Source organism: Sinohyriopsis cumingii, chromosome 14, assembly GCF_028554795.1.
Source record: "Sinohyriopsis cumingii isolate HCF-2022 chromosome 14, ASM2855479v2, whole genome shotgun sequence".
Classification (NCBI taxonomy): domain Eukaryota; kingdom Metazoa; phylum Mollusca; class Bivalvia; order Unionida; family Unionidae; genus Sinohyriopsis; species Sinohyriopsis cumingii.
The window spans coordinates 12,731,828-12,803,916 of NC_142974.1; the positions used below are offsets into that span (position 1 = coordinate 12,731,828).

Consider the following 72,089-nt stretch of genomic DNA (forward strand, 5'->3'; position numbering starts at 1 on the left):
CCTTCCATTCATTTGGAGAAAAAGGCCAGGTCCTTAAATGATATTACAGATTGTTTAGACACATCTACAGTGCTCACATGTCATCCTTTAGTGGGTTGCTCTCAGGGACAAAAGGATGAATCTGGCCAACTGTTGTTTCCAACCCTTGGGAGAGTATTGCTATCAATACTTTCAATACCAAACAGCAACAGCAAATGCTGAGAGAGCCTTTTCAATGGTCAGAAAAAAACAGAACCAGTTAAAGAGCCAGCCTGTAAGCATCAACCCTGGAAGCTATTCTTGTTAGCAAATTTGTCACCCAAAGACAAATTTGCAGAAATGCAAATCTGCAACATACAGTGGACTGAAATGACACAAGTAAACATCTTTATCATGATATGTACACCTTACTCTTGTACCCCCTCATTTTGTACCCTGTTTCCTGATTTTTAATGGTGATTTGGGGGTGAATTCCTGATTTGATTTTTTCAGTGTTGGCAGGTCTGACAAAGGACAATAATTTTTATTAGGGTTTGATTTAAAATACAAGATGTGAGGCATTGTTTTCAATTTAGAAATGATGCTAAAAGTACTTAAATACAAAATCTAGCTTGAGATATATATAATTATTATTATTTTTTTTAAATGGATGATACATTTTATTTCAGCACCTGCTTTTGTTGATAGTCCTATCATGGTGGACAAATTCAAGGAGGTTGCTTTGGGTCGGCTGTACATGCCCAGTCAATAAAATGGTTATCATAAATATTTTTACCATGCACAGTTACTTTAAAGATGTAAGAAAATCATGAAAATGATGTTTTAAATGTTGGTTGTAATTTAGTTTTCTTCATAATAATTTTAGAAACTTGACTGCTCTGCACTAGGCATGACTGCCATTTAATCCCATCATAAAGATATAACTATTTTTGTAATCGGTAGGTTGAGAGATTCATATTTTTTTAATATTGGATTGGTGTAGATGTTTTTTGCTGGTTATTGTCAAAGCCGAGTACAAAGATTGATGCTGAACAAGTTTAACAGTGCTTAAACGTTCCTTTTTTTATGTCATGTTAAGAGTATTTCATACAGTAAGAATTGTCTGGTACAGCACTTATCAAACTTTTTTAATATATGTTCATAGATGTTGTAAGAGAAACTGAGGAGCCTCTTGCATTGCCATATGCAGATTCATCGATGTACAGTTGGGACATGCTTGTGTTCTTAATACCAGCAATGTACAGTTGGGACATGCTTGTGTTCTTAATACCAGCAATGTACAGTTGGGACATGCTTGTGTTCTTAATACCAGCAATGTACAGTTGGGACATGCTTGTGTTCTTAATACCAGCAATGTACAGTTGGGACATGCTTGTGTTCTTAATACCAGCAATGTACAGTTGGGACATGCTTGTGTTCTTAATACCAGCAATACTCAAGAGGAATGGAAGTTATGGTGAATATAAGAATATGCAAATCAGGGAATAAATTTGTATGGTGATCAAAGAATAGAGGGAAAACCCAGAGGTGCACAGAATAGATGTGTTTTAAATGTGTGATTTGTCCTCTTTGGCCATAAGAAAGCATTTTTTCTGTCAGCCAGACGTTATTAATGACACATATGCATATCATTAGCTGGTGACATATTGACATTTTTGGAGGGGAAAAGGTGAAAAAAATTGATTATAATCAACCCTGCAGTGCTCAAAAAAATATTTTTTGGGACACAGACCCAAGGCTGGTGACTTTAAAAAAAATCACAAGCCCTGACCGAAGTTCCACAAGCCTGAACTCCATACCCAATATTTCCCCTTTTTTAATATTATTTGTTACACAAAATTGCAATTGCTGCAATTCAAATATAAATTAGATAGGGGGTTTGAAGGTAATGCAGGTGTAGTTAGTGTTCCCCACTACACTCACTAGAGACTGGATTATCCTGGTGTTCAAACTCTCTGTTCGTTTCTCTTAGACAATCATGGTCAGAACCAATTTGACATATGTCAATATGTTGTTTAAAGTATGTGCAAAGAATTCATTGTTACTCTCCTGCCTTATTTGTTTTTTTGCTAGTGTAGCAGGAGCATATGTTTTATAATTTTATATTCATGTTTTAATTAGGCAGAAGTAGGTATTTTATTATTTTATGTAGTTAATGTTTATGGGGCCCAGAGTGGCCGAGTGGTCTAAAGCGCTCTCTGTTAAGGATCACTGCCATCTCACCTCTGTCTGTGTGGGTTCGAGTCTCAAATTCAGCCAATGTGGGTATGTGAGAAAGCCTGCCAGTAGCTTCTCATGAGTCGGTGGTTCTTTCTGGGTTTTTTCCGGGTTCTTCCTCCACCATTAATACTGGCTGCCTTGTATAGCCTATCGTGTGCTGAAAAATGGCGTTAAACCCTACAACAGCAAGAAGTTAATGTTTATTATTGAGTGAAATACAGTTATCAGATGCAATTGTGTTATTCTCATTTTACACATATTTAACCATTAAGGTAACCTTGAACCAGGATTACCTGTTAGAGTTTTGTTCACTGAGCAATGCAACTACCCTGATTACTGGTCATGCTGGGTTGTTCTAAAGTGGTAAACAACTTTCTGATTGGTTAGTTTGCTACTTGTCTGTATAAACAACATAGTATGAACAGCATATCAGTGGTGGTCTGTCCATTGGAGTTTCTGAAGGGTGCTGGTCATGGCATTGCATTAAAGTGCCTGATGATTCTTTTGCTTGCAAGAAAATGTAAATTGGCCTTTGTCCCATATGATAAGGTAAATAGATTTATAATATGGTTAATGTAACAGTTTATTTTATATGCACTCTGCATATTTCTCTGGACTGCATGCTGATGTATTTTAGTACATTTTAATAGGTTATCAACCTGCATTTTATTATTAGCATATTGTTCTATCCATACCTTTGTCTGTCTGTCTGTCTGTTCCCTACTTTTGTTCTAACACTGACTGTTGTTTAGGTTTAGTTGATCCACTATCTCTGTGGGGGTGTAGTGGTTGTCTAGGGGTGGGGTTCTTCTTATAGACTTTAACGAATTATGAGAAGTTCCCCTGGTCCTTATTCAGAAAGTTAATTCTGGACACTATATTATTTATTGACTAAATATATTTATGGCTACGAGCCCCCAGTCAGCAATGCCGACAGTTAAATTAAAAGAAATACAAAGATGAAATCTAAACAATAATTTAATAAATGAAATTTAAAAGAATTTAAAGTAATCAATGTCTCTCTTTCCCCCAATGATCCCTTTGATCATCATTTGAGTTCACAGTGTGAGGAGATTTTTCCCTTCTTGAGTGCTACTCATCTAAATCTCTTCGTTCCCTTGCCTTTCTCTCCTTTCGTGATCTCCACTTCCGCTTCCTCTTCTATAATCCTTGTTCCTTGCCGTTATCTTGACTTCCGGTTCCTCTTCTAATATCCGGAACCCTTGACGGTATCCCTTGAGGTCACCCGAAATTCACTCGGTATCTCTCACCGTCACCTGAAATTCTCTGAACTTCTCTCGTCCCCGAAATTCTCTGAAATTCTTTCGTCCCCCGAAAGCTTCCTGTTGAAAGGTATAATGCATTAGCATAGGGTTATAAAAATCTTCCCTCACACTACGTCACTGAACTGAACCATCAGTTTAAGGCGGGACATTTGGGTCGCGCATGCGCACACATCGAAATTCCCATACACTTCCGCCGCTTACAAAAATGGCGCCATAACACAATCACACAAAGGATTCAAATATCTACATACTGAGCCCTATCAGTATATACATACAAAATATTTCAAATATGATTGTACTAAAATATTACTACGATTAGTAATATGACTATCTGTATATTTATATATTTATATATATTTCCTACACAAGCGTACCAAATCCACAATATTCACATTCAAATGGTGATAAACGGCAATCCGTTACTCAATGGCAAAATCTATCATTACGTAAACAAATTTCCTGTCTACCAAAATATAACTACGCAAAGAATTACAATATTAATTCTTATAGCGGCTAGCGAGCAATACAATTCTTCACAATTACAAATCGTCCTTTCAAAAGGGCGTAAACGTAATAATCCACGAAATAATATGCACACATATTACTAGTGAAAGAGAGAACATTTTCGCCTCACAAAATAAGGTGTACATAGTAACATTATGAATAATGATGCAACGAATCAACATCGTAATCAATCGTAAACAAAAGTACTAGCTAAAGTCATGAAAAAAAAATGCAAAATATTAAGGTCATAATTAACTATTCATACTTCAATACAAGTAAAATGTATACATACGACAAATTCTCTTCAATTAACAGCAGTCGTATCAAGCAGAATCAACGTAACATCAAACTTACCTGATCGAAGCTATTTCATGAATTTCCTAAATTCCGCCAATTTTTACGAATGGCTAACGGAGTGTGTGTCACTGCGACTCTGAAACACCAACTGACGAATTTCAGGCTTGTACAAGTCTTATGCCAGTTTCTCGAATCAAGTCCCACCTACAACGCATCCCGATTGGATGGCGACGGACTCTGGTCATTTGATCGAACTGTCAATCATAAAAATGTCAGTCTGTGTGTCCCCATGTACTGTCCAGCCTACCATTGTCGGCTTCTGGCTCTTTGAAGTTGTCTACGTCACGTGTTCCCATGTACAAAGATTCCCGCCAGATTTCCACTCAAGAGCTCAAGCAAAGACTGGGTTACGTAAGAGGATTAGCCAACTTAGGTACTTGGAAAAACAAAGCTTACCTGGCTCCACTTACAGACTTATAAATACATGTATAATACAAGGGGTTGGGGTAAAACATCACAATCTCTCTAGATGGATAATTAATAAATATATGGAATTTTAAGTTATTCGTATTGAATGTACTGTAAAGAGAATCAATGTAAACATGCAGAACAATATTATTTCTTATTGTAGTAAATGTATTTTTATTGTATTTGTAGGGTGTATGTAACAAAGCAGGAGAAATGTCTCAATCTCCACCTATCAACCTCAGTGCACAATAAACCCAATAAAGAACAAAATACTGGACTTGTATCGTCTATGCAATAAGTAGAAGGCAAGCATGTTTCACAAACTGAAACTTCTAATGCGAATTCTTAAATTTATTTTTATTGGGCTTTGCTGATACTATTGATAACTAATTTCTTTTTAAATCAACTTCAGATATGAATCACACTCGAATACTATCCTGACAGTTGAAATGATCATGGTTAGCATTTTATATGTGCAGTAAAATCTGACTTCAAAGAAATGTTGCCACTATTCACAAACATATCAAGAACCTATAATACATATGGCTTAAACATTTTCATTTAAAGTGGTGATACACATTACCTTTTGTTCTACTTCATACATCTAGCATCTAATTGATTTACCTATTGGGTTGTTCCATGTCCTGAGCAATGAGCATTCCCATGCAATTCGCACAATGGTCTCACCCACTGCAGTGTTCAAATACATCTCATTGTCAGAAAGTTAAGTAATATATGAAATGGTGGCTTATAACCTGACCACTTAGCCTTTTAATTTCCGCAGTTTAAACTGCCCAAAGGATAGTTTTACATCAGCTCCAGTTATGACTGTTTACTGTTTTTATATGCTACTTGTAATGGGCATGTACTGAGAGTTGTAGTTTTTTTTCCTTATTTTATTTCCAAAGATTACTGTAAATTGTTTTCTCAAAACAAAACAGTGTTGGGGGTTTGGGAGTACAAATCATGTTTTATGTATGACATGCCATGTAACAATTTGATTGAACTCAGATCTATACTTCACATAGGACAGCAGCGATCTGATTTTAATCTTTGTGGCAGGTCTGTCAACATCTTGAAAAAACATTTCTGCATTTCATCAGTGCAATCAAATTTTTCTTTGACAAATTTGATTAATTTTTTTTACAACCCCAATGTTCACCTTTTATAAATCTGAACAGGTCTGATCTGACATTAGACGGGCCCCAGGCATTGGGCTATGAGATTTTTTTTAGCAATGCCTTTAGAAAGTCTTCATGGTGATTTTTATGTACTTGAAGGGTTATGTTAATTGAGTATCCACAAACAAAATACATGTATCATAATTTGTAAAAAAATTCTGTTTTATGGTAATGTTTTTTGTCTTAAAAGTTTACAGGAATAGCAGCATATAGGCCAGAAAATCAACCTTCATGGTGGCCAAGAGATGTTCGCTTTTCCTTTCCAAACAGCGATACCCAAGGTAATCCTGATTTTCCAATTGCATTGCCATCACTGCTTTGTTCAAGAATTCCTTCATTTATTTGCCTTTCTCAATTGTACCCATCAGTCAAGCACATGTTAAAGATAGATTTCAATGTTTTAAATTTCATAGTGGATGTATCATCCTTTTACTTCAGAGATTTCCTGTTGTTCTATAGGTGAGAGCAATTTGTTTTGCATCACCATATCATTAAAGCCTAATTTTTTTGTTTTAAGAGAAAAAGATACAATAAACTTTTTTTTATATTGAAATGTGTACATTGAAATATTGCAAACATGGATGTCAAACCTTGACTATCTTCCTTGAATTTCCAGACTTTTTCCAGAATTTGTTGAAAAATGCATTTTATTTTGCCTACATGCAAGAAAATAATTTGTTCCATTATCAATGGCAATAGCTAGCAGGATGTAATGGTATTGACTGTGATTTATCTATTACAGTTATCGTGCTTCATGTTTACAGTATGCATATGGAATAGCGTCCAACTTGGTATGGAAACAAGATGGCTGCTATCGCTTAACCAGCTTGATGCAGCTGTTCCGTTTTTTAGTACCTCTTCTCTTGGCATCCGTCTGTCTACGAGAGACGATGGCATAGCTCCAAAGTACGCTTTTGCTTATCCTTCTTTTTAGCTCTCTTTTCAGCTTGCTTTATTCTTCTCTTTTCCTCTGCGTTTTGAACTCCCTGCCTGACAGCTAGACGCCAACTGGAACGGTTGTTTGCACAGCTCTCCCAGTCGTTGACATTGATGTTTGCTGTCTTCATATCCTTCTTGCAAACATCTTTGTAGCGCAGATGTGGTCGTCCAGTTGGTCGTGCACCTTCTGCTAACTCCCCATATAACAGGTCCTTGGGAATGCGACCTGGGTCCATTCTCTTGACATGGCCGAGCCAGCGAAGGCGCCTCTCGCTGAGTATGGAGAACATGCTGTTCATGTTGGCGCGTTCTAGAACCTCTGTGTTGGGTACTTTGTCCTGCCACTGGATGTGCAGAATGCGCCGCAGACATCTCAGGTGGAAGCTGTTGAGTTTCCTCTCGTGTCTTGCATAGGTGGTCCATGTTTCGCTGCTGTAGAGAAGTGAGCTGAGCACGCACGCTTGGTAGACACGCAGTTTGGTCTTCTCTGTGAGGTTGGGGTTGTTCCAGACCCTCTGGTTATGTCTGGCCATCACTGCTGCTGCCTTGGCAATCCTGCCGCCCACCTCAGAATCAATGGAGAGTGAGCTGGAGATGTTAGACCCGAGGTATGTGAAGTTCTCGACAACTTCCAAATTGTACCCGTCGATGGAGACAGAGGGAGGGGAGTCTGTGTCCTGTGCCATGACATTTGTTTTCTTCAAACTGATGGTCAGTTCAAATTCCTTACATGCATGGGAGAGGCAGCATACCAGCTGCTGAAGTCCATCTTCCGTGTGTGATGTCAAGGCTGCATCGTCGGCAAAGAGCAATTCACGGATGAGTACCTCTGTGACTTTAGTCTTAGCACGGAGACGGGCGATGTTGAACAGCTTGCCCTCAGCCCTGGTATGGATGTACACTCCCTCGCTGCAGTCCTTGAATGCGTACTGGAGAAGCATGGAGAAGAAGATGGCAAAGAGCGTCGGTGCAAGGACACAGCCTTGTTTGACACCGTTAACGACTGGGAATGCTTCAGATGTTGCGCCATTGAAGCACACTGTGCTGTGCATGTTCTCATGGAACGACATAATGACAGCAAGCAGACGTGGGGGGCAGCCGATCTTCTGCAGAAGTCTGAAGAGTACACTCCGACTAACCATGTCAAACGCCTTCGTCAGGTCTATGAAAGCAATGTAGAGGGGCATCCGCTGCTCGCGACACTTCTCCTGCAGCTGACGTAGTGAGAAGATCATGTCTACAGTTGACCTGCCGGCTCGAAATCCACACTGGGATTCTGGGTAGACGCGGGAGACTAGGATCTGCAAGCGTGCCAAGGCAACACGGGCGAAGGCCTTTCTGACGATGCTGAGGAGGGAGATGCCCCGATAGTTGTTGCAGTCGCTACGGTCTCCTTTGTTTTTGTACAAAGTGACGATGTTGGCATCATGCATGTCCTGTGGGATGTATCCCTGTTCCCAGCAAAGGCAGAGGAGTGTGTGTAGGGGCTGGAGCAGTGCTGGTTTTCCGCTCTTGAGGACTTCAGGCGGAATGCCGTCGCTTCCGGGAGCCTTCCCACAGGCAAGGCAATCGATGGCTTTTCCGAGCTCTTCCAGGGTGGGCTGTGTGCCTACCTCCTCCATGACAGGCAGGTCTGGAATGGCATCCAGGGCAGTTCCAGTGACATTGTTTTGGGTTGCATATAGCTCGAGATAGTGCTCAACCCATCGCTGCAGTTGTTTCCCCTGGTCTGTGATGACTTCGCCCGTCTGGACTTGAGGGGGGCGGTCTTGTAGCTGGGGGGGCCTGTCGCTTGTTTGATACCCTCATACATTCCTCTTGTATCCCCGGTGTCAGCAGCTGTCTGTATACTGTTGCAAAGGTTCAGCCAGTAGGTGTTGGCACAGCGGCGGGCGGTCTTCTGGGCGTTATTCCTTGCAATCCTGAGGGCTTGTAGTGTTCTGGGGCTAGGTGCAGCCTTGTATGCCAGGAGGGCTTTCCTCTTTGCCTCAGTCACGGGCTCCATCTCCTCCCAGTTTGCCTCATACCAGTCGACATTCTTTCGCTCCCTCTTCCCGTAAGCTGTTATGGCTGAATTGTACACAGAGTCACGGATATGGGACCACTTGGAATCAATGGTGTCATCAGGTGTCACTTTGGTGAGGGCTTCCTTCATTTTGCTGATGAACTGCTGTGTTTTCTCTGGGTTGCTTGCACAGCAGGTGTTGATACGTGGGTGACCCTTCTTCTTGGCGTGGTGCAGCTTCTTGGGTAATATTCGCACCTTGCTGGCCACGAGGGAATGGTCCGTGTCACAATCGGCACTGTGGTAGCTGCGGGTAAGGAGGACACTGGCCAGTTCTGCACGCCTGGTGATGACGAGGTCTAGCTGGTGCCAGTGGCGTGAACGTGGGTGTCTCCACGACACCTGGTGGATCTCCTTGCATTTGAAGAAAGTGTTTGTCACACATAGGCTGTGGGAGCAGCACATCTCCAGCAGTCGCTGACCATTCTCGTTGATCTTGCCCCTTCCGTAAAAGCCGAGACAGGTGGACCAGGCCTCATGGTCAGCTCCCACTCTAGCATTGAAGTCTCCTAGTAAGTAAAGGCTTTCATTGTTGGGGATACTGGATATTGCCTGATCCAGAGCCTCATAAAACTTGTCTTTCTCCTCGTAGGTGGAGTAGAGGGTTGGAGCGTACACACTGAAGATGTTGACCGGGCCTAAGGATGTTGACAGCCGGAGGGCAAGGATTCTCTCAGTACCTGATGATGGAGGTTCAATGAAGGCGATTAGCGTGTTCTTGACGGCAAAGCCTACACCATGCTGCCTAGGTTCATCCAAGGGCTTCCCCTGCCAAAAGAATGTGTAATTGGCTTCCCTGATGGTGCCGCTGTCAGCCAGTCGGGTCTCCTGGAGGCAGGCAATGTCGATGTTCAGTCGGGAGAGTTCTCTGTCAATGACGGCAGTCTTCCGTGCATCGTCGATCTGCTGTAGGTCAGTGGTCAATCCAGGACACATGGTCCTGATGTTCCAGGTTGCAAAACGAAGAGTTGGAGTCTTTTTATTTCTTCTTTTAGTCTTTCCTGGTGCAGAGTTTTGTGGCCCACTTGTCGAGATGGTTCTCTAAGCTCCACGCACCCAGTGAAGCAGGCAGGCCATGACGGGCAGCACCTTACTGACTGGGGGCTGCCCAGCTTGAGGCGGGCGGTAGCTGTCCAGTGAGACCTGATGATCTCTCCCACCATCAGAAGTAACCCCTGGCGCCAAGCTCTACGCCAATCGAGCTTTGACTTAGAACCGGTAAACTGCTACTTCTCGTGTTGTGCCGACGCCGTACGACGACGCTGGAGTGTCCTCTCCAGTGGAGCTATGAAGCCTGGGCAGGGTGGTATGGAGAATCAGCTGTTGCCCATGCAGCAGATCCCCCCTCTCCACGCAGCTGGTGTGCCCAAGGGAACGACGAATGCCGATACAGCTTGGCACCAACGGCGTCGCAGGAGTTGCCGGAATGACGTTGAAGTCAATGTCATACCGCCTTAGGGACTCCATCTCCGGATTTTCTGTCGGGGTTTACTCCCTTAGCCTTTCCCATGAGTGGGTATAGCCACAAGGCAGCAGAGGTTTGGAATCGGAGTTTTCCTTCTCCTAGATGAGCTACCATCCAAGGTTTACGAGTCCCATCTACCCGAAGCAACTGGTTTTAAGGCGCCAGTGGGCCGCCTTCACCCCTTCTCCTGTTAGTAGAAAACATGGTCTGCCGGGCTTCAAATCTAAGCCACTCGCGAAGGCCAGGAGCTGGATTTTAGTTGACAGAGGCAGTAAGAGACGCAGGCCATATGGGGCATTTTGGAGGATTGGGGCGCTTGTTGCCTGTCTATATCTATGTTATTGTGTTCATTATGTATTGGCTGTTCAATTCATATGTGTTTCTTCATCTCCTTGTTTTGGAAATGAGAACAATTAGACTTTTTCTCAGCTGTCTTGCTCCACTATTTTTGAACAAACTGCCATCACAGGATACTCGCCAGTCAACCCGTTTGTGTTATGATGGACCCTCATTAATTGCTTAAAATGATCACACCTTGGCTCTCCACACTACATTGTGCTCTAGACTAAATGAACTGGGACTACATTCATCATTACCAAAATGTAAACAGAAGCGAAAAAAGAAATGATGTTTCAAAGCTGGCCGTCATAGAACAGGAAGAATTCCAGTTATCTCCCTTATTTCGGCTCAACAGTTTAAAAACAATTTGACTGTTAATTCAAATCCCTATTAATTTGTCAACCTTTGTGTCAACTATCCAATAGATACCTCTGCATATTGCATTATTCAATGCCCAGTCAGTAGGACCACCGGAAAAGCGCACAGAAATAGTTAATTTTATCAATGACCAGAACATTGATGTCTTTTTCCTGACAGAAACATGGCTAAAAACATCAGGTGATTAGCCCAAGTGTGCGGATCTAACACCCACTTGTTACTCCATCAAGTCGTTCCCTGTAACTTTCGTGGAGTTACTCCATCAAGTCGTTCCCTGTAACTCTCGTGGAGGTGGAATTGCTGTCATCACAATGAACTTCATGATCAAATGTCTAACCACACTAAAACATTCAATTTCGACCACACATCATTTGAACTAGTCCAAACCACACTCACACTGGAGCAAAGGTCAGTCCATTTTTTTCTGCCTATACCACCCTCCTCCTAGTAGAAAAAACAAGCTGGCTGAATGTCTCTTTTCGGATCAGTTTCCGAATCTCCTGGAGAATGGAAATTCGATAGTCGGCAACCTGACTATTCTTTTAAATTTCAACTTTCACTTTGACTGTCCTGGAAACCCAAACACATCAAAACTCATAGATTCCGTTAATGTTTTTAACCTCAAACAGTCAGTTAACTGACCCACCCATAAACATTGTCACATTTTAGACTGGATTCTTCATAGACCTGATGATAACAATCTACAGTCCTTCCTGGTATCTCATGACCTTGCATCAGATCACCTCTGCATTATATGCCATCTTGACGTATCAGTCCCTAACCCTCCACCTTTATCTGCTACTAAGAGAAACATCCATATGATAAATAGAACCAAACTAATGCATGACATTCAAGCAAACCTAACAACTTGCTTACCTCCTACAGCAGAACAACTTGATAACTGCCTGCGTTCATTGCTCGACAAACATGCCCCAGCTACCAAGTGCAGAGTATCAATTCAAAGTGTTCTCCATGGTATAGCAGTGTTATGGACCAACTTCGCATTGCTAAAAGAGACCACCGTAAAGCTGAGAGGCTTTGGCTTTCCACCAGACTCACTGTTCATAAGCAGATCTATGAATCCGCTAAGAAGAATGTCACAAATATAGTCCATGCAGCGAAATCAGCCCACTACGCTACTAAGATCATGGAAAGTTGCAGCTGCAAAGAGCTCCTCGAGATTACTAACAAGCTAATGTCAAGGAACAAATTTACACCACTTCCAACTACCTTCTCTCCAGTCGACCTTCCGGACATATTTGCAAATTTTTTGTGACAAAGTACAAACCATTAGAGATAAGCTTGACACCACAATTTAAATTGACTCGTCACCGTACAAATGGGATACAGAATTTGAGCGGCAACCATTAGCAGCCTTTGAACCTGTATGGATTTTGTACGTACAGTCATGATGAAGAGTGCACCAAAGTCATGTGACCTTGATCCAATTCCAAGGTCACTGTTGCTTGAGTGCTTAGATCCAGTATTGCCTTCACTAACTCATGTTATTAATACCTCTCTCTCATCAGGGGAATTCCCATCATTTTTCAAAACTGTCATTGTAAAGCCTCTGCTGAAGAAACTAACACTAGACCATAATGATTTAAAGAACTACCGCCCAGTTTCTAATCTCCCATTCATATAAAAATTTGAATTTGAGCGGCAACCATTAGCAGCCTTTGAACCTGTATGGATTTTGTACGTACAGTCATGATGAAGAGTGCACCAAAGTCATGTGACCTTGATCCTATTCCAAGGTCACTGTTGCTTGAGTGCTTAGATCCAGTATTGCCTTCACTAACTCATGTTATTAATACCTCTCTCTCATCAGGGGAATTCCCATCATTTTTCAAAACTGTCATTGTAAAGCCTCTGCTGAAGAAACTAACACTAGACCATAATGATTTAAAGAACTACCGCCCAGTTTCTAATCTCCCATTCATATAAAAATTCTTAGAAAAGGTTGTTCTATCCCAGCTTGTATCTCATCTAAATTCAAACAGTCTTTTGAGCAATGTACAATCTGCATATCGCCCTTGCCACAGTACTGAAATTACTCTTCTAAAAGTAGTTAATGACATTCTCTCTGCTTTGGATAGTGCAAAGATTAGTCCTCACCCTCCTTGATTTGTCTGCAGCATTTGACACAATAGACCATGATATATTACTTCACCGTCTCCAGCATGTAGTTGGCATTCATGATATAGCCTTACTGTGGTTCAAGTCCTACTTGGTCAACAGGACACAAATTGTATCTGCAAATGGAATACACTCCAGCTCAGTTGATCTATGTTGTGGTGTTCCATAGGGGTCTGTTCTTGGGCCTGTTCTCTTCAGTCTATATACTCAGTCACTCTCAGGTGTCATAGATCATCATCCAGTGTCTCACCAATTGTACGCTGATGACACCCAAATATTCATATCTAGCCACCCAACTGAAGTTGATCTAACAAGCTGCAGATGAATGATGATAAAAGTGAGGCCATTCTGATTATAACACAAAGGCTTTCTCATTCACATCCTTTGCCTCAAACATGCATATCAGCAACACCAACATTAAATTCACACAATCAGTACAAAAACTTGTGTGTTCATTAGTACTTTCAACACTGGACTATTGTAACTCAATTCTGTCTGGTTCATCTCAATATCTGCTCCAAAAACTTCAGAAAGTTCAAAACACAGCTGCTCAGATCATACTTAGAGTACCATGATCAGAGCACACCTTCCCGTTGCTCTGTACCCTACACTGGCTATCCATTTGATCCAGGATCAAACACAAAATTTGTTCTCTGTGCTACGTTTCACTGTCTGGCTCAAGACTAACATACCTATCTGACCTCACCCATGTGTACACACCAGCAAGATACTTATGTTCCTCTTCTGACAATCGTATACTCATTATTCCCAGTATGAAAACAAAGTCATATGGACAGCATTCTTTTGCATGCCAGGGCCCAGCAATGTGGAATGAATTGCCCACTGAACTTAGACACAAAAACACAGTAATCACATTCAGGAGTGCTCTCAAAACTCACTTATTTCGACTGCAAGAACAAACTTAAAGACCTAATGTTTCCTACCTAAATATTCTCAGCATGTTTTTTTGTTTTCTAATTTCATAGTGTTTGTTTTTGTAATCGTATGTTTTTTATCTTATAGGTTTTGTTTAATGTTGTAAAGCACTTAGAGCTTCTAAAGATTAGGCGCTATGCAAAGTCATCATTATTATTATTATTGTTATTATATTCATTATGTTAATATGTTGTTATAGTGTATTTACAATCAACATGTTGCTGTTTCTAGAGAATAATCAACTTAGTGTTGGAGAGATGCAAATGGTTCTAAAGTCATTTTTTACAACAATGCAGAAATGAATACACTGTGTTTGTATACTTTTTTCTTTTATTTCTTGTTCCTTAGTATTAGTTGATTTTGAATGCCAACACAAGCATGGTTAACAAGCCATAGTCAGAATTAGACTCATTCTTCTGTAATGGAATTTTTTTGTCTGTTGTATTAATTATTACATTTATTGATTTTTTTTCTTGTTTACTGATAAATTTATGATATAGTGATAAATTTTAAATTTTTACAAGAGAAAGGCAATATTTTAGTTTTTATTCAAAATTCACTTGACCATTCATATCCAAGCAGTATTTATCTATTCAGAAGTATATATAATGTCTTAATTTACTAAAGCCAATGATTGACAGCTATTATCCAATTTAATTTTATCTTCACATTGAATAGACCCATTAAATATAGAAATGTACTTTTTTATGGTCAGTATGCATTGCAAAAGTTGTCATAATCTTGTGTTGTTTTTTTAAAAATGGTTGCCACCTCATGAACTGGTTATAAACCACTATCTTTATAATTCATAGATCAAAGCTACAGATATTTAAATTTTCTTCCCAAGCAGCTTTGAGATTTTAAATCCGAGTGGTTCCAGTCAGTTAATTTAAGATGATGAGTTTCTATAATAATTGTATAAAGTTTATATTCTATCATGTTATTGAAAGAATTGTATTCAAGTCTTACATAAATAGTGGGGGCCCCGAGTGGCCGAGTGGTCTAAAGCGCTCTCCGTCACGGATCACTGCCATCTCACCTCTGTCTGCGTGTGTTCGAGTCTAGGGCTCGGCCAATGTGGATATGTGAGAAAGCTTGCCGGTAGCTTCTCGTGGGTCGGTGGTTCTTTCCTGGTTTTCCCAGGTTCTTCCTCCACCATTAATACTGGCCGCCATGTATAGCCTATCTTGTGCTGAAAAATGGCGTTAAACCCTATAACAACAAAATAACAACATAAATAGTGCTGGTCTCCTGTTTAAAGTTCAGAAGGGACATTTCACAATTAAGTGAGTAAATTGTGATCAAATTACTTCTCTCGAGATAGTACTTACCAAGTAGTTCTGATAAGAAAGTTTAATTTAACATTGTATGTATGTATAAATTATTCATAATAACAAATAATAATCAGTAAATACTGGCTGTCATGTATAGCTTATCATGTGCGGAAAAATGGCACTAAACCCACAACAATAGTAATTCGACTTCACTGTACAGACTCTTCATTGAATTTTTATATTGTATTGAGAAAGCAATGTCAAAATTGTATCTATATAATCTATTATAGAGATGTTCGGGTCTCCTTAGCTCGCACAATATCAGGTTTAAAATTGAAATCATGAATGAATGCATGTTAATTACAATGACATCAGACTGCATGTGCATGATAAAAAATTTCATCTGATTGGTATATATGTGTCTACCTAGTTGTCTTGATTAGTGGACATATCCCGAGGTCTCGATCCTCAGTGGGTTAATGTAACTTTAAATTTAGAAAAGTAAGAAAACCTATTGAGACTTATTCCTCCATTTTGCTAATGGATTAATAAGTATGTAGGAAAAAACATAGCTACATGATATTTGCTGTTCTCAAGCCAGAAATCTTTACAAGATTCAAAGAAATTCCATTTATTTAAGTGGAAATGTATCTTCAAAGCATTATCAGTTGGCTGTGACATATGGCTAATTGCAATATCAAGGTTAGGGCAGTATTTAATTGTTAACCTTTATATGATATTTTTAAAAATATTAATTTTAAGAGTTGCCTGGTATTCAGAATAGCAATGTCTTCAATTGTATTATTTGCATTTACTGTTAGTACTTACAGGAACAAGTTTATTTCAAAGTACTGTTTGAATGTTGGCATGCTAATACTTCAGTTCTTAGATTCACTAATGTGTTGCAGCATGCTGAAATAGTTCGTATGATGAACAATAAAAATAATTACAGCTTAAAATATAATATACACCAGAGCACAAAGTGCAAGAAAGAAAGTCAATTAAAGCCAGCATCAGACTTTCTAATTAAGTGTTTGGTGTGATATGCATGTATTAATATTATAGGAACAGCTGAATATATATGACATAATTTCCAATATATTTTGTGTCTGTATCATAACAATTATTATATATACTAGTGGTACAGACCTGTTTACCCATCCGTATTTTACCGTATTTGTACGGAATAAGGCCCATCCGTACGGTCCTACGGTCATTGATCTGAAAATACGATTTGAGGTTGCATTTATTTTTTTTATTTTTTTAAATTATTTTTTACGTTTTTTTAAATTCCGGTTCGTTTCGTTGTCTCGTCTCTTTGGTCCGTGTCCGTGTCCGCAATTTGCGCCACATCACTGATTTTAACATTCTCAACATCCGGTTATTTAAACAAAGAAAATGCCGCCGACAAGAAAGTTTCAGCAGGATTCTGATGATGAAAATGCAAAGTCGAAACATAGAAAACAGCATTTTCTTCCAGTTTATCATACTCTGTGGCCATGCCTGAAACCATCGTCCAAAGGAGAACATTTTGTGCTTTGCACTGTTTGCAACGTTGATTTTTCCTGCGCACATGGTGGAAGGAATGACTGTTCACGGCATGTGGAATCCGAAAATCATGCGAAATTGGCATCATTAGTGAAGGGAAATAGAAATATTCTGTCGATGATGAAGGGAAAGGAAGTCAGTGATCAACACATATTTCAAAAGCAAATAACCCGTGCTGAGGCGATTTTATGTGAGATTATCGTAAATATGAATTTGTCATTGAGCACAGCCGACAAGTTAACGGAAGCAATGAAAAATATGTTCCCAGATTCCAGAATTGCACAAGGTACTTAGAAACAATCTCTCTCTCTCTCTCTCTCTCTCTCTCTCTCTCTCTCTCTCTCTCTCTCTCTCACACACACACACAAACACAGATGCACACTCTTAATCTTATAACTTCAGATTGACACATTGTCCTTAGACCGATGTGGGTTCTTTTTCCTTTCATATCAGATCCAAACTTGTTTTTTTTAAAAATAGTTTTTTAAAATAAAAATTAAAACGGAAACTAAACAATCACAGTTTAAGGTCAAAGAATCGCCGCCCCCCCCCCCATACTGCTGTGTTTGCTAGATGCATGAAAGTTGCTAAACTTGTTTAAACATTAAATATTTCCATAAATAGTATTGACTATAAAAAATTATCAAAATAGGATAGAATTTCATAGATGTAGATACTAAATGCAATGATCTCGGTGTAAATGTTAAATATATTAAAAAATTCAGGTTATGCACGTTATTACAGTTGTATGTATCTTAGCTATACTCTGTCCTTAGTTAATTAGTTTGCAGATATTAGAATAATATCTGAAATGCTTTGGTTTTTTTGGTAAATAATAGGCTTCATAATATAAACTTTCTGCCAGTGGTTTCCATTTTGTAATGTTATTGCTGGCGTTCTTTAGGAATGAGGTGCTGTCGCAACAAAGCAACTGCTGTTATAAAGGAAATGTCAACAATTCAGATGAGTGACCTAACTGCACGCATGATAAAGTTCCCATTCAGCATTGCCACTGATGGAAGCAATGAAGGTGACAAGACACAGTTTCCTCTTGTGGTTCGAACCAAGCAGTCAGAATTAGGACAGGTCAGCTCAGAGCTATTGGCACTACCTGTATGTGAAGGTTCTGCTACTGGTGAGAAATTTTTTAGTTACATGTTTTTAAAACTACTTTTCAGGGAGGAGATGGTGATGCCTTTCAAAGGACACCTGCTCAGATCAGGATTATTGATAATGATAGGTTGTCTTGCTAGTTTCTTTAAATCATTATCTATAAAACTAAAGATTGGACTGAACATTTTGTTACAAGGTATAGGCTTTATGTGCTTCATTTTACAACATTAGTATCTTGTTCCCTTGATATGGTATTTCGTTATTTCTGTTCAAAACAATTTCATCGTTCTTCTCTGTATTGATTTTGAGAATATTAAGTGTCAAAATTTCTTTAAAGTTATTTTTCTTTATTATCTTTTCCACCATTTGCATTCTGATTGTTTATGTATATGTCTTTTTCAGGTGAAAAGATCTTTGATCTTGTGCACAAAGAGCTTTTCATCCGTGGGATTCCATGGAAGAATTACATCTCATTTGGATCTGACAATGCCAATGTAATGACTGGGAAGAAGAAAGGAGTTTTATCCTTTGTGGAGAAGGAACAGCCTGAAGTCTTCTTGTCTGCCTGCACCCTTCACCTAGTTCATCTTGCAGCAAAAAGAGGTGCAGAGTGCCTGCCACCAGTTGATGAAGTCCTGGTAGACATCTTTTACTTCTTTAAAAAAAGTACTGTCCGGCAGTCAAATCTGAAAGAACTTCAGGGACTATATGACGTCGAACAAAAAAAGATGCTCAAGCATGGAAGAACCAGATGGCTGAGCATTGGAAGGTATGACACTGATGGATTACTATTCGCAATAATATTTGTTAGCAAACTGTCGTTGAGGTTTTGAATGTAATGAAAGGTTCCGATTTGTTGACTTCCTGATCAGAATCTTTGTAGTTTCATTAGTTATATGCCATCAATTCATTTACACTGTAATAATCATTTCCATGTTTCAGCTACATGTACATTGTTTAAATAGTTAATCTACTATATAGTCAATGCCCTTAATGTCAATTTCTGGTCAGAATAAATTTATAAATATATTAATTTATGCAGTTTCTCAAATTTTTTGCCTTCTTGTTTTTCAGATGCCTTGCAAGACTGCTTGAAAATTGGGATCCATTGAAGCATTTCTTCCATGAAGAACAGAAGAAGAAAAAACCAGGAAAATCTGAAGAGAGGGGCTACTCTGCACAGAAGGTTGATGTTATTTTCCAGTTCGTTCGTTCTCCGACAAACAGGCTGTATTGTTTATTTCTCAGCTATACCATCAAGGCATTTGAAAAAGTCCTTTTGAAATTACAAGCAGAGGACCCCATGATCCATGAGGTGCGGCCATTGCTGTGTAATCTCTTAACTGATCTATACAGCCGTTTTATTAAGCCAGATGCTATTTTGAATCATACTGTGGAGGAGGTCCGTTTCAAAGATCGACAGAAACAAAAGGATGATGAAGACCTTTTAATTGGAGGAGAAGCAAGAGATTTCCTGGGCAAAGCAGAAGAAAATCATCTGCGAAAGAGCAGAATAACAGACTTTTATTCCTCGGTGAGGGCTTACTTTGAAGCAATCTGTGCCTATCTTTTGGTGAAGCTGCCACTACAAGACCCCCTGCTTCAACACATTTGTGTTGTGGATCCTAGGAATCAAGTAACAGCAAAATCAATAAATTTACATTACTTTCTGAAAAGATTTCCATGCTTGTTACCACCAAGTGTAACTGCTGATACCATCATAGAGCAGTTTTGCCGGTACCAATCAACGGACATCTCAATGTGTTTGAAAAACAGAATTGATGAATTTTGGATTGCTGTTTCTGCCAAGGAACCTGATCTCCAGTCTTTGTGTGATGTCATGCTGAGCTTACTCACTGTGCCTCATAGCAGTGCTGCTTGTGAACGCATTTTCAGCTGTGTTAGGAAAAATGTTACTGATCAGAGATCCTCACTAGCTAATCAGACCATTGAGGCTTTATTGGTCCTGAAATCAAAAGCAAAGAATTTTACCAAAGAGTTGACAGATGACCAGCTGGATAGGATAAAGAGTGCCTATTATATAGCCATTAAAAACCCATAGACTAACTAAAGCCTTCATTAAAGTCAGTGGTGTTTAATTTCTGACGATTTTGCCTTGATACACAGAATTGCCTGAATACCAGCGTCTTTACAAACTAAGACTTATTTATAGAATATTATATAGTCTGCATGTTGTGCAATAGTAAATAATGGTAATTATAGTGTATTGATAGTGTCTACTATTTGTGAGCAGTTTCACAGGTGACGTGTGCTGTGTTGTGATGTTAGAGACACTGAATGAAAATACTGACTGCCATCTTAAAATACTGACTGACATTGCTTAAAATACTGACAAGAAAATATATGGGTAAACAGGTCTGGTGGTAGGTAAAGCGTTTTCCCATGTAACTTATTGGACCCTGTCTGTATGTCTGTTACGAATTTATTCAAGCTTAAAGTTCCTTCACATTTATATTACTGATGCCACCATTAGGAAAAATATAAAGACCATTACATAACTTTATAGGAAAATAATTGTTTGCTTAAAAATTTAAATCAAAAGCATTTAAAAATGTATATATTGAAAGCATTCCATGAATTCCAATTTGTTGCTTGTTACTATGGTAATGTCAGACTGGTTAGTGATGACCAGTCTGCTTTAGACATTTTCTTTAAAGTTTACATGTCTAAATGCCATGTAGAGTATCAGACCTTACAGCCCTTATGATTTTGCCATTAGTCTTATGAAAATTACCCTTAAAATACGGACTTACGGCATACAGCAAACAGAAAATGATCAATGCCGAAAAATCCGGAACATGTGTTCATCTGTTTCATTAGGATTGGGATTTCATATTAGAATTAGAGAAATTATTCAGCAAACCCAACAAAATTTACAGATGCTTTAAACTGCGTCACCATGATCAAACTGTTGATTTTAGAATTTTTTTAAAAATGACATCCATCAAGAGATGTATGTTTAAGACAAAAGGGGAAATAAGCCTCTTGAATAGTGTTAATAATCAACACAGAACAATAAAAAGGATTATTCGGTTTATTGTGAATAAAAAGCTGGAATGGACACAATTACATTGATTGGACATCATGTGCTAATTTGAGTATCACTTGTGGCAAGAGATATGATTGTCATCATCATGTGAAATGGAAAAAGATAAGAATTATGTCAAGTTGAGAGATAACATGCCATTGAGCTGCATAAGGTTTGGAACTTGAATATGTGCAACTGTACTGGTAGCAACTAAACTCTGTTTACTTTACAAACTTTTCAGTTGAACATAATGTTTACTTTGGCTGCATGTTTCGAATACTTCACCTTTAATTACGTTTTTGAGCTTTACAATAACAGCTTTTGGTATTTTTTACACTGTACTGAAAACTGGTCAAAAGTAAGGAAAAATCAGTTGCTTTACTGAGACAGACTTGGCATGTATGGGGTATAGACTTTCTTTTATATTAAAGTAATCCATAATTACTTCCAGTTATGGCTCATAAGTTGTCAAAGTCTAAGAATGTATTATTTTGTTTAAATAGTATATTGACAATCAGCTATTGTATTTATTGTGTTCATGAATAATAATGAGGCTGCCAGGGTAACATGGTGGAACAGGATGGAGAGATGGAGCATCCAGCTCTCCCATCATATCCACCTGGAGAAAGATCAAGTTGAGCAGTTACCTGTCAGGGCCATCAGGAGGAAGAAGCTGATGTTGTGAATCCTCAGGTGGAATATGTCATTCAGCTACCATCATATGCTCTGTCCTAGTATCTGATAATGGAATTGTCAAATTTTAGTAACTGTGTGCGTACAGAATTCAGGATGTTTAATGAGAATATGTCAGTTCCATAAACTAATATTGATATTAATTTTCATTTTTACTCTATCTTTTCAGATAGTGTCTAATGCACATTTGCTATTTCCTTTATAACACTGATATTTTTCAAACAGTACAAGACTTTAAGATGTTTTCAATATTTGTGGACTGAATGTTATGGATCTTGATGTGTACTGATTGGTTGTGATCAGTATGGAGACTTCTGGATTCATTACCAGTGCATGAGAACCAATGATTCTAATAAAGCTGTTTCTGCAAGCAGATATGTTTGTGTATTTTGTCAGATTTAATTTAACAGACTTAAAAGTTTAAATTTTTTGTTGAATGTATTGTGGAATAAGCTGTCAGTGGCAACATCACATTGCAAACAATGCCCATATGTCATAAAGTAAGCTGTGTAATTTGGCAGCTGAAAAATCAAAACAGTGCTTCATGCTTTTAAGCTAGTTTCATAATCAGTTTATTACAAGCAGTAAAGCACTATTGTTGACTGCCAACTAAGATTTAATTTCATTGTGTCCAAATTATTCATAATAGTTGATGAACCAAATACATGTTATGCTTTACTTTGAAAACTGATAAATGCTTTTGCTATAAGAAGTAAAGCTTGGTTGCTTACTTCATTATTCTCATAATGGACTGACCACACTAGTGGCCTAGTCATTAGAGCGTCTGCCTCAGAAGTGGGAGGTTGTGTGTTCAAACCCCAGCCGAGTCATACCAAAGACTTACACAAATGGTACTAACAGCTGCCTTGCTAGGCGCTTAGCCTGGTGTCAGGATAATGTCACCGGGTGGGACATATTGCTACATGTCTGCAGCATGATGTCCCAGTGCTAGACATCACTATAAACTGCCACACTGTAGACATCATAGTGATATTTGATGAGTTATATTTATTATTTTGCTTAGTACCTAATCTTATTTCATATTTCAAATGGAACTAAGACAATCTTAAGACGTTTAATATTTCGAATGGAGGTAGTACACGCTAAGATTTTAACCCTTGGGAGGAAGCTTTGACATACTAACGACATTTGATATGTCGATTGGAGTTAAGATATTTCATCCTTGGAATGGATTTTGCTGGTGCTAAAATGTTTCATCCTTCGAATATAATTAATACAAGTTAAGATGTTTCCTCTAGGGTTCCGGATGGTCCTAGAATCCTGGAAAAGTTTTGAATTTAAAAAAGATATTTCAAAGGCATTGAAAAGCCCAGGAATTTCTCAGAACCTTGTAAAGTTTTGGAAAGTCATAGAATTTCTAACAATGGTGTTCTGAAAATTGATAACTGCTAATTTCATATAGCGCCAAGCACCGATTAAGAAACTTTTTTTGAACACGACATGGAAACAATTGAAAAAGCATTGACAATGCAAGATAGTGTGGCCCTTGAGTTTTGTGAAACGGCCCTGGAAATGTCATGAAATTTCTGTTTGTTAAGCCTGCAGGAACCTTGTTCATCCTTGGAATGGAGTTAATACACGCTAACGTTTTACTGTTTAAAATTGAGTTAAGATACGATAAGACATTTAATATTTCGGATGTAGGTAATACACGCTAAGACGTTTCATCCTTGGATGGAGTTAATACGCGTGATGACGTTCAGTGTTTAGAATGGAGTTAATTATACACGCTAAGACATGGAGTTAATACCCACTAAGACGTTTATTCCTTGGAATGGAGTAAATGCACGCTAAACATTTAACATTGAATGGCGTTAACAAGCCTCGTGGGGAGACAAATAATATAAACACTTGCCTGGGATTTTCTCGTCTTAGTCCAAACCCCGACATAGATTCTATATAACCAGGACAAAAACCTTAAAAAATATGTTTACTTCTATTGATAATGATCGTGATATTGAACCCACACGCTTATAAAAATATGGGCTATGATTTTTTTGTTTACCAAACTAAAAAACAACTTCTGATGTATTTAGTCATGAACACAGTGAACATTATGTTGGATAAAGTCAAGTCCAAAGTACAGTTATATATAACACAATGCAAACAATATAAATCAAATATAGATATAATATTTCTAGGTAATTAGTTTGTGTCATTTTAAGGTGAAAGAAGTTGAGAAAAGAGAAAAACTGGAGAATAGTAAAAGAAGTATTGTCGACATGCATTTTAAAGATAACATATCATTGTTTATGGAAAATATTAGCATTTCTGCTAAACAAAGATGAGATTATGAATATACCAGCATACTCATGCACAGAACATACATGCATACATACATGCACACACACACACACACACACACATACATACATACATACATACATACATACATACATGCACACATACATACAGTCCCCGCAAAGAACCATTGATACGGTGTGTGAATGTTGTTTGAACTTCTTGAAGGAAAGATAGCAGTTCCATCAGTTGTCTTCTATACAATCCTTTCCCAAGATATTCCAATAACAACCGAAGCCTTGTGTCCAACGCGGCACCCTAAAACTTCAGCAACTGTCTTTTTTAGGAATCTCCTTTGAGATCGAGTGACTCGGAAAGCAAAACCCTCGAATTATAAATAGCCAATTTTATTAAATATTACCTAGTGACAGTTCCATGATGCATTTCTCAATAACGCCTTATGTTTTTTCTAAGGACAATTACCCAAACGTTTATTTATTGGTATCATTAGCAACGTAGCCTTCAACGGAGATCACTCAAAATCCATTCGAGTTTCATCACTTTGAGATGGCGAACCTTGTGTACCAGACCTTCTAATCTAACTTTGACAACAATTACTTGAGATCTTACTTACTTACTAACGTGCATATAAGTACCAACACCATCCGCGGCATTCGATTTCACACCTGACAGAGGCAGCGATGGGGGACATGTTCATCTTATACAAAATCTTGTAAACTTTGTGTTGAACTTCAGTTTGCTACAGGTCTGACCCACACGATAAACATTACCTCATATGCAGACTTTGTCAATACTTTGGAATCAGCAGCTTGAGAGAAGTGATTCTATACTATTAGAAGCTATGAAAGAATACTAACAATCATTCGAAATGGGTGGTGAGGATATCCTTTAGCCAAATATAAATATAACAAAAGAGAAAGAGACAAACATCATGTAGAGACGACTGGAACAGGAAAACTTAGTCTCATGCTTTGTTAAGCCCCTGGCTGGAACTAATTACAACTCTGTCCCACGAACATTGCTATGTATGTCAGAAAGATGATCCCAGATAGAGTCTACACGACAAATGCATAATGATGAGACAAGCAGAAACATTGGAAGAGTATCATGATTGACGTTTGGTGTCACATCTCCGAAGAGAAAGTGTTGCATCAGTAGTATAAACACTTGCCTGACTATTCCTCCCCTCTCGAGATCCAACGCATCGAGACATTCTTCCCACAGAGTAAGGCGACGAAGAATACTATCATTTACTTTTCAGACATTTCCGAACAATAAGTCAGGATTGAATTGATGACTTTTATTACTTTGTGAAAGAAAACATGGATACCTGGAAGCATGTTGTATGTGCTGAAGATGAATTTCCTCATTGCAAACCTGGAGAGATTTGAGCCTATATCATCACCACGATGACAGTAAGCACCTAAAAAAAAAAAGAAACCATTGGGTAAACTTCTACTTTTCAAACTGTCACAGTGTTGACTATTTCGATTCTTATGGATTGTTACCTTTGCATGATGACATCGTTGACCTTATGAGAATAAATGCAACAATCGACTCAATTCAGTAATGTGAGATATAATAAACAGATTCCGTGATGTGAGGACTATGTTGTGTGCAGTTTCTTCATCAAGGCGGTCTTGAATATAACTTAGAATATTGTGATAGGTTTTGATAGGGAATATGCTCGAAACAATCATAAAGTGGAAAGCTATTTTTGTGAGCATTATGGTTGTCTTCTGTATTTAGTCAGGAAACGTAGTGTCATTTTAATATCAGTGGAAGTCGAATTTGACTCCACACGGTTTTCATCCTTGTAAATATGTTCCTGTTTGAAAAATGTTGACTTCTTGGTCTGTGTTTGAGAAGTTTCTTATTGTGAGCAAAACTGTTGAATGTTTGAAAACTCTTGTATATTTGCTTCTTATTGACACTGTATGCTCTTCCTCCTCTCTCTATCTCTCTGGGTCAAGGTATTAATTACATTCCCAAATCGTGAGGATGGATGTTTCCCATCGTTTCAGCCCTTGAAGCATATAATCTGGTTTAATCGCCAGTCTGTCCATCCATCGTTGACGCGTCATCCGGTAGCATGCCTTCGAAGATACTAAAGTGTAACGAAGCCCACATTAATTTGCACCGTGAAAGGTAAAACATTATTGGAAAGACAGGAATTGGCTTCTCCTTCTGCGGCAGTAGGTCTTATACCATTGGAAAGCCTGTAGTGAGACATGGCAATGATCTCAGACGCTAAGAAATCGACAAAAAAGGCAAAATAGCTGTTTTCAGGGCTAGCCAGACCTCTAGAAAAGAGACTAATCAACTGCCGAAATAGTTTTGATTGTATGTTTGTATCTTGGTGTTCTTATGCGTGTGTGTCTTTGTCTTTTTCCCCATACAAAACACCCGTCTCCCTGCTCTAGTGTGTGTTTTGTATGAGGGTATAATGGTGTGTCGATAAGCACTTACTACCTTTGCTTATGTGATAGTGTGTGTTTGATAAATTTGCTGTATTCATATATGAATGTTTTTGGTGTTGTTCAGTGTGTTTATATATACAAAGTGAAGAGAGGGTTTGTTTTAGGTCAGTGCGACACATATATTCTATTGCAGGGTTTTGCATGTGACGTTTAATTTGTATGAGGGTGTTTCTTTCACATCCGTGCTACATAAATATAAAGCGCAGCGTTGCGTTAACCCATCTATCTAACGATCGTTGACGCGTTATCACTAGGAAATGAGTCCTATATGGAAACATTTTGAGCTCTAGATGTACTTGGAATATGCCATGGACGAGCTAGCCATGTAATTTTTTCAGAAAGCATGGAATACAGAAGAAGAACACAAAAGAAGAGGAGGAGGAGAAGAAAAATGGGGTCATGCCTAATCTAATGTGTGGCTGACCTGCGATACCAGGTCTGTGACGAGGACACGACAATCTCAGCAGAGAACAGTAGCAATTCCTTAGACAAAGAACAGGACCTTGAAGTTGCCATAAGTTGCCATTACAACTTTTTCCACATCTACGACTGCATCCGGCAAAGTCCTGAATTTAGAGGGAAAGAATAACCTTTTAGCATCCCTCAAACGCATGATTGAGGTTTTTAGTTAGATTCTAAAAAGTGTTAGGTTTGATGAAGGCCGATCTTGGCGCCTAGTTGGACTCAGATGAGACACATGCAGGTAAAATAAATCTTATTTAGGACCACTTTCAATAAAAACAAAGCCACCATTAAGAACAGTGTTTTCTTGTCCGTTTTGTCATCCTTTCCGTTGATGATAAATATTATCTCTACTAAGCTCGTTTTAAACTGCTGGTCAAAAATGAAATATCTAAAATTATGCACTTGCACCCAAAATGCGTAATAGTCAGTTATATTAGCTATAATTCTGGCTATTGTTTTGCAACATTGTTTGCGTTAAGTACGGTTGAATAGCCTTACACCTATTGTCGTCTTCATTAAAACCTTTAAATCATATTTATATTTAGAAATGACACGCGTTCCAAAACTGTGCCCGGATTTCAGTAATATGACATGTGATATATTTCTTCATGATAAATAATCACACAATAGTTGTGCAGACTTTTTGTACATTAATTATAGACGGATGTTGCTATATCGTATAATTATGAATGAAAACGGTGTTTTCATAACGTGCTGCTTTGTGTTTGTAAGAGGAAGGGGGTAATATTTGTTACGTATATCTATATTATGTCTACTATTTGTATAATAAAGATATTATTAGGGTCGTTTAGTTAATGATTTTTTTTTTATTGCCAATGTCTTCTGAGTGGGTTGTACTATAACGATGAGTACATTTATAATGCCTACGTTGATTTCAATCGCAAAGTCGATGCGCCAAATTTAAGTAAACAACATCACGTGACTTAAGGAGAACATTTGTATGCATAAAAATCCGAACGTCCTGATTTGCGATTGATTAAAACTGGAACTGCTGGTTTACTGAAAAAGTATTTCATAATTTTTGATGAATCGTTGAAAGAAGTCACGTTGTTAGCTACTGAATTGTTAGATTGAATTGTTTTAGTAAACCGATATAACGCGGAAAGAACTTTCTTTAAAGATATACATTAGTAGTTATGTAAGTCGAGAAAAGCCTAATAATGGCAATATAGCCTCAAACAAAAGGTTGGCACGGGTGTACAGCATTAATGGGAAATTACCATGGGTGACGTCACAGTACTAGACACGGGTCAAATGGTAATAGTGTTACAAGCGGCTGACTTAAATCATATGGGAGCTTAGTAACATTGTTTCCTTCAATTAACAGCATCAAAAATGTTCACTGATATTATCTGAAAGAATAAATTGCCATTATCAGTTGTATATGTTGAACACACGAATTACTGTAAGCATGCTAACAATCAGGTACATTTATTGAAAACTTGCAGTAAATTAATCATTGCACGAATCAGTTATATTTATTGAAAAAAGTGTTTAACGCTTAATGTTTACAGTGGAATTTGAGTTAGAATAAATGTCCAAAATCCAGTAACGGTCGTTAAAAAAATAACAAAGCTTTCGCATATATCTCAAGCTTTAGTATCAAATAACCAAAAGAGAAAGGACATTTAGATCGAATGAACAATTTACAACTTTCATTTTCTATAGCGTATGAACACTATCACTTTTGTACAGGGACTTCTTCGATATTATTGAAGATTTATCAAAACACTAAGTATTACCTTGGATTATTGTGTATATTATTTGGATCTGTAGTAAATACGTTAAGGTCCTTTTATTTTAATCGATTTCGTTTTTGACCATAACCTTTCTTAATCATATAAAAGACTATCTGAAAATTTCGACAAATGATTTCGCAATAAAGTGAAGCAGCTAATATATAAACCAACAATTTATATTTTATAGTGCTTTATTGGAAAGCTAAAATTATAAGACTGATATGTTGCATGGATTCCCCGAGTCTCATTGTGGTGTCCTCAGCTTTATCGCAATGTGTTCACGAAGAAATATACAAGTGATAACATTGGGAGAGTCACTAACACGCTGCAAAGAAAAGTGGAATTGCAAACTCCAGTCTGGGCGCACTAGTCAGAAATCGACAACGCAGTAAACAGTTCTCCAGTCAGGCTCTTCCTATATCAAAGCACCTTTGCGACACTTGCTGCAGGTCTTTTCGTTGCAGGACATGAGTTTTAGCCACCAGAGGAAATGCAGCATATAGTAACAACTCATTTCCATCCCGCTATTGCCCTGCACCTTCACACAAATGCCTATTCTTCCGACCCTGTGTCTTCGCACAACTGTCTATTTCCACGTGCTCTCCATGTCATCTCCTCTCTCTCTAATCTCCTGGTGGCACCCTATTGAGGCGTCAATATCATTAAATGCAGTATGATGCATTCAGCTTTGCGTTTTAAAGAATAAGGCAACAGTAAAGAAACATGTGTACCCCTGAACATGTAGAAATACTCACGACTACGTTACATTTGTTTATCATATGAAAGGCAAGATTAAAATGTATAACATGAAAATGGATTTCTGTTTAGTTCCCAGGTTTCCGTGGATTTTTCATGTACAATTAGTTTTTTTTATGATATCACATGTCAGACCCTCATAAATGAACAATTACATGACTTATCGTGTTCGAGAATGTACAGAAAGACCTGTCATAAAAACCATATGAATTGATATATTCTGTCATTTATGACAAGATTTGTTATTCACGGAATATGTTAGTTGTATATAGTTAGATCGTGTCATGATCATCACCGACCACTCCCTGGTGTGCTGAAAAATGAAGCTTCAGCCGAAGAAGATCCACTGGTCTAGGCAAGAGGGTAAATCACGCCGTGATGTGAGCAAAACGTCATATCCAGACAATGCTGAAGAAATCACCTATGCCCTCTCCAATACGGTTGATTCAGAACCTCTCAACGGCAGTGCCAAAGAGAGATCGGATCAGATCAGAGAGACTGAGTACAGCAGAGACACAAGGATCTTTGGTAAGAAGCAGTCAGAGAACAATGATGGTTTGAGGCTAACTCCGTCACACTCATGCCAGCAATAGAAGAGCGTCGCAGTGCTCAACTGGAATACAAACGATTCTCCTGCCTAAAGACACTACAGGCATACAGGTCTACCAGTAGCAAAGTGCAGAGGTTAGCACGGCAGTGCGCCAGTGAATATTGACTTTATCTCTGTCAGAGCATTCAGTCAGCAGCATATATTGGAAACATCAGAAGCATGTACGATGGCATAAAGAAAGCAATGGGTCCCAAAAAGAAAGTGACAGCACCACTGACGTCTGCCATAGGCGATATCATCCACGATAAGGGCAAGCAGATGCAGAGTTGGGTGGAGTACTACTCGGAACTGTACTCCGGCAAGAACCACGGAACCAACGATACCCTCAACGCCAATTAAAACCTCCCTATCATGGCCGAACTGGACAAGAAACCTACTGTAGCTGAACTAAAGAGGGCCTTAGAGAAACAGTCCTTAGATAAATTCCGAGGGAAGGATGGCATGCGAGCAGAAGTCATCGAGTGCGGCTTCAGCATGCTGCCCAGACACCTGCACGACCTCCTCTACCAGTGCTGCGATGAAGGTGCAGTGCTTCAGGACACGAGAGTCGCCAACATCGTTACCCTGGACAAGAACAAGGGCGACAAAAGCGACTGCAACAACTAAGGGGCTGTCAGTCTCTATTTGGATACGCTCTATCAGAGTGTATCCAAATCGGAGTGAGGGTTCCGGGCAGAGAGGTCCAAAATCGACATGATTTTCTTCGTCACGCAACTGCAGGAGAAATGCAGAGAAAAACACATACCCCTCTTCCTGGCCTTTATTAACTTCACCAAGGCGTTTCATCATGTCATCAGAGACGGACTCTGTACAATCCTGGTGAAGACTGGATGCCCACCAAAGCTGCTAAGCATGATATAGTCCTTCCTCGGTGACATGAAAGGAACATTGCAGTACGATGGCTCAACGTCCGACCCCTTCTACAAATACAGCAGAGTGAAACAGGGCTGCGTCCTTGCCCCCCATGCTCTTCAGCATCTTCGTCGATATCCTGATCAAGCACGCCTTTGAGACGTCCACAGAAGGAATCTACCTGCAAACGCGATCCGACGGCAGACTGATCAACTTGGCACGACTAAAGGCTCTTCGCTGACGATGCAGCTCTAGCGACTCACACAGAATCTGAGCTACAGCGCCTGAAGGACCGCTTTGCTCAAGGATGCGATGAGTTTTGGTTGACCATCAGCCGAAAGAAAACAAACGTAATGGCTCAGGACGTGGACCCAAGCATCATCATCAACAACTACGAACTTGATGTAGTCAGTCAGTTCAACTACCTTGGCTCTACCATCATCAACAACCTCTCGATCGATGCTTAGCCCAACAAGCGGATTTGAAAGGCATCAACATTCTCTCCAGGTTATCGCAGAGAGTGTGGATCAACAGAATGCTGACCCTGAACACTAAGATCTCCGTGTACCGTGCATGCGTGCTAAGGTCTCTCCAGTACGCCATTGAAACCAAGACTCGAAACTTGCCTCTGGCAAAAGGTCGATCGGATGGCCACATCTCCGCTTCAGTGATGTTTGCAAGCGCGACATGAAAGTCCTTGACATAGATGTCAACACCTGGGAATAGCTCGCTTTAGACAGGTCCAGCTGGCGACATGCTCTGTTTACTGGTCTGAAAGCTGGCGAGGACAAGCTACGCTTGCTAGCTGACGAAAAGCGATCGCAGAGGAAAACGAAGCAGCTTCAACCCACACCAGACTCTACCTTTAAGAGGAGCAAGTGCAGCAAGGACTGCCACTCCCGTGTTGGGCTACATATCCACAGCAGACTCTGCACAATCACCAACCAGGACATCTTTCATAGGCGCACTTCCATCGTCTCTCGAGACTAACGGATGCCAGCCAATCATTATGGGGAGACCATATGGTTTGAGAGGAAGGTTTTATCGTTTTTGCTCTCTCTCTCTCTCTCTCTCTCTCTCTCTCTCTCTCTCTCTCTCTCTCTCTCTATATATATATATATATATATATATATATATATATATATATATAGAGAGAGAGAGAGAGAGAGAGAGAGAGAGAGAGAGATTTAAATGTATGCTTTTAATTGTACCAGATTTATGCTAGTGAAGTATTTAAGACCGTTAAGACCATAAAATTGCATAGAATAGTATGTGGTTTATTGTGCTCGGTTCATTGAAATATGTTTCTGGTGCACAATGGTTATATTATAGGGCGGTGGACTTCATTTCAGTCATACAATATATTCTTCTTATAGTTCCCCTGAATAGATTGCACATTGCTGAGCGAATTTGGGTTTCTATAGTATTCATTTTTATCTAGCACTATAAATTAAACATATCACTGACATAACATTTATTCCTAGCCTCTCATTGCTTTCTTAAGCGACGTAAAGGTCAATGGAATTAATCCATAGGTTTTTTCGGTCTCTATATGGCTTTGTTTATAAGCAGAATTAATGAAGCCTGAAACCTATTTGGGCAAACCATTACAAGTGCCGACTGAAGAAGTTATTTGTTGGTGGTTTATCACAAATAAATTAGTCAGCAGGCAATTATATCTGTGATATATAATTTTGCTGAATATATTTATAACCAACTTAAAATATTAAAACTTAGACTAGTATTTCTAATACGATTTAAAAGAATATCAAAAACTCAAACTAGTATTTCAAGTCCAGTATAAAATACTCAAACTAGTCTTTCCAATCCGATATCAAATACTCCTCTTTATTCCAGTCCTATATCTGACACTTTATAAACACATTTGAGTAGCTAATGACAAATGACTTTCATCACCCTGGGTCAGATATTTTACTTTCAGTGAAGAGTATTTTCCTCTTTCTCTCTGAATGACTTAATGGAAACAATTCGGTATCAATTAATCAGTCAGTCAGTCAATCAAGCAAGGAATATATATATATATATATATATATATATATATATATATATATATATATATATATATATATATATACACACATATATATATATATATATATATATATATATATATATATATATATATATATATATATATATATATATATATATATATATATATATATCTGTCCACGCTTAATTCCGTCTGTTATCTAAACTTACTTTATATTTTGTCAAGTGCATTTTCTGGGCCATATAGTACTATATCCTCTTTATTGTCTTTGAATTCCATTATCCAATCACAGTTTTTAATGTTGAAATGTCACATATAATATTTCTAAACTCCCTCCACCCACCAATATCATTGTTTAATGTTAGTTACAGTACCCAAACAGGATTTTATTTTGTTAGCTAGGATCTTGCTAAATAGGTTCCTATCAGTATTTAGGAGAGAGATTGGTATCCAGTTCCTGAAATGTTTATAGTTCCCTTTTTGCTCTATATGTCAATGTAATTAAACACACTCCATTTTCCGTCATTTCGTTTTGTAGAAAGATATTTTTATAAACAAACTCTAGTATGGGGATTAAAAGAGTTAGAATAATAACATAGAAGCCTGACAATAAGACGTCAGAACCAGGTGATTGACCTTTATGAAATTGATTGATTGTCGTTTCTGTTTTATCTGATGATATAAACGTTTCTCACTGAAACATAGAGTCTTGTGAAATTTGCAAAAACTTTATTGTTCTACATTATTTGATATCTCATCCTGCGTATTATACAAATCATTATAATAACTGTACATTTCTTTCAATACATTTCCATGATTATTTCAAATAACGCTTTTTCCAATTTACTCGGTATATATTCTTTATTTCCTCCTCTTTTTTCTTCTTTACGATGCATCCCCCTTGCTTTACTTATAGAAATACATTTTCCAGCCTTTATCTTTGTTCCTAATTATTTCTAATTTGTATTGGCTCATATTTTCTTCAAGCTTCTATTTTTTTCTTAATCGGTTTGTACGATACTGTTTATCTTATGACATCTTCTTTCACATCCCCTTCTTTAGTTCTGTTTGACTGTTCAATACTTTTTAGTTGTTTTAATTTCCCCTTTAAGTTCCCCTCACTGTTTTAATATATTAATGTTCCTTATTTAAATACGATTTATAATATTTCCTTTATTATTATTCAATTCTCGGATTAATTAGGTATCTTCCAAAACCGGTGACTGCATTTTCTTCTGTTCTCTGTGTTTAGTACTACATTTGTAACATTGGGGTCTGAAATGTCCACTTTTCAATGGCTCTTTTTATCATTAATTTATTTCCTAGTTCTGATGGATAAAATTTATCAAGGCCACATTTACAATTACATATTTGTAAGTATATTCTTTCTTGGTCAGATAAAATGTTTTATATGAATTTGTAATTTTTTTTATACCAATAAATTTATCTATTTGATTCGCAGTGTTGGTATCAGCAGCAAGACATTAATAGCAATAACGAACCAGAATAATAGAAGGAATAGTGCTTCTATGACGTTCGAAGAGGTGTCAAAATTGGCAACGTTAGTAGAGGTGGTATAAAGATAATATGTAGATAATTTACTTGTAAACGTTAGAAAGGTAGCAATAATGGTAATACTTGAGGTACCGAGAGAAGATTTCATTTAGTGGTTGCAGAATTGGCCGTGGTAGTAATAGGTGGTACTTGTAGGAAGAGGAGCAGATAGAACAATGAATTGGTTGATGATAACGGCACTTTTAACTTATTATTGGCTATAGCAAGCCATGGAATTGAAGAAAAGTGACCTTAACAGCTAAACAGCGGAAATGGACTGTCCTGGACTGGTATTCAACAAGTGACCCTTGGATTACGTGTCCAACTTTCTACTAACTGATCTACCGATCGATCGATCGATCGATAGATAGATTGATAGATAGATTGAACAGCAATCCAAATACTCTGGTTATTGAATTTGAATAAATAAACTGAGATACATGTATGTAACCATCATAATCTTCACTCCGACTTTTATCCTTATTAATGCTTCCGTGTTAGTTTATTTATCTACCTTAGTTAACATAAGCAAAGAAAGCTGTAAACATATCGCAGTAGATGTCCTTGAACTAATATTGTTTTCAGTAACAAACTTAAGCCAGGTATGGTTGACTATTGATAACCTTGTTCATTGCCGAATGTTCTGCAGATTCACTGCAGTGTTTGGTGGGTATGTTTCTATTAACAGGCTGTTAGTCGGAGAAAGGTAGACGAGAACACACCTTATAATTCAGCTCAATCCCTTTCAAATTCACTGCAGTGATTGGTGGGTTTGTTTATAATAGCACGATGTTGGCCGGGGAAAGGTAGACAAGAACACACTTGCTACTTCAGGAATCTTTCGCACTGAGGGATTTAAAGACGTTTTGTAAGTATAAGCCTTTTTACATTATTATTAAACAACAGAAGTTTATCTGTTTCAACAGCTGGGCAAATGCTATCTTGTCAATATGTATATAAATATAAATCTAGCTTCACAATTACTGTACATCCTATTTAGTCAATTCATTTGTGTCAGGCTGACGACACAAGTGCGCATTCATACTATGTGTGTTTACAATTACGGGAGATCATATTTAATCCATGCATGGAGTGCCATTGAAGTGACATTACGTTCCAATGTATGTACTATCATGAATACCATTACATAACACGGTTTAGTTGAAACTTCATTCTGGTTTATAAACTGTTAATTGGTGTGTGGGACTATAATCAATATGGTACGTGATGCCATTCAGAAGCACACTCGGAGATACACTTGTTGGAATGTCATTAATTTGTTTTAAGGCACAATACTTACGAGAAAATATAAACGGAGTAATAGACTGAGAAGGGGGGCGTTTTTTCGTTCGTTTCTGCTAGATGAAGTCGCAATACCCAGATACGATCGAATGAAACTGCAGATCGAATATATTTTGTAAGTCGTATTGCCTCATATTGGTTACAGTGAAAATTACGGTACATAAACAAATAAACAAATAAATTTAGAAGAAAGAAACCTTTCTTCTATCAGACTTATTACATATGTGTTTGGGTTAAACGTTTCGATGAATTATAAGGAAAATCGCTTGGAACTACACGAATAAGATTTTAATTCTGATAAACGTCACATTACGTGAATGCTAATTTCTAGTGACTAACATGTACGACTGCCAGCAAATGGGAGGTCCGAATGTGTGCGATGGATTTCTTGCATAATTCCTATAAAACGGTGCCTGATTAGACTTCAGACCTAATTTTCTCAGTCGTTTAATTATTCTTCAGCCCTCACCTTGTGATATTTGCTTGCCATTGATCGATCCATTTTACATTACATTTCTCAGCATGATAATTCTAATTTTTTTACGGCATAGCATTCATATTGTCTGCGTGTCATATCGGAGCGTTTTGGACGAAACCGTCTGTCATGTCCGCTAACATCGGACATTTGATTATTTTTGTAAAATCAACAAATAATGTATGTATCTAAGTTAATTTTAGAGACACTGTATTGTGAATGAAATCCCAAGTAATAAAATGTCCTATCACAAGCCCAAGTTTATAGAAAGTTTATAATGATCTCCAGTAGTCTTGAATGTCCTAATGTACCACATTGATGCAGTGCATAATGTCTTCCAATGAGTTCACAATATTTCCTAAATAATGCATTAATCAAACGTAAAAGAGCATTTAGTAATTCCACGTCTTATGTATATTTAATTTGCATTGTTTGTTTGCTGCATTTGTATTGATTTTATTTCATTATATGCTGTTGATAACTGAATGTTTAACTTGCCCTTATCCAAAATCAAGTTTATTTTCTACCTGACCTGAATAATTCATATTGTTTAGTTCTGTAAAGAACTAATATATAGCTAAAAAATTCTCTATGAGTTTTGGTTAACTATTAGGATTATTATCTTTGCCTGGGGGCATTGTGTTTGCTATGTTCTTTATGATACATTTAGTAATAGACTTTCTAATAATACCAAAGATTTTATCTCGTAAACATATTGAACCTTCTAGAATAAACTTTTCCAGTAGCTTCTCGTGCGTAGACAATTCTTCCCGGAGTTTTCCAGAGTTCTTCCTCCACTAATTATACTGGCCGCCATGTACAGCCAATCTTGTGCTAAAAAAATATCGTTAAACCCTACAAGAACAACAACAACTAATACTAATTTTGAAGACCACAAAGTCGTCATACAATTAATAATTTAAATAAACAATTCCTCTCGAATGGTATCCAAATACAACTGATATGGATTTACAAAGGCTGATCTTAAAGTAGGAATGAATTATTTATCAAATTCCTATTTATACAAAGTTCTCGAGACCTAAGACGTAATAGAATATGAAAATATCCAAAACCATGTCTGTTTTATAGAATGTTTTAGCTAAAAGGTTATGTTAAGTTGTTATGTACAACTTATAATCAAGGACTAAAGTTAGTTATGTAGTCATCATTTTGATAAACGATCATTATCGTAAAGTACAATCTACAATCATGGACAAAAGTTAATCACCTACTCCAATAAAGGAAAACAAGGATTTATACAAGAAAGCTTTATTTTACATAATGTTTAAAACGTTGTGTGACAATATGATCTCTTATAAATGTCACTCAGTTTAATGACACCAAATATAACACCCCCTCCAACAACAACAACAACAACATTGTACTTATATACTCGTAAGAGTGCATCAGTAAATTAAATTATCGTTTCCTCTAATGTTTCTAATATCAACGCTGTATTCTAACAGCATCAGATTCCATCTAGAAAATCTCTGAGTTTTGTTTATAGTTTTGTTAATGATAATAAAGGGGAGGTTGATCACTAAATACAATAATTGGAGAAACATGGGAACTAATATAAGTGGTCAATAGTTTTATTGTATTAATAAGTTATCTTGCTTTTATATCTGGAGCGCATCAAATTGTTTGAATTGTATTTAATTTATTATGAACACATAGGCCAGACGACTGTAATGCATTTGTTCTGGTCTAATCAATTTATTGCATATTTGCAAATACAGTTGCATGCATTTTCAGCAGAAGTTAAAACCAGGAAACCCTCCTCACGATATATAAAACCCTAATTGGATCAAAACTGGATTACGGTTGCCAAGCATATAACTCGGCTAAGCAACCTGTACTACAAAAACTTGACACTATCCAGAGAAAAGCCTATTATGCACAGGGACACTCCCCTCAACATCATTAGAAGAACTACAAACACTAACAGGAGAACTACCCTTAACATTACGTAGACAAGAACTGCTCCTCCGATACTCCATTCGATTAGATACCCACCCAGACAACCATCCCACCAAAATAGCTATAAATAAGTGTAAAGTTGTCTTCAAACCCAAAATCATACCTATCACACCAAGTGGCAAAGTAATCCTTGAACTAAGAGAAAAGATACCTCTACTAAAAAAACAGGTAACAAACAATACAGACCAGAACAAATCACCATGGTTACAAAAACCACCAAGGATTAACATTGAAGCTACCAAATTAGGCAATAAAGAAGGACAAGAAAACTTACTAAAACCTGTACTGGTAAACGAAATCAACCAAAAATACCCGGACTATGTTAAAATATATACCGATGGATCAAAAATAAACAACCCACCAAGAACAGCGGCAGAAATAGTCATCCCTGAATTCAATATACAAACGGATCCAGATTACCTGACTATTGCTCCATTTACACCACTGCATTCTGGGCTATACTTGAATCACTACAATGGATCAAAGACAACCACATACCTAAAGCAGTCATTATTAGCGATTCCCTAAGCATTATCAAATTGATCCAAAATCGCAATAATCACTCTAGGGAACAATTTCTTGAGAGAGCATGCCAATTAATCGACGATATCACCACAGCACATCAATTAGTCGAGCTCATGTGGATACCGTCGCATATTCGAATCTCTGGCAACGAAACAGCAGACAAAGTTGCACAAACCAAACTAGGAGATCAAAACTCTATCAAGCTTAACTATAGCTCTACAGAAGCAATAAGCTTCGCACAAACATATATAGACCAAACAAGGCAAGATTTTTGGAACTCCTCCACAAAAGGTAAAAAGTACCATGAAACCCAAAAATACTGTAGATAGGAACATACAGCTACCTAAGGGTACCTATTTAGAACAGAAAACCATAAACAGGATAATAACTGGAAAAACTAAACTAGCAAGCAGTTTTGGAAGGTTTATAGAACCCAAACCAGCAACCATTAACTGCTTTAACTGCCACACCACCGAAGATCTACACCACGTATTCCATATATGCCCAAAATATCAACCCGCTCGTAAAATATTTATCAGAAACAAAAAAGAGATTGGATCACCACACACATACTCAGTTACTTATGGACTCTAATAAAAATAAACAATCAGCATAAAAAAATATAAATAAATTCATAGACTCAGCAGGACTTAGGAACAAAATATAATTACTATCCCCACAAAACCAAAAGACCCAGTAACTAGCTAAATAAATTTAGAAGCCACCACATAAAAACCCATAACATATCATTCAATTTTATAAAAGTATTAATAAATAATTCACGTACGAAGCACCTATAAAAAACTAAGGAAACCGCAAAATCGGATGTCCTAGATGTCCTTAACCAACCGAGTAATCATCTAGGACTCCGGTCCTAGATGTCCTTAAGGAACCGTGTAATCGGCTAGGACTCCGGTCTCTTGCTAAATAAAGTATAAATAACATTCAATCTCTAAAAACATTAACAAATAAATAACTTAAAGAGACAATATCTAAAAACTTATAAATAACATAACGTAGGAAGCACACCCTAAACACCTCGACTAGTAATACCATAATAACCTTGAAAAGCTCTCTTCATACATGATTTCTACTAAGAACGCAAGAAACACCAGGCAAATGCAACAAGAAACTAGCGATGTAAAGGCAGCAAGAACGTTCCCGAGCTATTCTTCCCACTAATGACAGCCATCAATTCAACTGTAAGGGACCTTTATGGACCCACAGATTGAGGGCAAACTATCAGGGTTCCTTGAATCCATAAAAGCCTGGGGGAGGTGGCACCATTCCCTTCCCCAGGAACAACTAGCAGGCTGCTGTGCACTCAGAAAAAATGCGGCACATGCACAGTTGTGTGTACGCCAGTATAATTAAACTCAACAACAACAACAACAACATAGGACATTTAACCCGTTGAGCAAAGCTGGGCAAAGGTCGTAGAGTAGAGGTTTTTCATGCGCTATTCCACTATACCACATATTTGGATTTTGTAGAAATGTCAGAAAAGTTATCTTAGAAGCTAAGCATACAGTTGTTCTTATAAGAAAATCCACTGATGACGACGCTATCTGGCGACCTATTGCCGATGCTAGTAAAGTTAAACTAACAAAACTTTCGTTGTGGATGCCGGTAATGACTCCAACAATTGCTGAAGAACAGTGATTGTTGTCATTTGTGGATCAAAGCGGTAAATCATTGCTGAGTTGGTTAACATTAACCACGGATATTATTCAAAGTATTATTGATGGTTTATTTACATGTCATATAGCATAACAGCAAGGCGTTTCTTCACCACGACATATATTTGTTGCGTTTCAAAATTATGATCGATTAAACTCGCAAACGTGTAGTCATATGTTATTTGACAAATTTGGAGTTAGTGAAGTTACTTTACGGATAAACGGACAACAAGAACCAACTAAAAATATATTACTGAATTTTGATCAAAATCATATAGTGCGTGTGTATCATCGGTTAATTACATTTATTGGACGCGATCAAAACGTAGGACAGTATTGCAAATATCACAACTTGATTTTAAAAATTTGTATCCGATCTATTACTTTTCGCTGGAGCATCTTGAGTTATCCAGAAAATCTGTTGTTGATATTCATCTTTGCACCAGCGTAAATACAGGTGGTGGCGTTAATTACTGAGCAATCGCTGTTATACTCAGCGACAAATCAATGTTACTCAAAGGTGTTGGTTGAAGACAGTGTTATTGACGCTCCAGTGAAAAATATGTAATTGTAATAAAATCACCGTTGATATTATAAATGTCTTGTCATCATGTTAATGTCAGTCTGATTCCTGGTCGGATTAAAAATCTACAATCCGCATCGGTAAAAAGATCCTTAACCATAATAAGGTTTAAACAACCAGAGCACAGGTGGTCAAAATAAGTTGTCACTGACAAAACGTTAACTCAATAAAAATCAACGATGCTAATAAAGCCATGACTGGAATACGAATTACTCTTTCTGCAGGTGCTATTTCAGACATAACTAAATCAGGTGATATATTTCAACTTCTTGCGGCGAGACCAGCGTTGATAGCTGCCGAAGCTCCAGCTGTTGCAACGACAGCCGCATTAGGTGCTGTTGGACCCGCCCCTGGAATGGCATTACAAAAAGCAACTGGACAAGGAATTTTGCTTGCAGAAAGCCTAAAATAAGAAGTTCACGCCAACAAAAACCAGCGATACACACAAAAAAACGCAAGTATGCCTCAGCCGGGTCGACTCAAATTGCCGGCCTCATGGTACGGAAAAGGATTCAGACTTCCCGGGAAAATACCTCGTTACAAACAAAAAATATTCTTCCAATGTCTAATTTTGATTTAATTAATGCTGCTGAAAAATTAAAACACCACAAAGAAGTTGAAATCGGTATCATTAATCTTGACAATACTTCTGGTCCAGGTACTCATTGTGCTGCATACGCAATTGATCCATGTGGATCTGTTATTTTGTTCGTACGGATTTAACCCGCCGAACTAATTTATGTTATATACAAAAGCCATTCCGATGTAGTATTAAAATTACCAACATAGACAATAACTGACCCTCCAATATGCGGCCTTGAAACAATTGTGTAACTCGATGCTGTATCAAAATCAACATTACCGCCTCACAAAGTCGTGCAGAATTATACAAGTGGAGTTTATAACGAATAATGGTAGATACTTACGGAAGATCCTCTTCGTTCAAAGGTAAGAAAAAGTTCTGCGATGTGGATTTATCAAATTATGCGACCAAAGATGAACTCGCTGATATTATGAACCTCTCTGGAGTTGACCGATATGAAGTTTTTCAGGATAAATACGGTGTTTTAAAAATCAGAGATTCAAATATATCAATTGCAGCTATTAGAAGTAAAATTGCAAAAAAAGTGTTGCTAATCGTTTGCGGACCACCGGGGTTACAATGACAGGTGAACTCAGCATGAACGGAAATAAAATAGTTGTTTTAAGAGATCCAAAATCTGATGAAGATGCCGCAGCAAAAAATATGTAGACAATAACTATAATAACGTAGATACGAAATTAATCACGTTACGAGCTGAATATGTCGTTCACGTAAATATGTTTTAAAATACTCGTAGAAATTTTCAAAAGCTTAATAAAATCGCAGATAATTACTTTGGCACCCCGTTGACTGTTGACGTGAAACTCTCTGATGTTAGTACAAAACTCGGTGATATTAAGACAGCGTTGTCAAATATTGAAGCGATTATAATAAAGCTAGAAGATGTCGTAAGTGGAATTCCTGATATCGTTAAAAAATTAATCTGATTAAATTTCCTCACAAGCAAATTGCCAACAACGCATACACGATATCATCAGGATTCTCAACATGGCCACAGCAAGAAAACCCATTTTCAAACATACCACAGAAGTCACTGGTGTGTATAGACTGTGCTCAGCGTGGAAAAATTTAGTATATACACTACGTATCCCTGGCGTCACTCAACTGATCAATTTTCTGGTACCGCGTCGATTGTTTTAAATAGCGGGGACGAAGAATAAGCTGATAAGAAATTAACCGCAACGTTTTACTGGAGGTGTTTGGAATCTGTTGCTGAAACACCTCAATTGGTTAATGTATAAAGTATAATGAGCAGATAGGATCAGTTGCTCTTTTTTTACCACCTTCAAGTTCACAGAGTTCATATAAATATCATACAGAAACATTACCTAGCACTGGCTGTTTTGAAAAATAGCGTCGTTGTATTGGCATGTTTTTTGTGATCGCGCTAATAGGTTTCATGCCAGTTGCACAAGTAATTTCATTATTTAGTGCATCTATCACACTTGGTAATCTTGCAACCCATTCATGAGATCTTTTGTCTTTCTGAATTATCTCCTTCGCGTATTGATATCCCAATAACCGCTCAGTAAGCGTTCGATTAAATCGCCCAACAATTGCCTGATCACGATGAATTGCAGTATGTCCTCGTCTGATTGTGACCTTGTGTTGCTTCATCAACGACGATACTGCACCCTAAACGTCTTTACCAGGATCAACCTGTAGCAGCTGTGCCATTGTAGCTCACCTTGTGGTCAAGATCCTCGTTGACGAATTCGTTCAAACGCAGAAGCAAGATCAGTTGCTGTTTTAGTTAATAACGGCTCGGCTTCTTTATATCTACTTGCAACGTTAACGACAGTTAACGCATATTTGTGTGTTGATTGACGTCTACCAATTTTAGTAGTATCGTGCGGTAAAAGAAATATATCCGCCTGATGGACTTCATTTGGAACGCCGACATTAAAATGTGCATACTCGATTTGTTTAGGTGGTGGTATATAAATTTTCCATATTGCCTCTCGTATTAACCACGCTGCGGCGGCAACACGTGTAACATGTGTTGCCTCAGCGAGTTTACTAATCGCTTCTCTACCCCTCCAATATCCCCTTGGACTATAATAAATCGATTCCATTATAATAATAATCGGTTGATTAATTACCGGCTCGGGAAACTCACTGTCCTAATACTAGTTTACCTTTCATCGCAGGAATGTACCACATTGTTTACACTTGGAAATAAATATATTTTTTTGTACCACATCGTTTACATTGACCTGTAACCGCACGCTTGTTATTTTTTTTTTTTTTTTTTTTTTGTTATCGCAGTTGTCAAGATACTCGTAGAAGAATGTGTTCTGCATCGAACACAGTATAGATTCATGTTATAAGTATTTGGTTGCAATTGATTTCTCAGCGACAAGAAAGCAAGAACCAGTCAAACATTATCCAGCGTTACCAAATTATACCAACCAAATAGCTAATGAATCTCTGAAAAATTATTTTTTTATAGAATTTAATGGATGAATTAATTTCACATCTGCATAATGTCTTTGTTGTAAATCCTTTACTCGATAAGCTACATCATGGACGTGACATGATTTATCAGTTTCATTTAATGCATAATCTCCGGTTTAGGCTGATCTTGTTTATCGAGTCGCATATCAAGTCTGGTTCCAGGACCACAATAATTATACCCTGGAAGATGTTTTTCTCCTGGGTATTTAACCCATGATGTTTATGGCAATATTCCTAGCGAAGTAGCGATATCACCACCTGTGTTTTTGGAAATAAATATATATATATTTTGTACCACATCGTTTACACTTGCCTGTAACTGCACGCTTGTTATTTTTTGTTATCGCAGTTGTCAAGATATTCGTAGGAGAATGTGTTCTGTATCGAACACAGTATAGATTCATATTATAAGTATTTGGATGCAATTGATTTCTCAGCGACAAGAAAGCAAGAACCAGTTAAACATTATCCAGCGTTACCAAATTATATCTATTATAGGTCCATCTGTGTCTGGTAAAACACAATTGCTACTTACTTTGATAATGCGATGGTGCAAATGGGATAAGTTGTATTTAGTAGCTCCATCCGTAGATGATCAGCGATGTTACGAAGTGCTTAAAGATTTTAGTGAAAACGCAAGATTGTAAAATAAAAACGGCGATGATATTGTTGAATTTCTTACTGATATTGATGAAGCCTCATCTGTAGATGACCTCGATGGATTTATTAATAATTTCGTAGTATACGACGACATAATGCTTGACAATCAAATCCAGCTAGAATATTTTCCAGACGATGACATAAAAACACAGACGTGATTTATGTTACTCAACGATATACACAAATGCCAAAAAGTGATCAGGGACAATTGCAATATTTTAGTTGTATTTCACGGAGTTGATACACATACTCTGTGCGAAATATTCATCAGACCTGGTGTAGTGGGGACATGGATATAATTAAATTAAAATTTTATTTTCGCGAGCACAGTCAACCCCACACGGATTTATAACGATAAATTTACTAAAATTTGGTGAGTTCGCCCTCTCTGCTACTCTAATATATAAAAAAAATCATAAAAAGTACAATACACAAGTGAGGTCAAAATGTTCATATTTTTGGATACCTATATTAACACGAAGCATAAGAATATTATCTACTTGACCAGGAAAATCAATAGCAGTTCATAGCAGAAGAAGTTTTTGCACCCTTCCCCAAACTTCTACCTACAATTTTATTCGTCCAAAGATCATATTTGACACCATTTGATGCTCACAGTGCAAACACAGGCCGTTTTGCAAGATGATAATTCTGCAAAACTGATTGTGCTAAACAAACTGATGCAATTGAAAATAGTTCTCATCCAAAGCCGTTTTTGAAATATTCTACTTGTCCCGAACCGACGTGTTTAATGCTATGGCAGGCTAGCTCTTCTTCCTAGCAGACTATTGGTATTTTACTATTAAGATGCCGCAGAGTAACTATGGAAGGTGTATAGGCCTGACATCAATTTCAAGAACAACATAAGCCCCAAACACCAAGTTCGCAAATATATCCATATCTGTAATTAGTAAACAATAATAGCTGAAAATGTCACACCATTACCTTAAGTTAAGAACTTTGCCAGGGGTCAATTTACGAAACTAGCAGCTGCCACCATATTGGTAGGACTAATTCATTCTAACAGTAAACTAAAAGTGGCCATTTTAGACGGGTGAAAATGTCAGGAAGATGGGAAGGGAAAGGTACGTTTAGAAATATATTGAGAAAGTCTGCTTTTACAGCGATATAGTGTCAATATATTTTTGAACACCTTTGTGATTGTTGTAGTACTGAAGACATAAGGATGACCCACAGGAGCTATTGAGATGTTAATGAAACGTTTCGCTTAGATTTTTGTACTCGAACTGTTATAACTGTATTTTTGGACTGTGTAGGTCTAAGTCGTGTACGTTCCTCGTTTGAAATGAGCATTAGCATTCAGTTGTACCTAAGATGAGTAAAGGTTCTGTACTTGTTCCATTTTATCTTTACTGTTTCCTTGCTCATCAATAAAATAAAGACAAACACCAGTTGAGTCCAAAGAGTTACAGGCGAACTAATTTCGAAAGTGTCTTCTTATGTCACTTGTTTAGGCTAGAAAAAGCAGCAACACAAGAAGAGTGAAAACAGCAAGCTTTGAAAAAATACAATCATTTATTTCCCTGGAAATATTCTGTAACAATGAAAAGATATGAACTCACAATTTTATAGAATAAAATCCAAAAATAATCCAAGAATAATCCAAGAATAAAATTTTAGTAGTCCTCGTAACAAAATGTTCTACTGATTTCACGTTCGAATCCTGACGAAGAATCCAAGATTAAAGACGATGACGTATGCTGCAATCTGAGTGTTGAAGTCTACAGTTCCTTGTAGAAACAAGAATTATCACTCCGGTTTATGATAGCTGAATTAAATTTTATAACAAACTGTCTTTGTTGCACAGTATTACATGAGCACACGTATTTTCCAGAAAATTAATAGAATTAATCCTTTTGAATCCAAGTAATTTGACATAACTCCAAACCAAGTAATTTGAAATAACTCCAAACAGCACAACTTACATGTAACAGTTTAACTGCCCAGCTTCCACTGAGATTAATTCTCCAAAAATGGGTTATATGGTCTTTCTAAAACGTAAACACGGGATCACTTGATCATCTTCTTGAAGGTTATATAAGCAAGTACTTGTTACAGATCGCGTTTACGCAGTGTGACCCTGACGAAAACCAATTATTTTAAAATAAAATAGAACTTATTTGCGATGGTTACTACAAATTGTGAAACAAGGTCAGGATTTAGATCAACACCTGGTGTTTATAAACTAACAATCTGTCACAGAATTAGGCAAATAAATAACTTGGTTTTGCCTTAGAACTATTCGACTATTTCCCGTTGTACATGCGTACAACGTCATCTAGGGTGAATACGTGTTTTTCCAGGTAAGCGACTGTATTAACATCTACCTCGCCAGAAATTACTTGTGACAAAGTAACATTACTAACATGATATGCACGGGTATTTTACCCTGACTTCTGCTCACTCTCCTATGGATTTAAGTAAGATCAATTTCTAAAACAGACACTGGTCGTTTTGGATCACGTCAAGGAGTGTACGCTCTCCATTGTTCTCCAGCCACAGGGGTAAGTGTTAAATTTACATTTTCATTTGACATGCGAAGCTTATTCGGTTTGTAATGTCTTATCACGTAATAATGCATTTATTACAAGGCATATTTGAACTTTGAATTACAAGTCACTATTAGAGGTTAAAGTATTATCATATATCTAGAGATTATACAGAAACTATTATTATGACCAATTTGGTTTTATTGTAGCTGATTGTGACTGTCGCTGTGATTGTGTCTGTCGCTGTGATTGTGTCTGCCACTGTGATTGTGACTGTGAATATGACTAGAGCTGTCTGAAGCTGTCTGAAGCTGTCTAAAGTTGTTTAGAGCTATCTGGAGTTTCCAGAGTATTTAAGGCTGCGTGCTGTCGATACGTATGTATGTATGTACGTATGTCTGTGACACGGACGTAGACGTAGCAAATTCAGAAGGGTGCTGTATGCTGTCTGTACGTGTGTATACGTATGACTGTACATGTGGTGGATCCATAAAGGGTGCGAGCGGCCGATAAGAGTGTGGGCCAACCTAAGGAATCGTGCGACTGTACAAGGGGTCTAGAAGCATACGTTTGGATCATTTGTTGTTCCAATTGCATTTTTATATTCATAAGATTATTTTGAATTTTCGTTGTGTTCATAAGACTTTTTTGAATCTTAGTTGTGTTCATAAGATTATTTTGAATCTTAGTTGTGTTCATAAGATTATTTTGAATCTTAGTTGTGTTCATATTAGAGATTATGTGAATCTCTCTTATAGTGCAAAATACTGTTTGAAGCGTATCTGCAGTCCATGAGGTTTCCTGGATCTGTACTTCATATTGATTTAATATTTTGGTTTATTTTCAATATGTGAATGTTGTGTAGAGTGATTTGAGTCAATCGTATGTTGAGAGCGGAGAGAATAATTGTATTTTTACATCATATATTTTTCTTTATTAATTCATTTCATAAATTTCCATCTTTCTCACATCGTGTTTGTCTTATTCAGTTAGTCCAAAAACCCACTCGGTTTCTATTCTGCGACACAGTCACGGCCAAACTATTTCCTGAAAATGTATCATCTCTAGTGAAATATTTACATTATAATATCATGTAATGAAAGATATATTAAACAATTAAAACTGACAAACAATTAAATTAAAATAAATATATATTAAATCAGATATAATTAAATTAAATATACACAACATTCTTCATATTTCCTAATAGTTATGTTAATATCTATACATGCTCATATTCAATAGACCCATATTATTACCATGAAATATTGTTTTTTATATTGGACAAATTAGGCAAAATGAATCGTTTGTATCCGGATATGCCATGCATGTTCAAGCCGAGTAGTAATGGGCATTTCTCCTCATACACGAGTGTCAAGTTTACTAATCCGAGTATATTTTTGACGTCATACACTATTTGGCAGCATATTTCACAAAGACTACCAGGATTAAGCATGCTAGAAAAAGTTTTTAACTTTCGATTATATTATCAAGCATACCGAATCATAAACTTTGCATGCCATTGCCAGAGAGAGAGAGAGAGAGAGAGAGAGAGAGAGAGAGAGAGAGAGAGAGAGAGATTTGTTTCCGTCGTATCAATTTTGGATGGATGAAAATTTATTTCAATTCTTGATCTTTATGGTGGACACTGAATTAGTGTAATTCTCAGTCTTTAAGGTGGACATCGAATAAATTTAATTCTCGATCTTTATGGTGCACGTTAAATTAAATTAATTCTCGACCTTTATACCGGACTATGACTTAGATTCATTCTCCTTCCTTACTATGGACTTTAAACTAGTTTAATGCTCAATCATTACTATGGACTTTAAATAAGTTTAATTCTCGATTTTATCGGTAGACTTTGAATTAGTTTAATTATAAATCTTTCTGTGGATTTTTAATTGGTTTAGTTCTCGTTCTAGTAGTTTAATTCTCGAGCATAATGGTGGAGTATGATTTAGTTTAATTCTTGATCACTACTGTGGACTTTGAATAAGTTTGATGCTCGATCTTTCCTGTGGACTTTACATTAGTCTCAATCTCGATCTTTCATGTGGACTTTACATTAGTCTCAATCTCGATCTTTCCTGTGGACTTTACATTAGTCTCAATCTCGATCTTTCCTGTGGACTTTACATTAGTCTCAATCTCGATCTTTCCTGTGGACTTTACATTAGTCTCAATCTCTATCTTTTTTGTGGACTTTAAATTAGTCTCAATCTCGATCTTTCCTGTGGACTTTAAATTAGTCTCAATCTCGATCTTTCCTGTGGACTTTAAATTAGTCTCAATCTCGATCTTTACTGTGGACTTTAAATTAGTCTCAATCTCGATCTTTACTTTGGACTTTAAATTAGTCTCAATCTCGATCTTTCCTGTGGACTTTAAATTAGTCTCAATCTCGATCTTTCCTGTGGACTTTAAATTAGTCTCAATCTCGATCTTTCCTGTGGACTTTAAATTAGTCTCAATCTCGATCTTTACTTTGGACTTTAAATTAGTCTCAATCTCGATCTTTCCTGTGGACTTTAAATTAGTCTCAATCTCGATCTTTCCTGTGGACGTTGAATTAGTGCTATATTCCTTCTTACTATGACCTTTGAATTAGTTTGATTCCCGATCATAATGGTGGACTTTAAATTAATTTAAATCTCGACCTTTTCTGTGGACATTGAATTACTTTAATTCACGATCTTTATGGTGGAATTTGAATCAGTTTAATTCTAGATCTTTACTGTATACTTTGAATTAGTCTAGTTCTCGATCCTTAATGTGGAGTTTACATTAATTTAAATCTCGACCTATATACTATATACATTGAATTAGTTTAATGCTAGATCTTTATGGTAGACTTTTAACTAGTTCAATTTTGGAACTTTACGTTGGACATTGAATTAGCATAATTTTACATCTTCATGGTGGATTTAAATTAGTTTAATTCTCGATCTTTTGTAAAGTTTGACTCAGTTTACTTCCCGATCTTTACTGTGGACTTTGCATTAGCTTGATGCTCGATCTTACTGTGGACTTTCAATTTCATTAATTCTCGATCTTTATGGTGGATTTTAAATTAGTTTAATTTTCGATCTCAACTTTGGATTTTAAATTAGTCTAATTCTCGATCTTACTGTGGACTTTAAAATAGTTTAATTCCCGATCTTGATGGTGGACTTTAAATTAGTTTCACTCGCGATCTTTACTGTGGACTTTGAATTACTTTAATTCACGATCTAAATGGTTGACTTTGACTTAGTTTAATGCTCGATCTTTTCTGTGGACTTTGAATTAGTTTAATTCTCCGTCTTTGCTTAATAATTGGTATTTGTTTGATGCTCGATCTTTTCTGTAGACTTTGAATAAGTCTAATTTTCGATCTTTACTGTGGACTTTGAATAAGTGTTATTCTCGATCTTATTGTGGACGTTGACTTAGATTCATTCTCGGTCTTAATCGTGGACTCTAAATTTATTTAATTCTCGATCTTTACTGTGGACTTTGAATTAGTTCAATTCTCGATTTTTATGTTGGACTTTGAATTTGTTTATTTCTCGATCTTTACTGTTGACCTTGAATTAGATTAATTCTCAATATTTACTGTTTGCTCTAAATTAATCAAATTCGCCATCTTTATGGCGGACTTTAAATTAGTTTCATTCTCAATTTTTACGGTGGACATTGAACAAGCTGAATTGTCAGTCTTTACTGTGGACTTTGAATTCGTCTAATTCTCTGTCTTTATGATGGACTTTAAATTAATTTAATTCTGGATGTTTACTGTGGACTTTGAATTAGTTTCATTTTCGATCTTTACTCTGGACATTGATTTAGTTTAATTCTCAATCTTTATGGGTGACGTTGAATTAGTTTTACTCTCAACCTTTCTTGTGGACTTTAATTAATCTAATTCTCGATCTTTATGGTGGACTGTGAATAAGTTTAAATCTCGAACTTTACGGCGGACATTGAACTAGCTTAATTCTGGATCATAATGGTTGACGTTGAATTAGTTTAATTCTCGATCTTAATGGTTGACTTTAAATTAGTTTTATTATCGATCTTTACTGGGGACGTTGAATTGCTTTGTCTCGATCTTTACTGTGAACGTTGAATTGCTTTAAGTCTCGATCTTTACTGTGGACGTTAAATTAGTTTAATTCTCGATCTAAATGGTGGACTTTAAATTAGTTTAATTATCGATCTTTACTGGGCACTTTGAATTGGTTTGTCTCGATCTTTACTGTGGACGTTGAATTAGTCTCATTCTCGACCTTTACTGTGGACATTAAATTTGTTTAATTTTCGATCCTTCCTGTGGAAATTGAATTAGTTTCAATCTCGATCTTTATTATGAACTTAAATATGTTTAACTCTCGATCTTAATGGTTTACTTTGAATTAGTTTAATTATCGATCCTTACTGTGGACTTTGAATTAGATTAATTCTCGATCTTTACTGTCGACTTGAATTTGGTCTAATTCTCGATCTTTTCTGTGGACTTTGAATTAGTCTAATTCTTGAACTTTAGTGAGGACTGAATTATTTTAATACTCGATCTTTACTGTGGACTCTAAATTAGTTTAATTCTCGATCTGTGGACACTGAATTCGTTTAATGCTCGATCTTTATGATGGACGTTGAATTAGTTTAAATTCTCGATCTTTATGATGGACTTGGAATTAGCATAATTCTCTATCTTCACTGTGGACATTGAATTTCTTTAATTCTCGATCTTACTGTCGACTTTGAATTAGTTTTATTATAGATCTTTTCTGTGGACTTTCAATTAATCTAATTCTCGAACTTTAAGTGGACTGAATTACTTTAATTCTCGATCTTTACAATGGACTCTAAATTAGTTTAATTCTCGATCTTTACTTTGGCCTTTGAATTTGTTTATTTCTCGATATTTACTGCAGACTTTAAACTAGTTAAATTCTCGATCATTACTGTGGATTTTAAATAAGTTTAATTCTCAATCTTTACGGCGGACATTGAATTAGCTTAATTCTGGATCTTTATGATGGACGTTGAATTAGTTTTATTCTGGATCTTTGCTGTGGACTTTGAGTTAGTTTAATGCTTGATCGTTACGGCTGACTTTAAATTAATTGAATTATCGGTCCTTACTGTGGACTTTGAATTAGTTTCATTCTCGATCTTACTGTGGACGTTTCATTCTTGATGTTAATCGTGGACTTTACTCAATGTCCAGAGTAAAGAAATTCAAACTAAGTCCACAGTAAGATCGAAAAGGAAGCTAATTTTAAGTTCACCATAAAGACTGAGAATTATACTTATTCAAAGTCCACCATAAAGATCGAGAATTGAACTAATTCAAGGTCCATCATAAACATTCCGAATTAGACTAATTTAAATCAAAGAGTAAAGACCGAGAATTAATCTAATTCAAAGTCATCAGTAAAGATCGAGAACAAGACTATTTCTAAGTCCACATGAATGATCGAGATTTAAAGTAATTCAAGTCCAGAGTAAATATCGAGAATTAGACTAATTTAAAGTCCACAGTAAAGATCGAGAATTAAAATAACAGTAAAGATCGCGAAATAAACTAATTCAATGTCCATATAATATCGAGAATTCAATTAGTTGAAAGTCCACAGTAAGATCGAGAATCAAACTAATTTAAAGCCCAGCATAAAGATGGAGTATTATACTACAGTACACAGTAAAGATCGAGAAATAAACTGATTCAAAGTCCACCACAAAGATCGAGAAATAAACTAATTCAAAGTCCACCACAAAGATCGAGAAATAAACAAATTCAAAGTCCACCACAAAGATCGAGAAATAAACTAATTCAAAGTCCACCACAAAGATCGAGAAATAAACTAATTCAAAGTCCACCACAAAGATCGAGAAATAAACTAATTCAGAGTCCACCACAAAGATCGAGAAATAAACTAATTCAAAGTCCACCACAAAGATCGAGAATTAAGATTATTCAATGCCCACCGCAAAGATTGAGAATTAAATTAATTTAATGACCACAATAAAGATAGAGCATTAAACTAATTCAAAGTCCACAGTAATGACCGATAATTAAATTCATTCAAAGTCCGCAGTAAAGATCGGACATTAAACAAATTCGAAGTCCACAGCAAGGATCGAGAATGAAACTAAAACTATGTTCACCATAAAGGTCGAGAATTAGGATGATTCAATGTCCAGCGTAACGATTGAGAATTAAACTAAAGTCCACCGTAAAAATCGAGAATTTAACTAATATACGGTCCAAAATAAAGATCGATAATTCAACTGCTATAAAGTCATAGAAAAAGATCGAGAATCGAAGTAATTTAAAGTCCACAGAAAAGAACGAGAATTAAATTAATTCAATGTCCACGGTAAAAGATCGAGAATTTGACTAGTGAAAAGACAACCATACATATCGAGAATTAAACTAATTCAGTATCCACAATATAGATCGAAAATTTAACTAAATCAAAGTCCACCACAAAGATCGAGAGTTAAACTAATTCAAAGTCAACCACAAAGATCGAGAATTAAAGTCATTCAAAGTCCACAGTTAGATCGAGAATTAAGCTAAGTCAAAGTCCACAGTAAAGATTGAGAATTCAATTAATTGAAAGCCCACAGAGAATCGAGAATTAAACTAATTTTAAGTCAACCATAAAGATCCAGAATTTAACTAATTCAAAGTCCACCATAAAGATCGAGAATGAGACTATTTCAAAGTCCACATTAACGACCGAGAATTAAACTAACTTGAAGTCCAAAGCAAAGATCGTGAATGAGACTAATTTTAAAGTCCACAGTAAAGATCAAGCATCGAACTAATTAAAAGTTAAGGTCGAGAATCAAACTAAATCAAAGTCAACAGTAAAGACCGAGTTATAAACTAATTCAAAATCCAACATCAAGCTCGAGAATTAAACTAATTAAGAATCTACCATTAAGATCGAGAATTACACTAATTCAAAGTCCACAGAAGATCGAGTATTAAGCTAATTGAAAGGCAACCATAAAGATCCATAATTAAGCTAATACAATGTCCACCGTAAATATCGAGAATTAAACGAACTCAAAGTCCACCATAAATATCAAGATTCAGACTAATTCGATGTCCTCAGTAAAAGATCGAGAATTAGACTAATTTAGATTCCACAGTGAAGATCGAGAATTAAACTAACTGAAAGTCCACAGTAAAGATCCGGAGCCACAGTAAGAAAGAGAATTACACTAGTTCAAACTCCACAGTAAAGATCGAGAATACGACTAATTTAAAGTTCAAGGTAAAGATCGAGAATTAAATTAATTCTTAGTCCACACATTAAGATCGAGAATTAAACTTATTCAAAAGTCCACAGCAACGATCGATAATTAAACTAATTCAAAGTCCAAACAAACGATCGAGAATTAAACCAATTCAAAGTCCACATTAAGATCGAGAATTAAACTAAATCAAAGTCCACCATTGAGATCGATAATTAAACAAATTCAAAGTCCAAACAAAACATCGCAAATTCAACTAATTCAAAGTCCACATTAAGATCGAGAATTAAACTAATTCAAAGTCCACATTAAGATCGAGAATTAAACTAATTCAAAGTCCACAGTAAAATTCTGGAAAGAAACTATTTCAACGTCCACAGTAAAGATCAGAAAATAAACTAATTTAAACTCCAAAGTAAGATAGAGAATTAAATTAATTTGAAGCCCACAGTAAAGATCGAGAATTAAGCTAATTCAAATTCCACAGTAAAGATCGAGAATTAAACTAATTCAAATTCCACGTAAAGATCGATAATTAAACTAATTCAAATTCCACAGTAAAGATCGATAATTAAACAAATTCAAAGTCCAAACAAAAGATCGAGAATTAAATTAATTTAAAGTCCACCATAAAGATCAAGAATTAAACTAACTGAAAGTACACCATAAATATCGAGCATTACACTATTTAAAAGTTTACAGTAAAGATCGAGAATTCAACTAATTCACAGTGAGATCAAAATTGAAGTATAAATTAACTTTCTTTCGTTTTCTTTGAATTTAATTGCGTTATCCTCAATCTCTGAATCGATATTTTACTCTTACCAGTTTTTCATTTTTCATCATGGACAAAGACGAAGCGAAACATATATTTCATTCATACAAAACACATATTTGAACTTATCTACCTTAATTCGTACATGAACCAACACTTTCTGGTTACAGGTGCACTATGGGAAAGGTTTTAATTGCAGGACTAATATGTTGCGGTGTTTCCCTAACTCTGATTGTGGTGTCCACTGCCTTACCATACTGGTATAAAGATGATGAAGTCAGTTCAGAAGGATTGTGGATGTTTTGCTTAAAAATGTATCAGCCAGAGGAAGCATATTGCAAAGAGATGACAAATGTTCCAGGTCTCTCTCTCTCTCTCTCTCTCTCTCTCTCTCTCTCTCTGAATTTAATATTTTAAAATAGTATTCGTGGTTTTCGGTAATGTCCCAGTTTTTTTAAATCAAGCAATATAAAAAACAAACAAAAACAACAACAAAATGAAGCAACAAGAGTCAGAACATTTCAAAAACCATAACAGTAACAGCAATAAGAAAGAATATGAAGAAATAAATGAGTACTTAAGCATGTATAAACTAATGGCAGAGATATATTTCCTCATCAATGTTTGGTTTTTTTTCCATTTCTGTCTGAACTTCACCGTACTTCCAAGGAACGCTATCAAGATGTCCGCCATTCCTGTAGGAACAAGTATAGTTATATGCGGCGATTGAGCCTCATAACGGTGAATGAGCCGCAAACGGGAAATTAATATGGGAAGAGCAATTGAGACTCAAACGGGTCTTTAACATCGGAATGAACTTGATGGGGCAATGTGAATTTAACATTGTCGATGTGAGGGGATTTTATATGGACAAAATCATTTATAAGGAAAGAGGGCGATTATATAAAACAAACGCACTTATAAAACAAAAAGACAAAAAATGGCAATAGTAGAATATTATATCTTTTCTAAAAATGGAAGAACGCCAGTATCTATTTATCGCCACATCTTTTAGGAAACTCCTAAGGAAAAACCATAATATATATTTATAGCCTCAATTTTTATGAACGTTCTGTGGAACAACCCTGTTTATTTGTCCCTATAACCCCTTTGACCATTTACACCTTTCAGCCACAAAAACCTTTCTGCCTCATGTATCTTTCTACTCTATAGACCCTGTTGAGGCTAAAAATAGAGTCTAGGGTTTTCTATAGGGTTTACATTCAGGTTGAGGCTAGAAATGAATACTAGTGTTTTTTTCATAGGATTTTCCTACAAGATGAGGCTATAAATAGATGCTGTCTTTTTCCCCTTTCTTACTCATAGAAAAGATATAATATTCTACTAAAATACCCAACAACATAATTTTGTCTTCGCGTTGTATAAATATGTGTTTGTTTTCATTTGTTTTGTTTTGCTTGTCCCCATGAAGCCTTTATGTCCCTATAAAACCCCATCATATCACCCGTATTATATTCCCATTGTCTCTCAAGAGGAATCCCCATTTTAAAGTCCCGTTTGAGGCTGAAGAGCCATTCCCATGTTGAATTCCCGTTTGGGTCTCAAGTACCAATCCCATGTTCATTTCCCGTTTGAGGGTCAGCGTCATTTTGAGGCGCAATCACCACATATAACTACTAACGATTTGTCTACATTTGAATGTACATTTTTTCGGATCTATCACTTAAATTAGTTTGAGACTTCCATATTCAAACCAAAGGTCTACGCCCTTTTGCTCATGACATAGGTGCATTAATGACCTTCCGTCACTTTAGTGCTTGATGACATTGGTCCATTAAGCCTTCCATCACTTTAGTGCTTGATGATATTGGTCCATTAAGGCCTTCCGTAGAGCTTGATGTTATTGGTCCATTAAGCCTTCCATCACTTTAGTGCTTGACGATATAGGTCCATTTAGGCCTTCCGTCATTTTAGTGTTTGATGATATAGGTCCATTAAGGCCTTCCGTCACTTTAGTGCTTGATGATATTGGTCCATTAAGGCCTTCCGTCACTTTAGTGCTTGATGATATAGGTCCATTAAGGCCTTCCGTCACTTTAGTGCTTGATGATATTGGTCCATTTAGGCCTTCCGTCACTTTAGTGCTTGATGATATAGGTCCATTAAGGCCTTCAATCACTTTAGTGCTTGATGATATAGGTCCATTAAGGCCTTCCGTCACTTTAGTGCTTGATGATATAGGTCCATTAAGCTTTACAGCAATTTAGTGCTTGATCATATAGGTCCATTAAGCCTTCCATCACTTTATTGTTTGGTATATTTCCTCATTTCTATATAATGATTTTATATTTTCAGAGTATTATCTTGCCGTTCGCGCATTGGTTCTGATGGGTCTTTTCATGGTAGCCAGTGCAAACGTACTCGGGTTTGTTGGCATATTTGTCAAAAGACAAAAAAAGAACATCTCTCTTATTGCAGGTGTCATCTCTATTTCAGCAGGTATTTTACAGCTAGTCCTGTTGTTATGATGTATATATTAGGTAATGACCTGGTTTTATCTGTGAACATAGCTTTTTGTTTGGTCTGACACATTCTTGTGTCAACTTCATTAATGTACAATAAAATTTTTAATACCTGAATGTCCATTTCATCATCCTGATTCAAAGAAAATGTTCTTGAGGGTATATGTCCCATCCGATGTTGGAAACTATCATATAACCTGATGTACAACTCGAATACCCTATATACATGTGAACAATTTGCCTTTGCTGTTCGAGTGACAAAGCCTAAGACTGTTCACAATAAACTGATTTGCTGTGAAGCATTATTAAGGAGACAAAGAATATCTGTATATAATGCTTTTTCCGTTTGATTTCTTCTGACTCTTTTAAATGATGGAAGGAGATAATGGTAAGGTGCTTTGTTTACACCGAAAATACCTGGAAAGGCCTCCTAACAGAGTATTAGGCTTATGCAGGTAATAACCATTTCTCAGAAGAATTCATTAACAGTAAAGTCACCTTCAACTGAATTAAGCAAAACAATAATTCAGTTAAGGAAAGTGCTCTTTATTTGAAACAAGATTCTTTTGTTATATTTGCATTTTGTTTACTCTAACCGTTTTTAAATAATCAATAGCATATTTATACCCAGTAACATTATTCGATGACTTTAGTAACAAACTGGTGAACTGAAAATATATAACTTATGTATATTTTATTTTCAGCAGTCGATATTATAAGTTCATTATCTGGTAACTCGTAATTTCTATTCTTTAACACGGTGTTGCTGAAATCAGCATATATCACGTGTGTTTGCTGGTTTCAAACGATATCTTTTTAAAATTTCATTTAATTCATTGTGTTGAGTACTTTATAATACACTCTACTCACAATGATTTTGTGTATGCTGGCTTTCTAACAAAATCCAAGGAGCTTTTGTGCAATATTACATCGGTTTCGTTCTAGCCATGTATTTTGTGGATGGTGGCTTTCCAAGAAATTAATAGAAAATACTCATCGTCTATGGTTATTGAATTGCCCTATGTCCGTATATAACATTATGCTGTAACGAAGTTTATTTACGAGCTGAGGCTGAGGTGTTTTTGTTCTCATTGATGTTCTTGATGTTTCAGTTTTTATTTTTATTTTAATTTGACCAGGTATGAAAATCATTTACAAAATAACACTATAGTATCAGTTGTGTGTAACATTACGCCTAACATCGGTTTTCAAACTGACTCTTACTTACTTTGAACCATTATAGACAATTATCTGAATAATTTATTTAGAAAAACAATCTAAAATAAGATGGAATTATACATATGTTTTTCAGGTATTTGCATGCTGACTGGAGCGATCGTGTTTGCTGGAAGGAAAAGCTATTTGGCCAAAGGAGATTTTGTTCAATATCACGTTGGTTTCGCTCTAGCCATAGGGGCAGGGGTAATTGGGATCGTAGCTGGAATTTTGTTCATCCGTGGAAGGCCATCCGAAGAAAATCAATCTAGTTCTCCACTTTTACACTGAACAGATCTTGATGTGCCATGACATAACATGATAATTAAATAGATTTTCCACTAATAAAATGCACAGATCCATGAACATACAGAAGGATTGCATGGAAGACAAATGAAATAATTCATATCTTATCAATTTTGTATTTGATCTCACAATCTTGTGCTCTGAAACTTCCCCTGGTATCTAGAGGTTCCTTTATAAATGAAGTCATTTTTCTTGAGTCCTTGTTGAAAGCAAGCACCGAATCCATGAACACTAACATGCTCATAATAAAGCCAAATTCAAAGTAAATATTTCTAAAATTTATTTATTTATCACATGTTAATGAATCCATATCATAATACTTCTATAGGTAACACAGATAACAACACCCTCTGACATGATGCGATGACATCATGAAAGGCATAGCAAACGAGGAATCTAACAGAACTTTTGAAACTGACAACACTCTGTGGTTTCGTCAAACAAAGGCATTATATTTCGTCATGGGTTACCAAGAATATAACATTCGTGCTCATTACAAAATGAAATGTAGAAACTCACCAAAACATATCAATACTTTAATTTTGAAAGCTCAGAAGAAGAAAAAAACGTATCCGATTATTTTCCTGATATCAACATTCATGCAAGATCAGTAAATAAAAAAGAAGCGAACACAAGTAGAACATGTGATCTAATGTCATGAAGACCATCACCATAGCAAGTACAATACAATCATGGGCAAACTCTTACAAGAAAATATTTTTCTCCTTGTACATTCTAACTGGGTATAAATGGACAAGGTTTGTTTTAACAGATTAATAATTATAATGAAAATGTGTTTATTAAGGTTAATACTGCGCATATGTTATTCTGTTTGGTTGATTATTACTTAGAACTTAATAGAATATATTATACTACAATATCTTCATGTATGAATCTTTATACAATTTTAACTTAGAGTATTCTATATAAGCTACATGCGTACATGTTATATGTAAAAAAAATTAACTTGAAGTATGAACATAGCTTTCTAAATGCATAAAATGTATAGACAGGAGTTGAACTGGAAGCAATCAGGCCTATTTCCTCTGCTATTTCGGGGGTCATAATCAGTCACATTACAGTCAGGCACATTCGATTAAAAACAGATTTTCAAATATAAAATGGGCATAGTGATTGTAAATATTTTTGTCTGTCTTTAAACGATCTAAGAGTCTGAATTAAATCTGAGCTGGCAAATCTCAATGAAATTTCAGTTTAGGATGAATGGTTACACGTAACCATAGCATGTTGATGTAATTAGCTTCAAAACGAATTTCATGCATGCACAAACAAACATATTTGGGTTTGCAGTAAGAAACGAAGGGATGCAAAACATAAGACACCGGTAGAAATACCCTGAACGTATCATCTCACTCCGCGTGTCAATAGTTGCAGGATTTGTTACAGTCATATATCCCAACTTTATTCCCATGCTCCAAAGACAATTATTTATTCCAAGGCGCTTTAAATGACATCATCGACCTTGTACCACAGCAGAGAAGTTGTCCTCCCTGTCGACTTCAACGCATGAGTCGGATCAGACCGCAGAGAAGGGTCATCGCGCCTTGGACACCACGGTGTCGGCATGATTAATAAGAATGACTCAATGTTCCTCGAGCTGTACGCTAAGAAGCAGCTATACACCACAACCATGTCACTTGACAAGCAGCTATACACCACAACCACGTCACTTGACAAGCAGCTATACACCACAACCATGTCACTTGACAAGCAGCTATGCACCACAACCACGTAATTTGACAAGCAGCTTTAAACCACAACCACGTCACTTGACAAGCAGCTATACACCACAACCACGTCATATAACAAACAGTTATACACCACAACCACGTCACTTGACAAGCAGCTATACACCACAACCATGTCACTTGACAAGCAGCTATACACCACAACCATGTCACTTGACAAGCAGCTATACGCCACAACCACGTCACTTGACAAGCAGATCTACAGCCACAATGAACAGTGCAAAACATGAAAGAATGGGCTTTCCCCAGATAAGAAACTGAACAGCTTCCACAACCACTTCGGACTGCTTGGAATAAAAAGACGATTTAAAATGACGTCCTTGTCGTGGTAAAACTATCCAGGATCTGGACACTTTAAACAGACTGGTGCGCTGTCTCAGGCGCACGAAGAGAATGAAACATAGATGCATTTCTAGGTCCATGTTTAACAGGCGAGTATCCAATGCTGTGAGACCAGCATGACGCCCAAAAGTCAGTTTTAAGGATGTCGCTGAAAGTTATTTGAAAATGCTCAACATCAGCATCAACGAATGGAAGTCTCCTGTCAGCAGCGTAAACAACTGACGCCACAAACTTAAGAATGTTCAAACTAAACAACATGAAGCAGTGCGCCAATAAATCTCTACCTTTCTCTAAGCACATCTGGGATACCTAGACAGTCCTGTCGTTCCAAAATAGGAATTTTAAACCATACTATGAATCAATAAAAAGTCACCACAAATGGCTACTACATATCGAACGCCTTACGCAGATGGATGATATCAACAATTGAAAAATATGCTTCACTGATTCTCCGACGAAACCACCTAATCAACATCGTGTCATTTACCTCGCCTGGTACAGGCAAATGCTTCGCGGGTAAATGATACTTAAGAATTTGTTTTAAACAGGTCCAGCGTTCGGAAAGTCTCATGAGTTTGTTAGGATACTAGTTGTAGTGACTTAAGGTAGCATACTAGTTGCGTAGACGTGACTTTAATTAGCATACTAGTTGTGGAGACGTGACTTTAATTAGCATACTAGTTGTGGAGACGTGACTTTAATTAGCATACTAGTTGTGGAGACGTGATTTTAATTAGCATACTAGTTGTAGAGACGTGCCTTTAATTAGCATACTAGTTGTGGAGACGTGACTTTAATTAGCATACTAGTTGTGGAGACGTGACTTTAATTAGCATACTAGTTGTGGAGACGTGACTTTAATTAGCATACTAGTTGTGGAGACGTGACTTTAATTAGCATACTAGTTGTGGATACGTGACTTTAATTAGCATATTATTTGTGGAGACGTGACTTTAATTAGTATCCCAGTTGTGGAGACGTGGCTTTAATTAGCATAGCAATTGTGTAGACGTGACTTTAATTAGCATACCAGTTGTGGAGACGTGACTTTAATTAGCATACTAGTTGTGGAGACGTGACTTTAATTAGCATACTAGTTGTGGAGACGTGCCTTTAATTAGCATACTAATTGTGGAGACGTGACTTTAATTAGCATATTAGTTGTGGATACGTGACTTTAATTAGCATACTAGTTGTGGAGACGTGACTTTAATTAGCATACTAGTTGTGGAGACGTGACTTTAATTAGCATACCAGTTGTGGATACGTGACTTTAATTAGTATACCAGTTTTGTAGACGTGACTTTAATTAGTATACCAGTTGTGTAGACGTGACTTTAATTAGTATACCAGTTGTGGAGACGTGACTTTAATTAGCATACTAGTTGTGGAGACGTGACTTTAATTAGCATGCCAGTTGTGGATAATTAATTAGTATACCAGTTGTGGATACATGACTTTAGTTAGTATACCAGTTGTGGAGACGTGACTTTAATTAGTATACCAGTTGTGGAGACGTGGCTTTAATTAGTATACTAGTTGTGGAGACGTGACTTTAATTAGTATACCAGTTGTGGAGACGTGACTTTAATTAGCATACTAGTTATAGATACGTGACTTTAATTAGCATACTAGCTGTGGAGACTTGACTTTAATTAGCATACTAGTTGTGGAGACGTGACTTTAATTAGCATACTAGTTATGGATAAGTGACTTTAATTAGCATACTAGCTGTGGAGACTTGACTTTAATTAGCATACTAGTTGTGGAGACGTGACTTTAATTAGCATACTAGTTGTGGAGACGTGACTTTAATTAGCATACTAGTTGTGGAGACGTGACTTTAATTAGCATATTATTTGTGGAGACGTGACTTTAATTAGTATACCAGTTGTGGAGACGTGACTTTAATTAGCATAGCAATTGTGTAGACGTGACTTTAATTAGCATACCAGTTGTGGAGACGTGACTTTAATTAGCATACTAGTTGTGGAGACGTGACTTTAATTAGCATACTAGTTGTGGAGACGTGACTTTAATTAGCATACTAGTTGTGGAGACGTGACTTTAATTAGCATACTAGTTGTGGAGACGTGACTTTAATTAGCATACCAGTTGTGGATACGTGACTTTAATTAGCATACCAGTTGTGGATACGTGACTTTAATTAGTATATCAGTTGTGGAAACGTGACTTTAATTAGTATACCAGTTGTGGAAATGTGACTTTAATTAGTATACCAGTTGTGGAAACGTGACTTTAATTAGTATACCTGTTGTGGACACGTGACTTTAATTAGTATACCAGTTGTGGAGACGTGACTTTAATTAGGATACCAGTTGTGGAGACGTGACTTTAATTAGTATACCAGTTGTGGAGACGTGACTTTAATTAGTATACCAGTTGTGGACACGTGACTTTAATTAGTATATCAGTTGTGGAGACGTGACTTTAATTAGTATACCAGTTGTGGAGACGTGACTTTAATTAGTATACCAGTTGTGGAAACGTGACTTTAATTAGCATACTAGTTGTGGAGACGTGACTTTAATTAGCATACCAGTTGTGGATAATTAATTAGTATACCAGTTGTGGATACGTGACTTTAGTTAGTATACCAGTTGTGGAGACGTGACTTTAATTAGCATACCAGTTGTGGAGACGTGGCTTTAATTAGTATACCAGTTGTGGAGACGTGACTTTAATTAGTATACCAGTTGTGGAGACGTGACTTTAATTAGCATACTAGTTATGGAGACGTGACTTTAATTAGCATACTAGCTGTGGAGACTTGACTTTAATTAGCATACTAGTTGTGGAGACGTGACTTTAATTAGCATACTTGTTATGGATACGTGACTTTAATTAGCATACTAGCTGTGGAGATTTGACTTTAATTAGCATACTAGTTGTGGAGACGTGACTTTAATTAGCATACTAGTTGTGGAGACGTGACTTTAATTAGCATACTAGTTGTGGATACGTGACTTTAATTAGCATATTATTTGTGGAGACGTGACTTTAATTAGTATACCAGTTGTGGAGACGTGACTTTAATTAGCATAGCAATTGTGTAGACGTGACTTTAATTAGCATACCAGTTGTGGAGACGTGACTTTAATTAGCATAATAGTTGTGGAGACGTGACTTTAATTAGCATACTAGTTGTGGAGACGTGACTTTAATTAGCATACTAGTTGTGGAGACGTGACTTTAATTAGCATACTAGTTGTGGAGACGTGACTTTAATTAGGATACCAGTTGTGGAGACGTGACTTTAATTAGTATACCAGTTGTGGATACGTGACTTTAATTAGTATACCAGTTGTGGAGACGTGACTTTAATTAGTATACCAGTTGTGGAGACGTGACTTTAATTAGTATACCAGTTGTGGAGACGTGACTTTAATTAGTATACCAGTTGTGGAGACGTGACTTTAATTAGCATACTAGTTGTGGAGACGTGACTTTAATTAGCATACCAGTTGTGGATAATTAATTAGTATACCAGTTGTGGATACGTGACTTTAGTTAGTATACCAGTTGTGGAGACGTGACTTTAATTAGTATACCAGTTGTGGAGACGTGGCTTTAATTAGTATACCAGTTGTGGAGACGTGACTTTAATTAGTATACCAGTTGTGGAGACGTGGCTTTAATTAGTATACCAGTTGTGGAGACGTGACTTTAATTAGCATACTAGTTGTGGAGACGTGACTTTAATTAGCATACTAGTTGTGGAGACGTGACTTTAATTAGCATACTAGTTGTGGAGACGTGACTTTAATTAGGATACCAGTTGTGGAGACGTGACTTTAATTAGTATACCAGTTGTGGATACGTGACTTTAATTAGTATACCAGTTGTGGAGACGTGACTTTAATTAGTATACCAGTTGTGGAGACGTGACTTTAATTAGTATACCAGTTGTGGAGACGTGACTTTAATTAGTATACCAGTTGTGGAGACGTGACTTTGATTAGCATACTAGTTGTGGAGACGTGACTTTAATTAGCATACCAGTTGTGGATAATTAATTAGTATACCAGTTGTGGATACGTGACTTTAGTTAGTATACCAGTTGTGGAGACGTGACTTTAATTAGTATACCAGTTGTGGAGACGTGACTTTAATTAGTATACCAGTTGTGGAGACGTGACTTTGATTAGCATACTAGTTGTGGAGACGTGACTTTAATTAGCATACCAGTTGTGGATAATTAATTAGTATACCAGTTGTGGAGACGTGACTTTAATTAGCATACTAGTTATGGAGACTTGACTTTAATTAGCATACTAGCTGTGGAGACTTGACTTTAATTAGCATACTAGTTGTGGAGACGTGACTTTAATTAGCATACTAGTTATGGATACGTGACTTTAATTAGTATACTAGCTGTGGAGACTTGACTTTAATTAGCATACTAGTTGTGGAGACGTGACTTTAATTAGCATACTAGTTGTGGAGACGTGACTTTAATTAGCATACTAGTTGTGGATACGTGACTTTAATTAGCATATTATTTGTGGAGACGTGACTTTAATTAGTATACCAGTTGTGGAGACGTGACTTTAATTAGCATAGCAATTGTGTAGACGTGACTTTAATTAGCATACCAGTTGTGGAGACGTGACTTTAATTAGCATACTAGTTGTGGAGACGTGACTTTAATTAGCATACTAGTTGTGGATACGTGACTTTAATTAGCATACTAGCTGTGGAGACGTGACTTTAATTAGCATACTAGTTGTGGAGACGTGACTTTAATTAGCATACCAGTTGTGGATACGTGACTTTAATTAGCATGCCAGTTGTGGATACGTGACTTTAATTAGTATATCAGTTGTGGAAACGTGACTTTAATTAGTATACCAGTTGTGGAGATGTGACTTTAATTAGTATACCAGTTGTGGAGACGTGACTTTAATTAGTATACCAGTTGTGGACACGTGACTTTAATTAGTATACCAGTTGTGGATACGTGACTTTAATTAGGATACCAGTTGTGGAGACGTGACTTTAATTAGTATATCAGTTGTGGAAACGTGACTTTAATTAGTATACCAGTTGTGGAGACGTGACTTTAATTAGTATACCAGTTGTGGAGACGTGACTTTAATTAGTATACCAGTTGTGGAGACGTGACTTTAATTAGCATACTAATTGTGGAGACGTGACTTTAATTAGCATACCAGTTGTCTTTAAATATGGTTAGCATAGTCTAAGTGTGACGGCTCCAAAGACGTCAAATATTTGGACTGTCGACAAACTGCATGCAACAAGGGCAGCTGGTAAAATATGTGAAAATATGGCAGTATCCGAAAAGAGGGGGCTATGAGTTGAATTTTACCACTCTTAAACCACTGTGTTAACGCCATGATCTGCAGAAAGTACGTATGGTGTAACTGTATAACAATAATTTAAGTTCAAGATCATACACATGTACACATATACACAAATAACCAGCTAGCTTAGTTCAAGCGACCGCAGTTTGCTGTTGGTATTGGTTAATTCTTTTACATTCTTTATTTTCCGTATTTGTTGCGGCTATATACAAAATTGCCTACAAATACGCACACATTAACCGGCTATATACAAAATTGCCTACAAATACGCACACATTAACCGGCTATATACAAAATTACCTACAAATACGCACACATTAACCGGCTATATACAAAATTACCTACAAATACGCACACATTAACCGGCTTTATACAAAATTACCTACAAATGCACACACATTAACCGGCTTTATACAAAATTACCTACAAATACACACACATTAACCGGCTATATACAGAATTACCTACAAATACGCACCCATTAACCGGCAAGTCAACAAAATTAATTACCCACGAAACTGTCCTTCTTTACAAAGCCACGACAAATCTCACTTGGACCAGCCATCTCTATCAGTCCAACAATTTTTCCACTTCATATATCAGACAGCTAATACACAATGATCTGCCGGTATTTCCATAATTATCACAATCTCATTTGCACATTTTCTTATTAGTCTCTGTAATAAGGTATAGGAGTAACCTTTTAATTTGGAAAATTACATCTACGTCATAAATCAAGCACTTTCCATCCCCCCCCCCACCTGCTATTCTTTTACCATAGTCTTATTTTAGGGGTTGTCCATTTTTAGTACTATTGCTTGAAAACATAACCAACCTCCAGTCCTGTACCATATTGCTTTACACTACCGTTCTATCGTTATATGATTACTGGACCATATACTATCGTGTCATCGAACCCATACTTCTACAATAACTGGAGGTTTTCCCTGAATAAACTATTTAAATCTTTGTACTATAGTAAATGTTGTGACAAAGTCCTATACCCGATGTTCTTAAAAGCCAAAAGGATGAACGAATATATATTATTGTTTGTAAAGCCTCTTCATTTAGGAAGCAGCCTAAGTTGGGAAGCTAGAAAGCGTACTTAAACGTTATTTTAGATGTTGATATTTACACATTTAAGTACATATATGACTACACTATTTCAAATACATATTTCCGAATGCAGATATACACACTTAATACGAACAGGACAATGCAAGATACATTCAAAACTGGATAAACAGAATGTTAGCGGAAACTTTAATTAAATACAAACTGCAAGAATGTGCCGTGTACAGACATCAAATGTGTTGTAGTATATATTCTAACTCTTTCAAACGAATGATAATGCAGTCCAAGCAAAGCATGTACTCTAGGCTGTTTTTGTAAAAACATTGCATCAAATGGCAAGTGTCCACTGCAGAGATGGGTCAGTAAGGCTAGGTGCTGAACTACACGAGCATTCTAAAGAAGATAAGTGAAGTTTCACAGTAATGAGTTTCTATATTTGATTGCCTATATTACAAGCATCAGAAATCAGTACAAAAATGCGAATTGTATGTATATGAAGAGTTTAAACATACATAGATGACGTATATATAAAATTGTCGCTGGAATGTCCGACGCTCCGGAGGGTTGACTACTTGTACAATTGCTGATCTCGAATTGCGACTCATATATTTTGAGCTTCGACCAAACTTTCTTTGCGGACTCAGGTCAATGGATACAAGGAATCAAAAATATCTTGTTAGAACACGCCTCCGAAGCCATTCACATTTTTAACTCGACGCAGGACCGGCAGTTGTGAATTCTGTTATGTTCCTTATCTGCGGATGTACAACCAAATTAGCACGGTGGAGGATTCAGTCCATATATATATATATATATATATATATATATATATATATATATATATATATATATATATATATATATATATATATATATATAAACACATATATATTGAAATGTGCTAGTTATATATTAGAGTTATTTTATTTACCGATTTCAATGTAACTTGTAAGTTCGAAAAACGTTTCGAAGCTCATTTAAAGCGTTTCACACTAAGTTAAAGTCGAAACGAATAAATAAGTAATGTTCAAGCAGAAAAATCACTTCCAGGCTTAGGACTGGTTTATGAGAAATGCGAAAATGAGTAGACTTTTAACAGTCAATATTTGTAAGAATCTTTGAAACAGGTGAATATCTGATAGGAGTAAATTTCTAAAGTACACATAGAGAGGTATCACGTGCTCAGTGGAGGCTACAGTATGAATTTCCCTGAATGTGGCAGCGATAAAAAGGAATATCAACTACTTTATTCAATGTCAAAATTTCGCTTGATAGGTAATTTTGTTTTTCACATAGCTGAGTCAATTTAAAAACACAAAGTCTTCACGTCGAGAGACCATCAACATAAAGTTTGGATAAAGGCATTTACTGCTTCAAGTATTGACATCTCAAGGCAAACACTATATCAATTTCTTTTTTTTAAAGCAAACTAATCTTTGAATCTCTGAAAGTGAAATCTTCAAATACATTTGACCAGCTAGAATGAAAGAACAAGAAAATTATCAACATGTTAAGATGCAATGTCCGATAGGAAAAAAATATATCATTACATTACAAGATTCATCAAAATCGGCATCATCACTTTTAATCACTCCTTAAAAAGAACAAATATATATTAAATACTTCTTTTTTGGTGGTTAAATGGGCAAGGGAGGTAATCAGCTCACTAAATAGTAGAATACAATGTAGACAAATCTAGAGAGATAACACCTAACGTGTACTGTTGTTATCCAATGCAGTAACTTTAAGCAGACTTTTAAAGCTCCGTGTATTGTTTATTTTAATTTAAAAGTATCATCGTTCCGTACACAAGCTGTATACCATTCGACTATTATAGTGCATCAAAAAAATAAATCATACACGATGCAACTAACTGAGCACATTCTATCATATTTTTATTTCTTCTCCGAGTTAATTACTAATTACTACAGGCTAGCAGTCTGCAGAGGTTCTGATTCCTTTCAGGAGATGGGTACGGAAGCAAAATTGTCTACAATGAATTAAAGTTTTACAATATATGGTACACACAAACGAAAATAAAAAGGATTGTACTAGATGAATGCACACCATATATATATATATATATATATATATATATATATATATATATATATATATATATATATATATATATATATATATATATAGAGAGAGAGAGAGAGAGAGAGAGAGAGAGAGAGAGATAGACAGACAGATAGATTTATGTATATACGATTTAGGACTAGTCAGTATGAAAAACAAATTATCAACCAAATCAAACTATTTATTTTGGAATTACAGTGTTGAATGCTTCACAAATAGTTGATCTATGAAGGAAATAATGTCTTTTACTAAACCTATTCCTGACTGATACAGAATCGCTGTGAACAGATGTAGAGACTGTGCGTTTTAAAAGGATACGACACTAGTGACTATCTCAAATTCATGGCGTGTTACATACAACAAATGAATACAATGATTCTGAACGTTTCAAATGGGAGTTAATTGCCTGCCAAATAAAAAGTTTTGTCGGTTAAAGGTGAAACTTCAGTTATTCAAGCTGTTATGTATATTTGATTTAATTTATATTTGATTTAATTTAATTGTTTGTTTGTTAGTTTTACATTTTGTATTATTCCATTACATGTTATTTTTATGTAGCTTTATTTACTGGATTTGACATTGTCCAATAATTCAATTCAGTTATGTTGGACCTGACCGTTAATTCTGATAAACAACTAATAACGGAAACACTTTATCTAGTTTCTGAAACTGATTCAGAACCAGTGTCAGTACTGGGTAAACAACTTGTTATTATTTGTTTTTATTCATTCTCAGAGTGGGAATTATTAAGTCAAGGTCATACCTGGACTCATTGACCAATAACATTTATCAATTGTTACAAACTCCTGGTTTTTCCATAGGAATGACCCCTATCTGGGAATCTAATTTGCGTTGTAGTTAGACTTATTATTGAATGTTTCAGAAAAAATAGTCATTCGTGTCTTAACACTTGAGACTTCCAGGTGTTTTATGTTGTGTCCAATTGGGGTTAACTGTTTTATTTTCTTCGAATTATTTGGATTTCAAGTAATTGTTTTCTCTGAAAATACTAGTGCTCTAAATTAATTCTAGGACAAAGACATTTATCGAACTTTATACAGAATTCAAAATTTGGAATAATATATTCTGTGATTCAACAAGAGAAAGACACTTCATCACTTCACAGGTTACAACAGATGCCATCATCTTCCATTTTGGATTTCATCAGGATTCGAACTCAGTTTCATTTAGGACTTTGTAAAAATAGGACTTCTATTTTTGAATTCTTTGATTAATTTTGGATTTGATTCATGAACCATAAGTTCTCTTCTCATTTTCACCTTGATTTTCTGGAAAAATAAATTATTTGTTAAATGTTACAAAACTTTTTGTCTTCGCTATTTTCTTGTTACTTTTTATAAGAGCCTAAACAATTAGCAAAGCTTATTAATAATGAATGGAAACGTCCTAACGGAATTAAAAACAACATCTGATGAAAATGAATTTATAACTAGCAATGTAAATTATGTCTTCGACAATTTTGAGAATTACCATGAAATGGATATACTATGGTCAAGCAATTACGTGATTTATAGCATCATAACAAACAGCGTAGCATTATATATATATATATATATATATATATATATATATATATATATATATATATATATATATATATATATATATATATATATATATATATATATATATATATATATGACGATAATGTGTATTGCCAACGAAAACAGATTACAAATTGTGGATGGAGGGAATGTGTAAAATTGAGTGCCTATGGCAAACTGCACAAAATATCCTACATCAGAACCTTATTATGGAAAAAATTAAAAGTGTTTCATTTCAGGTTCGTCGCTTCCATCAGCTAGTAGCAGTAACCAGGTATCTAATTAATCTTCTGGATCCTTCTCGATCACGTTGTTACCATATACATATATATATATATATATATATATATATATATATATATATATATATATATATATATATATATATATATATATATATATATATATATACCTAGTTAACATAAGAAAAAAGATGCATTATGTATGCATCAAA

General features: G+C 36.4%; 2 protein-coding genes and 1 long non-coding RNA gene across 4 annotated transcripts in view; all 3 read left to right on the forward strand.

The window, feature by feature from the left end:
• The window catches only part of LOC149783269 (uncharacterized), a 7,568-nt gene extending 6,371 nt beyond the window's left edge, over window positions 1-1,197 (forward strand). The window contains exons 3-4 of the long non-coding RNA XR_016413582.1: window positions 648-734; window positions 1,124-1,197. This is a non-coding gene — a long non-coding RNA (uncharacterized LOC149783269). The remainder of the gene's footprint in view (window positions 1-647; window positions 735-1,123) is intronic.
• Window positions 1,198-17,171: 15,974 nt separating this feature from the next.
• LOC149783270 (zinc finger protein 862-like) lies at window positions 17,172-20,510 on the forward strand. The gene is made up of 4 exons (XM_089931499.1): window positions 17,172-17,304; window positions 17,923-18,153; window positions 18,534-18,900; window positions 19,206-20,510. Exons 1-4 carry the CDS (start codon window positions 17,226-17,228, stop codon window positions 20,191-20,193), a joined length of 1,665 nt encoding a protein of 554 aa, XP_089787625.1. The 5' UTR covers window positions 17,172-17,225; the 3' UTR covers window positions 20,194-20,510.
• A 14,763-nt stretch (window positions 20,511-35,273) lies between these two features.
• LOC149783271 (uncharacterized) lies at window positions 35,274-59,725 on the forward strand. 2 transcript variants are annotated; one of them, XM_089931501.1, is made up of 5 exons: window positions 35,274-35,515; window positions 47,376-47,437; window positions 55,625-55,815; window positions 57,771-57,914; window positions 59,250-59,725. In XM_089931501.1, the coding sequence occupies exons 3-5, from the start codon at window positions 55,632-55,634 to the stop codon at window positions 59,441-59,443; spliced, it is 522 nt and encodes a 173-aa protein (XP_089787627.1). In that variant the 5' UTR covers window positions 35,274-35,515; window positions 47,376-47,437; window positions 55,625-55,631; the 3' UTR covers window positions 59,444-59,725. The 2 variants fall into 2 exon arrangements, with proteins under 2 accessions (XP_089787627.1, XP_089787626.1); XM_089931500.1 differs by lacking the exon at window positions 47,376-47,437 and having other exon boundaries at window positions 35,278-35,515.
• Window positions 59,726-72,089: the final 12,364 nt, after the last annotated feature.

Excerpts from the sequence above, each read along its gene's own strand:
- LOC149783270 (XM_089931499.1), top strand. The coding sequence starts at position 17,226 with ATGAATTTGTCATTGAGCACAGCCGACAAGTTAACGGAAGCAATGAAA. Across the intron at positions 17,305-17,922 it reads AGATTCCAGAATTGCACAAG|GAATGAGGTGCTGTCGCAAC; the intron begins GTACTTAGAAAC and ends GGCGTTCTTTAG. Across the intron at positions 18,154-18,533 it reads ATGTGAAGGTTCTGCTACTG|GTGAAAAGATCTTTGATCTT; the intron begins GTGAGAAATTTT and ends TGTCTTTTTCAG.
- LOC149783271 (XM_089931501.1), top strand. The coding sequence starts at position 55,632 with ATGGGAAAGGTTTTAATTGCAGGACTAATATGTTGCGGTGTTTCCCTA. Across the intron at positions 55,816-57,770 it reads AGAGATGACAAATGTTCCAG|AGTATTATCTTGCCGTTCGC; the intron begins GTCTCTCTCTCT and ends TTATATTTTCAG. Across the intron at positions 57,915-59,249 it reads TGTCATCTCTATTTCAGCAG|GTATTTGCATGCTGACTGGA; the intron begins GTATTTTACAGC and ends TATGTTTTTCAG.